The following is a 72,089-nucleotide window of genomic DNA, read 5'->3' as shown; positions in this document are numbered from 1 at the left end:
CTTAAATCAGTGAGGCGTCACTGACGGTGGGACAAAGTAAAGGGATGGTAGACGGCAAACACCTGGAGTTAGGACTGGACATATAGTACTGAATATATACTTGTGTGAATGCTGAAAAGCGTATTTTGTAGATTCCTTGCAGCATCTGATGTTACCACCTCTACTTGGTTCATATTAGTGAACTCACAGCCTTGACGAAGATAGAGTCTGATGTGTTGTATCTTCCCTGGAACTGAAGTGTTCAGACTCACTGCCCAGATGGGATTTGTCTCTGTCTCTGTATGAGTACAGGTTGATGGTGTGGCAAACGTTGTGGCGGTGCCATCTACACCCCGGTCTGCACCAAATCCAACAGCATTAAGTGTAGTGCTCTGGATACAAGGTCTCCTTAAAGCAATGTTTTCTGAAAATGTTAACCAAAAAAGAAACAGATTAATAGATGAAGTAAACAAACGTTTGTGGTTTGCTTCGGTTGCTGTTTAAAATTAAATATAGTTTTCATGAAATACAAAAACTTGTCTTCACCCGTGTTAGAATTGGTCTTCAGCAATATATGTCACATGTCATCGTAATCCAAACAGCGAATCCAATCTAAACTGTGAGGCAAAGATGTTTACTGAATACAACAGAACATTTTTGTGCTTCAAGTATTAGGTGTGATCACTTATACATAAGATATGAGAAGAAAACAAGGAAGATAGATGTTTTGTTGTCTAAAGCCGCACTCAACAATATTCCAGCTATACGGTAGCGGTCTATGAATAGTCGAGTCTGTACCCGATAATCCAGTGATCAACATCATGCGCATCGATCTGCTGAACTGGGATACGATGGCATATTTCAACCAAATCAGCGAGTCAGACCAACCGATCCCGGTTATCCTCTTACGACAATCACGGGTTGCTGAAGATAATTTCTAATCCGGGTGTTAACGGGTGCGACTATTTGAGACATGTGCTCATGATATTCGGCACCTCACACTCACGTTTCTGACAGTAGGAGCCGAACCATCCCGCCTGACATCTGTCTGGATCACCGACATGGCTGCAGGGAGTAGAGGGGAACACGGCACAGGCAGTCTGACTGGCACAGTGACATTCTGCATCTGTTTAAACAATGACTCCATTCGAGTTATACAACTGATCGCTACGCCTTTATTCTTGAATAGATAATCAATTATAAATTACTAGTAATTATATATTATAGGAATAATAGGTTTCCATTAAACCATTAAGCAGGGGGCACGTATTTGGAAAAGGAATAAAGTTCTTACCAGTGCGGATCACAATGACACAGAACAATAGCAGTCCCATCCAAGACCGTCCCATGTTGGGCTCCTGATTTAAAAGACCAATTACAAGATAACATATAGGGTTCACAATCCTGAATACTCGTGAACAGGTAATGGTTGTCACTTGAGATTCCTTTAAGAATTTATCACCTAGAAATGATTAAAGTGTGAAAACAATTCAGTTAGTTTTGAGTATGATTACAAAGGATACACAAACACAAACACACAGACACGTGTTTGTTTGTGTGTGTGTGTGTGTGTGTGTGTGTGTGTGTGTGTGTGTGTGTGTTTGTGTATGTGTGTTTGTGTATGTGTATGTGAAATGCTTCTGACAGATCGATCCACAGAATACAAGATATCACTTGTACTTTTTTTCTTTTTCTTTATTTTTATTTTTTTGGGGGGAGGGGTGGTGATGGTTGTTTTTGGGGGTGTTTTTAGCTTTTGTGTTTTGTTTTGTTCTTTTTTTTTTTGGAGGGGGGGGGGAGGTGTTTTGCTTTTTGGTATGTTTCAGGTTTTTGGTTCCTATTTTTGTAATTGTAAGTTTAGTTTGTTCCATACACGCAAGAAATACAGAGACCCGCCTTTGTGAGGGTTAGAATTGGTCTTCAGCAACATATATTTGGTTGTCGTAAACCAACTGCGTAGAACGATGCTCATATTCTTCACTGGACTGCATGGTCCAAACTTGAATATGTACAGACTGCCACCGTAAATTTGGATTATTGGTGACTGCGTGTGGCGTTAAACATACAATATAGGCGCATTCTCAAAGGAATGCATATGAGAGGTCATTGTGCCAGTGTATTGTAATATTCACCTGATTAACATTTTGTAGAGTTCAGGACACAGGTGACGACATGTGACCATCATTAGGTAATATCTGATTAATTGGATGATAACTGGATATCATCAGACAGAGGATCTAAGACCAACACACGTGTGTTAATCAGTTCAATCTCATAGACATAACTGATCAGAGCAAAATGGTCAAAACTTTGTGTCAACTCACCTCGCATATCAACAGCTCACAGTTGCCTGTCTGTACAGCAAAACATGTCCTCACGAACAGGATGTGAATTAAATGAAACGCACAAGAGAAACATGATGGGGCTCTGAACGCTCTGTGTATTTGAGGTGTTTGTAAAATTCAGTTTATCAACTGTCGTATGCCTGTGTGACTGGGTACACGTGCCTGTACAGATTAATGTACGATCCTGCACTGCTGTGTGCAGATGTAATGCTCTGCTTCTCTGTAGTCTGTGGTAGACTGTCTGGAGAATTTAAGCAAGCAACACGCAGGCCATAACACACCACTCTCCAGATCATACCACACCACATACCACACATCACCACATACCAGGCATCACCACTGAAAACCAGGCACCATACATTACACATCAAATCACTCACCATACCGACCCACACCACAGATCAACGAAAGCAGAAAGCATGTCGAGTCCATGACACATCTCTGTATTATGTGTCATTTTGTTAAATAATAATGTTATGAGTATGCTCTGCAGACACAGTTTGAAAACAAATATAAAACTGCTGTGATTAACTAAAGTATGTGAATATTTCGTGCCAGACTTAATCTGGTATCGATGGTGGACAGACTGGGATTAACTGAAATATGTAACGATTTCATGCAGGCTTAATCCAGTATCGATAGGGGATGCACGTAGATTGACTAACGCATGTAACTGTTACATGCAGGCTTGCTCCAGTATCGACAGAGGATACACTTAGATTGACTAACGTATGTAACGATTACATGCAGGCTTGCTCCAGTATCGATAGTGGATACACATAGATTGACTAACGTATGTAACGATTACATGCAGGCTTGCTCCAGTATCGATAGTGGATACACATAGATTGACTAACGCATGTAACTGTTACATGCAGGCTTGCTCCAGTATCGACAGAGGATACACTTAGATTGACTAACGTATGTAACTATTACATGCAGGCTTGCTCCAGTATCGATAGTGGATACACATAGATTGACTAACGTATGTAACGATTACATGCAGGCTTGCTCCAGTATCGATAGTGGATACACTTAGATTGACTACAGTATGTAAGTTTTGCCATTTGACTTAAAAGCTCTAAGGGGCAATTCTGAACAATACAAGTCAAACCAAGTGATATGTACTAAAACGTCAATTTGAAGACCTACATAAATACCTCGAGTTATCTGAGAGTCCACACAACCGCAACAACATGAACACATAAGAAAATAATCCGCAGGGATCACGTCTTAACACTAATAACACCACATTTGACACAACCGTGTTCTGCGATGTAGTTGTCTATGATCGCAACTACATTTCACTGTAGATCTAAATATATTTTGCGACCATGTAATTAAACATCACGAACTGGCGTGGATAGCGTATACTCATTTGCGGGAAAAGTCAAGAAAACTGTACCCTTAAAAATGTAGGGGATATTTGATTCACAAGCTTCATAAAATGCAAATGATGAACCCAAGGAGGAAACAGATGATGAAGAGAAATTGGGGGAAAATGTGACAATTTATGCCATTCTTCTGTATGGAGGAGCAAATGGAGATCTTTATCGGTCACATAATGCTATCTACCCTTGTTAATGGACATGCTATGAACGAGCATGTCTTCTTTCAAGAAAAGAGTAACAATGATATGAGCCCAAGTCAATAAATATAAATATATTTATAACACTAAATGCACAATTATTTGTCTCGATGTCAGTTGATAAGAAATAAATAATCCAACATGATTATGACGCTTTAGTAGACAGCATAAACCTTTCAGTGCTGATGGATACTTTTTCGGAGATTGTTTTGTCTGCAAGATATCTTAAAGGATGGCAATTAAACAGTGTTTTAATGAGTTTCATAACCCATATCCGGGAAAGTTAAATTTCACCAGAACCCGACCAAAACTTTATGGAACTGACTATATATACCGAAAAACATATTTCCATGATCCTAAGGAAACGGACGTACAATGCCTCTTGCAAGGGCACATCAACCTGAGAACGAGATTCTTACAGATATTGTAGTATACCAGTGATACTGTTGCTTCTAACTCACTTACTGGTCTGAGGATGGAAAGGCTGCTAGTTCGCCACTATGGAACATGACAAATCCGCGTTTAAGTTCATCAAATAATTGTCGAAGCAGTATTTGGGGCTCTGGTCTGTCTCATAGTCCCTCGGCTATACTGTGTTTACTACTGCCAGTCCTGTCTGCATCTTCTGAATATCCCAACTTACCGGGGCATCTTTTCAATTTAAATGGGCGTGTTTGTTGCTGTCAACATTATGCATTTAGGGACTAAGTGTTTGTGTAGTTGTGCTCGGACATAATCTACATGTACGTCTCTAAATAGAAACATTTGTGTGGTCAGTTATTGTGGGAATATGGTTTAGATTGGTTCAGAATGGTTTAAGCGTTATTCTCCGAAACGAAACATGACAGGCAACCTTTCAATACCCTTGCAAAACCTGGCTTAACGACAACAAACTACTAAGGGTAATTGCGTTGGATTTTTTGCCCTCGATTACATCTTGTCAGTCTCAACGGGGTGGACTGGAACACATTGTCACAATTATTTGTCTAAGTTTACTGCACCCGCAGCTAGATGTTCGCGTGTATTCACATGACCACAATCTCGTCATAAACCAACAGATTCGTTGGTTCTTTAACTGCACGCCATTGTGTACTGTACACTAGGGGTTGTGATAACACTACACATTGTGCTGTTACATTATCCCGACATTGAAATCCAGTTCAAATGCTTGAACGCTAACATCCTAAGCATGTTCTCCAGGCAAACCGTGTAAGATATATATGACGACAGTGACAAAGAACTCGCAGAAACACTTTCTGTTGGGTGTAGAAGGGAAATCAGCTATGGGAATTATACGGATAGATCACTGAAAATCAGTGATGACACGAACATCAACAAAACGACAATTACAACTACATTCTTGACATCCATGTATTATGGTATAAGCCTACACCTGTGACGGTAATAGCGCTTGAGTTATGACAGCATTAGATATAGGCACTCAGATCTCGCGACAAAGATTTACATCAGATTTTAACACACACTAGGATGTGATAAGGATGTGATATGACAATGGGTGGTTCGCACTTTTTTCATGTCTTGGCGGTAATTATGCAATCTAATGATACACTTAGATTGACCAACGTATCTAACGATTACCTGCAGACTTACTCCAGTACGGTTGGTTTGTAAATCCGGGGATGGTGACGTGAATGAATTACATGATATGCACTTGGAAAGAGGAATGTTATTTTTTAGTTGAAAGGGTGAGTGAGTGAGTTTTGTTTTACGAAGCACTCAGCAATATTCCAGCTGTGTGGCGGCGGTCTGTAAATAATCGAGGCTGGACCAGACAATCCAATGATCAACAGCATGGCCATCGATCTGCGCAACTGGAAACCGATGACATGTGTCAACCAAGTCAGCGAGTCTGACCACCCAATCCCATTAGTCGCCTCTTACGAGAATCAGAGTCGCCTTTTATGACAAGCATGGGTTGCTGAAAGCCTATTCTACCCCGTGACCTTCAGGGGTCATTTGAAAGAAAATCCCTACTAGAATCAACAGATGAAACAACATCATCCACCAAGAACAATCAGATATAGCAAACTGCTGCGTTTCTGGTTCTTACTAATAACAACACTTGTCACAAAAGCATTAACTAAAATAAGGAAAGGTATCTGATAATTGCACTTAAATGTCAGTTTGATATTTTTAAACCGAATCACCGGTAAATGTATAAGAATATACACCTGGTAATTGTTTTTGCATTGAAACAAAGCTTACCTTTACATAATATACGACCGACCTGTTTAGTCAAAATGTCTAGTGATAATATATCTCAGCGTTACGTTATATTCTCCATATGGATATGACCCGTTTCTTTCTTCACCGTTGTCGTCACTCTTTTAAGTGAGTGAGTTTAGTTTTAAGCCGCACTCATCAATATTCCAGCTATATGACGGCGGTCTGTAAATAATCGAGTCTGGACCAGACGATCCAGGATGAACGCCATGCGCTCCTCAGTTGATTTCTTATCAGCCACGATTGTTCAACGTATTACTTGCCTTTGAACTACGAGAGCCACAAGAGACTGGGTAACTTCGAACACGAAACATGCCACGAAACGTGTCAGATATTCTTGAAATATGTTAAAATGTGTGTAAGTTCTGTGCTGATGTCTAAAGCATGCAGGAAGCAGAGATACCGTAAGTCCCAATGATGTCTAATGAGGCGGCCAAGCATTGGTTGTTAGTTGTCTACTGCCTCGTTTCAATTTATCGTAATCGTTTGTGTTTAATACTGACGTGGCTTGTTTGAACCATGAACTGTGATATCTGTCTAGCTGTGGTTTTCTTCCTTTGTCGACAAGCATTAAATAAAAAAATGTTTCATCGCTATATAGCTGCAATATTGCCGATATAATGGAAACGTTTGACTCACTCACTGTTCAAACCGGCGTAAACCCACTCAGTGAGGCTCCAATCTTTCAACCTGTCGCCCACCAGAGTTGAGTTTTGCTGGCATGTCGCTAAACAGTACCCAGACAAGTATCTATGAACACTGATTGGTGTCATCCGATTAGACTGAGATGGTAACTCTGACACAAATACAGTCAAGAAAACCGATGCAAGTCAGTGATATATGACCAATCTTTATAGCTCCGGTTTCAGGAGAATGAAAAAACTCCCTTGGCTTTTGCTCCTTTTTATCGTATTTTATGTTTTTCTAGTGGGTTGGTTGGTTGTTTTGAGTGCTGATGTGTGATAAGTACTAGAAAGTGCAATTCTAAATCTAACGTGGCATGTTTTATTAAGTCCATTTATAAGAATTGTTTCTCTGTAATATAGCTAGGTTCAGATCAAAGAACCTTGAAGATCCGGAGTAGAATTGATCTGCTGTAACCCATGCTAGTCTTAAGAGGCGACTAAACGGGTCGAGTGGTGAAGTTTGCTGACTTGGTTGACGCATGTCATCGGTTGCCACTTGCGTCCCAAGGTCCCTAGTATGGTGATCTACATTCAGTTGTCGGCGAGCTACAACCCGTGTTTCATGTCGTGTAGTCTTCTGTTATGAAAATGTTTTAGTTTTGCATTCATACATGTGATAATCTAGTAAATGTTTTTGTCCATCGTCGACAGGTTTTAATCTTCAAAATGTTTTAATCTATTATGGTATAAATTGATTTCGTCACTATGTGTCTGAGATATTGCCGATGTGACGTTAAACATTTATTCAGTCACTAGTTCCTAATTCACTAGATCGATGCTCATGCTGTTGATAACCGTTTTGACTGGTCCAGACCCAATTATTTACAAACAGTCTACGTAAAGCTGGAATCTTGTCCAGTGCGGCGTAAAACTAAACTCACTTACTACTCGCTCAGTTCAGTGCCTGGATCTTAGTCCAGCATTAATTGTTGTTGGGTCTTACAGTATATTCTTGTCATTTTTTATCTTACAGCCATCACATCTTATTGGAACTACATCAAAGCTGACAGGGAATAGAAAACACCTGTATACAGCATACGTATGTTCTAATCAACATCAGTTTCATACCCACCGAAAAACCATCCCATCAGTTCTAACAGCCACCCTGCACCGAAGCGGAACGTTGCTGTTACCAGGAATGTTATAACGGTACATACTCGCGGGCGCATCTGTTCTTCACAGTGCCATGAAGGTCAAAGGTGATCAAGGGTATACGCAAAGTAAGTCATGACACATTACATATGACACCACAGAAATAGCTATCATCGCTCGGCTCTATTTTAAGCGGTTGTCATGGGGGCTAATTAGATTATCTCCCTTTGCACAATGGCGACCAATTTGTATCAGTTTGTGCGGTGCATGATGTGATACTCTTACAGACCTCATAGGAATTGTTAAGCTATTATTAGATATATTAACAGTCGTTCTTCGCATTCTTCGACAGTCATAAGAGTTTGATTAATTACACCGTGTTGGTTAAGAGAAAACAGAAACAGACGAACTCTGCGGGGTGTTTTAGAGGACATACGAAACTAATGAAGAGATAATTAAGAACATTCTTGCATGTGGCAAATCGAATGTTGAACTTAAGTACATGATGACTTGTTATTTCAGTAGCATAAATAATGCTGGGCTGTTGTGTATTCTGTGCCAATGATAACATACGTAATTTCCATGCGTAAGTCCAAATGCCAATGATTCATCACAAACATAAACACGATAAACATTATCTTCTTCTCTCCTTGAATTGTCTCATTGGAAGTCATTTCCCAGGTGTATATATAGTTTATATGAAATAAAAACACGTTGAAGTAGTTTAAGTCTATTTAATAACTGACAAGAAACTTGAAAAACAGATCACGTAAACAGATAAAACACAAACTCAGCGAAGTCTCAACTCAACGAAGTCTGCACCCAAACAATACAAAACTACAACCCAATACTGTCAAATACCTAACTACATATAATCGCAAATCGATAGTTTTTCGTTTCTTCAATCGATCGATTGCTATCGAAGACTCAGCAAAATCGCAGTCCATCGATAGTTCGATATATCGTTACAGCCCTGATAAACATACATTGGCACTGACATTGACATCCTAAGTCTTTTTTCACGTATTCCTAAAATGATATAATCTTAATACGTATTATAAATACTTTTGACGAAATAAAAGTATTCGAAATTAAAACGTACCCGTTATCATAGTGGACTTTTCTTTCTCTTTTATGTGAGGAAATAAGTTCAAATTAACGTCAGATGGGCAATATTTTCAGCCATATAGTAACGAAAAAAGTTATGTGAAATTATCAATTTGAAATATCATCAACAAAGGCCAAAGTATTAGCAAGATGTCACAACTTATGTCGGAAAACTAACTTTTTTAGAATATCCATTTGAACTCAAAGATTCCACGTTTCGTTTTAATACTTAAAATGGTTATGTGTGCACAAAATATTCCTTGCATTGCTTTAAGCTCACAAAAGAAACAAATAATTAGTTATTTGAATGTTTTCATTCAGGTTTGAGATCATCGTGTCTTTAAACCATATCATGTGGTTTGTGCTAACACTTCACGGTCATAACTCTGGTGTAAGGTGTATCGAGTAATTACCAAGCAAGAGTTTAGATGGTGCCGAGGAGTCCTGATTTCTGGAAAGTTTTTTTTGTATCGGGGTGTAGTTGGCACCTGGAGAGTTTATATGGCGTTGAGGTGGCCTGATATCTGGGTAGTTTGAGTGTTTTCGATGTGTCCTAGAGTGTGATAGTTCCGATAGTGTATATGCGTCGTGAGAGATGGATAATTAAAATGGCGTCTGCGTGTCCTGACAACTGAAAAGTTTTGTATGTCACACGCACACACACGCCAACAAACAAACAAACACGCAGGCGCGTTTATGTCACAATAACCCCGGAATAATCTTAAACCGTATTCTCGTTACTACCTCTGAGGGCACCTGTCAATGGTGACAGTGCCACTCCATAGGTATTGTGACACACTCCGTGAGAGCACGCCATTCAATTGCATACAGTCACAATGTGTCCCGAGTAGACAATTCATGCGTGATTTATCTTTTCTGACATGCGGGCACCATATGTTCTTCAGTAGTAATTATCTTAAGTCGACAAGATCGCAAAAACGGACTGTACACTATCTTACAGTGTGCGACCACTTTCAGGCTCATCTGAATTGTATACGAGACTGAAACGGCTCCCCAGTTTATATACCTGCATCGTATCGTCTACATGTGGCTTGATGTCTAACCGAAGCCTATCACCTATCTACATGTGATGTAACGTGTGGTTGTAGCTTGACGTTTATATAAAGCTCAGCGTCTGTACGGAGCTTGACGTTTATATGAAGCTCAGCGTCTGTACGTAGCTTAACGTTTCTATGAAACTCAGCGTCTGTACGTAGCTTGCCGTTGGTATGAAGCTTGATGTCTGTATGTAGCTTAACGTCTGTATATAGCTTGTCGTCTATAGATAGCTCTACATTTGTATGAAACTTGACGTCTGTACATGTACGTATCTTGACGTTTGTACAAAGCTTGAAGTTTGTATTTATCTTGACGTTTGTAGGTAGCTTAAAGCCTAGCTTGTACGTGGCTTGATGTATATTTGAAGCTTGATCTCTACATGAAGCTAGATGTCTTTTGGTGGCTGTACCTACCTTGACGTTTGTATGAAGCTTGACGTCTGTATGTAGCTTGACGTCTATATGTAGCTTGACATATACATGTAGCTAGGTGTATATTCGGACCTTGATGTCTACATGAAGCTAGACGTCTTTTGGTGGCTGTACGTACCTAAACGTTTGTATGAAGCTTGACGTCTGTATGTAGCTTGACGTCTATGTGTAGCTTGACATATATATGTAGCTTGATGTATATTCGAACCTTGATGTCTACATGAAGCTAGACGTCTATTGCTAGCTGGACGCGTACGTCTTTATGTCGCTAGACATTTATTTGAAACTTGAAGTAAAACTATGAGTATGTTTACGTCAGTCTGAAGCTTGACGTTTACATTTCGTTTGACGTCTACAATATACATGTAATTATGTGAAGCTTGACGTCTGAATTTAGCTTTCAACTACAATATAGAGCACCGTATCTAGTTAGAGTCTAGTAGAAGGTCGAGGTGAATATTGGCGTCGGGGTAGCCTTCTGGATAAAGCGATTCCTCACATGGGTACAACTTGACCAAGTCCATTTATTTTGTTCCTCGCCGTGATGTTGGTGGAATATTGCTTAAGCTGCGCAACACCCATACTCACTCACTTGAGTGAGTGAGTGAGTTTAGTTTTACGAAGCACTCAGCAATATTCCAGCTATATGGCGGTGGTCTGTAAATATATCGAGTCACGACCAGACAATCCAGTGATCAACAGCATGAGCATCGATGTGAGCAATTGATAACCGATGATATGTGTCAACCAAGTCAGCGAGCCTGACCACCCGATCCCGTTAATTCGCTCTTGCGACAAAACATAGTCGCCTTTTATGGCAAGCATGGGTTGCTGAAGACCTATTTTAACCCGGACCTTCACGGGTCTCACTCACTCGAAGTGAACGAAATGTTCTTGTGGATGCTATGAGAACCGTAATATTTAATCGTCCAACAGAGAAAATACGGTATTTGTGGTGTCATGCTTTCTTCTGGGTTCATTGAACACATATAGTTACGTTAAACAGCCGTACATAATCACTGGGAATATTCAACACAAGACCTTGCACCTGACAAAATATGTACGTAAGCCAAACACACATTTCTCCTACTCATATCGCCTCATACAGGGCTTAGTGTGCCTAACACACATACACAATGGAACTATGGGAATTAGCGTCTGATCCCTGGTCGAATAGCAAGGTGACGTAAGTGAAATCAATAGGCTCAATTCTGATTGACAGGTTTGTCATGTGATTCGTGAACGGTTGGTATTACCCGTCTGACCTACTGAGCAGATCTGTTGTTAAGCCGCAAGCTGGAACGAGGATATGTGTTAATTCCACATGGTCTATACGCAGTGCACCCGTACGAATAGACACGTACAATGGAACATGCTGGATTATGTTAACAACCTAAGATCGCAAATTCTGTGTATTAAGCGATAAGTGTTGAGGTCATGTTGGGGTTAAATACATTCTGATTATTGTTAAAACCTTGTGGGTTTTTCAACTTCAGTGTATGTATGTATGTATGTATGTATGTGTGTATATGTGAGTGAGTGAGTTCTGCTTTACGCCGCCCTCAGCAATATTCCAGCTATATGGCAGCAGTCTGTAAACAATCGAGTCTGGACCAGACAATCCAGTGATCAACAGCATGAGCATTGATCTGTGCAATTGGAAATCGATGACATGCGTCAACTTAGTCAGCGAGCCTGACCACCCGATCCCGTTAATCGTCTCTTACGACAATCAGAGTCGCCTTTGATGGCAAGCATGGGTTGCTGAAGGCCTATCCCATCCCGGGACCTTCACGGCTACGTATGTATGTATGTATGTGTGTGTGTGTGTGTGTGTGTTCCCCGCCGTGATATTGCTGGAATACTGTCAAAAGCGGCGTAAAAGGGTATTCCCTCAGGTCTCTCTACATTCAAACCTGTCAAGGGGTAAACAAATCTATATAAATTCATATTTGTAGTTGTATTTTGGTCCTATGAACGTATCACATGTGTACTGTTATTAAGATCCTGCTGCTTGAAGAAATTGCAGTGTTTATGCTTTGCAACGGACAAATAATCTGTTTGTGTCATAATCTCATAAAAAATTAATTAACACGTTATTTGCAATCCACTTATGCTTCGACTGGACTTTGTTTAAAATATGGATGCTTCTTCGGCTACTGTCTGAGAACACGCGGTTCTGTTTCACGTTATGAAGATAAGTCAGAAACAATTTCATTTTATTTCCCTTCTATAGTTTTCACTTTTCTCCGAAAATCGCATGTATCTTTGGGTGTAAAAAGTGACTAGAATAAATATTTCATGCATAAATTCGATAAGCTGGTCGACATTTTAACTGCAAATATTTCTAGACTTCTAATTTTCATAAATCAGTACATAATAACGCATTGTAATTAACGTTACATGAACAGGCCACAATTCATTTGCATTGACAGTTCTTACGTCTTATTGGCGCATGTAACTGGGATTTCTGTTTAAACTTTATTAGTGGTTGCAAAGCTTTGCATATTAACGGGGCAATATATTTTCAAAGTTCGAGAATTGAGCTCTATAGCAGGGGAAAGGGGTTAAACTTTACAATTTTCTTTAATTCAAAACAGCAGATTCTTTTAACGCTTTGGAATCACTTGAAGCATGTATGATATAGGCACAATTCTTAAAAGTATTCATTCAAGTACTGTGGGCTTTCCTAAGATAGCTGACTCGCCCTTGATATATGTAGTCAGATCGGCGACGTCTATGACTCTTGTTGTGACGTCTTGTGTACACATCTCTGTAATGTATATCAAGCTTCAAATAAGACATGCCGTTGTGAAAGAAATCCTCCATGGAAGCAGCGACAATTTTCTTTACCGCATTGTCGCTACACACTTGAGTAACGCTACCGATTGTTAATTCTCCCATTTTACACGAGGCAATAAGTGCCAAACATTCTATGTCTATTTCTACAGCGTTTTGTCCCATATGGATATGTGCCAGAAGGATTGAATGAATCCTACCCCATATTGTTACCAGCGCGCTAGGGCGGACAGTCTCGGGATTCGGGCTCGTGAGGGTCTCTGCGTTCGCCACACAAGTTGTGGTAATAAAGGAGGCAGAAATAAGTCTCCTTGGCGCATGGTGACTCGGTGCGGGATTATTCGACGAAAAACTCTGGTCTATCAGTGTAAAAAGTCATTTCTGTGTATGAAGAGATACAAACATGAGTCTTCGTCGCTAGTATTTGGAGCCTGTACAAGCTGGAAAAGCACTGTGGTCTGTTGGAACAACATAGCATACCCGACCACAGCGTGACGGTCGGTCAACTTGGATTGCCTGGAACACTCGAATAGCAATGACTGATTGAATTGTCCTCATGCCATGCATTTCGTCACGGTTTGCTCTCATTGCACCACTGCTCGACGTTAGGAAGATCAGATTCTGCTCTCGTCTGTTGTGGTATATGATACGTGTTGCATTCGGGGCCAGTGGACCAGCTAATGCAGAGTGACATTTGAACACTTGAGATAATTTGCAGCCGGGAAATGAATCTCCTGCTGTGTTAATGGAGGTCTCGTTTGCGACGTGACATTGTAATTAAAGCGTCTTACGTTAATTCCTCTTCTGTACTAATAGATATGAATGCGTAATGTTAATCAGCGACCTACTGATGATCTGCAACACACGTTGGATACATTGCGAAAGGAAAATTATCGGAGGAAAGGTCAAGGTTTGGGTTTTCCAGATTGTGACATAGGTATTGATATAATTGTTATCATATTTATGATATGATATTTATTTTGGATTCGGTGAGCGTGGGGGTTGTGATTCAGAAGCTGTGATATTCAAATATGCATTTTGTACCCCACACTGCTCCGGATAGGAACTATCCTCACAATCAGAACTATCATCTGAAGCCTGGGGACGGGTACCTGGAGTCGCTGTCCCTTCCAAGTCGTCATGGCTCAATTTGCAGCAACATCTTCCAGGCCGTCAACCACGACGACATCGACATGGATGAATTTGGTTCATCCAATGATGCCTTCAGTCGATTGCTTACCCATGGTGCTCAAAGTCGCGCTGACAGTTATTGTTTCGCCCACAATGAGGATCTACCGGAGGACCACGACTGCAGGAGAGAATTGTGTACCAGGGTCACTATTAATGTTAGCGGGATGAAATTTGAAACACAACTCAGGACTTTAAACCGTCTTCCTCACACCCTTTTGGGTGATCCGGAGAAAAGAGCCAAATATTGGGATAAGAAACGCCAGGAATATTTTTTCGACCGACATAGGCTGTCGTTTCCTGCCATTTTGTATTACTACCAGAGCGGTGGGCGGTTAAAACGACCCCTGGACGTACCTTGGGATATATTTCGCAATGAGCTATATTTCTACGAGCTTGGTAACACGACAATTGCCAACTTTGAACGAACGGAGGGCGTGAAACAAAAAGAAGAGATGATCATGAAACCTTCAAATAAGATTCAGCTATGGATTTGGGAAGTAATGGAAGTGCCCCAAAGTTCCTATTTCGCTAAGATTGTTGCTGTTTTGTCGGTGGTATTTATTCTAGTATCCGTTGTGACCTTCTGCATAGAAACACTGCCGCAGTTTAAAGGAAGAGATTGTGTCAACCAGACCATTGACATTGGAAATAATAAGACGGAAATCAGGAAGGTTCCAAACTACTGGGAACCCTTGTTTCTTACTGAGAGCTGCTGTATAGCTTGGTTTGTGACGGAGACTATAGTGCGATTCTGTGTGAGTTACTCCAAAACTGCCTTCCTTAAAAGTTTAAGTAACTGGATTGACATCATAGCAATTTGTCCGTACTTTGTGTTTCTTTTCATCACCTTGGCAACAAACGCTTGTATCCAAGGTGATCAGGCAAGCGGATTGTCAGTTCTTCGTGTGCTGAGAGTGGTTCGAATCCTCAAACTCAGCAAACATTCTCAAGGTTTGCAAATCCTTGGAATGACCCTGAAATGTAGCATGAAGGAATTAAGTATGTTCCTGTTGTTCTTAGGAATTGCAACGGTGATATTCGCGGGAGCGGTATACTATGCCGAAATGGCAGAAGAAAATGGTCAATTCACAAGTATTCCAGATGCGTTTTGGTGGGCAATCGTTTCCATGACTACAGTTGGATATGGCGACTACGTACCGCAAGGTGTTGTCGGCAAATGTCTAGGAGTGGTGTGCTTAGTTTCAGGTGTTCTAGCCATCGCTCTCCCCGTCCCTGTGATTGTTGCCAACTTCAATCATTTCTACACTCAATACACAGGCCGAGGCTATGGATCTCTCTAAGACTTCCTTATAAAGTAAGAGCAACCATGTTGGTTTTATTTAAAATAGAAATGGCACATAGAAAACAAACGAAATAACGTGTTTTACCTTATGTTTGATAATATTTTTTAAAAATTTAATTATAAGCAATGAATACTGGTATGTAATGAAATAGATCCCTTTTATTCCAGTTGAACCTATGATCAAGAAGAATGTTTATCAGGCGCTGAATTGCTAACCTCAGTGACTTCATGTCAGTTAAGCCATCTTCCGCGCGTGTATTGCAATTGTTTTAGGATCTTGTATCGGTGATCTTTTAACGCCCTTTGCTGACTGTGTCAGAACAATATATATGTCAACCTCTTTCAGGCAGTATCTGTTCGTATTATCTGCTTCGATTTGGGTCAGTGGTCAGACACGGCAACCCTAATGTCAAAGCTATCTTTTACATGTCTATCTCATCTATATTCATTATTCTAAACACCAGGACCCAGCTAGGGGTGGTATCGTCTTTAAAACGATAGCCTCTGAAACATACATCTGATCAATCAGAGCGAATCGTAAATGGTTATATAACCTGGTCTAGTTTGTTGAAATAGCCGAATAGTTACAATTAACGGATGAAGATATGGTATAGAATAAGACATCTGCAACCAGTGGATGTCTGAAGGGGCAACTGGCTTGGTGGACAGTCTCGGTGGCATGGTTAATGAATGCCATGGTATACCAGTTGGTTACATCGATGTTCAAGATGTCGATCACTGGTTTGTCTTCTCCAAACTCGATTAATTCCAGGCCTGAGTTATTGTTGTGTGGGGCTTTAAACAACAAACAAACAAACTTACAATTTTATTGCAAATGTGGTCACTGTTTTTATTAAGAGATATTTAGTTTAACTCGTCAACTATACTTCTTTATTAAATATTGATCTTTGTGCCCTGTAATAAGTACGAAATAAGAGTTATTAGAAAGTTTTCGTTTTTAATAAGTGGTTTTACAATTAAGTGAGTGAGTGAGTAAATTTAGTTTTACGCCGCACTCAGCTATATGGCAGCGGTCTGTAAATAATCGAGTCTGGACTAGACGATCCAGTGATCAATAACATGAGCATCGATCTGCGCAACTGGAAACCTATGACATGTGTCAACCAAGTCAGCGAACCTGACCACCCGATCCCGTTAGTCGCCTCTTACGACAAGCATAATCGCCTTTGATGGTAAGCATGAGTTGCTGAAGGCCTATTCTACCCCGGGACCTTCACGGGTTTTACAATTAAGACACTGAAGAATGAGAACATCTTTTATTGATATACAACTTCTTTATTCTGTATAGGCGACGTTTCGACATATATTCTAATGTCGTTGTCACGTAGTTGTCAACGGCATTGGAATTCATGTCGAGACTTCGTCTGTACAGAGTAATTAAGTTGTATATCCATAGAAAACTGTCTTCGTTCTTAATCTCCTTAACTAAAATGCCAATCAAAAAGCCATATTAAGACTCAGGCCCTGAAAGTGTCACCAAATCTAACCCCTGTCTATTAAACCTATTAAATTTCTGCGTAAGACTGTTTTGTATTTTTAAGCAAGACGATGCATAGTGTTTATGAATCTAGGAACATGCAACTTCTCATCTTAACAGTACTTGTGTTGTACTAGGATTACACATCAGAGAAAGGAAGATACATTGAACGTCCGTAGACAATACTTCTCTCCTCTCAGCAATGTCTGTGTACTTCCAAATAGCAGATTGCAGTCGGAGCAAGAAATGTTCATTGGGTGATCACCAACAACACTTCTCTCAACAATATTTGTGTACTTCCAGCCTCAGATTGCATCTCAGAGAAACAAATGTGTATTGGATAACCAGAGACTACACAACTCCTCTGATGGCACAAGTATGAACTCGATGACCGCTGGTCAGATTGAACCTCTGAATATTAAATATATATTGTCTCATTTCTCAGGGAAACCCACCAATGACACCATAATAACTGTGATATGTGATATGTTTTCATTATCAACGATGAACAATTGTGTAGCTGTGACGTCATAAATGGACGATGATGCATCTAACGGGTAAAGTATGACTGAGTAATGACGTCATCTCCTTCCATGTCCATTTATGGTGAATATTTATATAGTACTATCATGTATGTGTAAGAGCGGAATATACTTCCTTATTTAACACAACGATGCATTTTTGCCCAATATTAGCACTCAAATATGTACAACAGACATTGGTAACAAAGTAATGAATGGCAGTGGAACGGGTCAATTTTTGATGAATTGTGCAAGGTAATTTTTTGGGATGATTTGTACGCAATGATACATTTTACGTACACTTTAGAGACTAGTATTATGCAACAAAGTGTTTACTGAAAATATATGCTCGAATGGAATGAATAAATGCAACTTATTTTTAAATGCATGAATAGACGGTTTCAACTCATTTAAGGTAGACATGTCGTTTTCATTATAAGCGTGTTCAAACTTTCTGACTTCTATCCATAAATACAAATATTTTAGCAAAATAGAACTTAGTGAAATTTGATTCCAATAGGTATTTTGTCACATTATTAGAATGAACTGTAGCTGCAGCCGCTTTTGATATGATCAGAAACGATGAAGTAATTTTGTTGGGTTTTTTGTTTGTGAAACATTGATTAAAAGTTTTATGCAGTATGTGTTTTTTTTCTCAAATGAACATGCAAATGATTCATATCAAATTACTTTCGTCTTGTTAGAAAGGGTTGCCATTTTATGTAATGAATTCATCAAGTTGAATTGTATTAACCAAACTATGAATGTACTTTTCTCTCGCAGCCAACCGGTCGTTCTGTGATAAAACTGCATTAAATCTGATATAGACGTAACTTTGACCTGTTCTACTACTACTGTCTAAACACTTCTTCTACTTGTTCGGAAATCAAACACATATGGTGTGTTTGCCGAGAGTGAGATGCTGCGCTAACTTTATCTCTGTGTCCAATCTTCACAATGTTGATTCCATATCGTTTTCCAGTCACCTCAAGGAAGCCATTCCATTGATAAAATGTACGAATGTAATCTGATCTCTGTGTTCTTTGTTGTCATATGCTGTCATACACGGCCATACGTACACAAGGGCGGTGGGCTTGAACAGTGGTTAAAGCGTTCGCTCTTCAAGCCGAAGACTCGGGTTCGATTCCCCACATGGGTACAATGTGTGAAGTCGATTTCTGGTGTCCATCGCCTTGATATTGCTGGAATGTGGTTCAACGTCGAGTATATATTCACTCTTAAATGAGGTATGTACGTGACTAGCCTATGCCCTCTTTTAAAATAAGATTTCATCACTATTACAGGCACATTTCATCACTATCACAGGCAGTGTGCGAAACAGTTTACAAATTTTGATAGCCAGTCGGGCAGCTATAACTGAAAGCTACTAGCTCACAAAATAATTCATTAGCCTAAAATTTGAATGTAGACACTGGTTCCATCATGTAGTTGCTGATTAGATTGAGATATTTCACGGGCCAGTCGGGCTGGTTACTGGAGATATACTGGCCTGACTGGATGTTTTCTAGCCGTTGGCTAGGGGACCAGTGGCTATTTCACACACTGATTCCAGGCTGGATGTGACCTTTGTACTTGACCAGTGTTGTTAGAAACAATAAATTTTGATGAACATAATGTTCAGATATCCTATACACACTACAGGCAATACAGTCCATGCAATACACGAACACTTATACAGTCATGGCTTTTGTTATTTCAGATGTAATGACCTTTGACGTCTATGTGCGTCACTACAGTATATTATATGACATGTGTGAGAGCAATTAGGAATAAGCAGTTTATTCCATGGAATAAATTACCAACAGCGTGCTTTAGTAATGAATGTCCCCATTATTTCTTTAATGTGGCATGCCAGTTTTGCAATCAGTATTGTGTAATTCAGTACGCGTTGTTTGTTTGTTATGCTTTTTCAGCGTAAACTTCACCCGTCAGGGGCGATGATTGGTGTGCGTAATTATGTACGAATGGCGGTCGTGTTCATTCAGATGTCAGGTCATTACATACATTAATCACTGATCACTATGAATAATTCATGTTTTACCATCATTGCGTCAGCAGTATATGATCACAGTGTCTTTAACATTCACTTAGCGTATGATTTTAGTTTATTATTTTATTTTCAGGAACACTCTTCTGATAGGTTAGAGATCGGGATTATGTTGGATTAAGTTTCTAAATCTTTATTATGTTTACCGGTTGAAAAAGGTGATGATTAATGATTGACGAAATTGTTGGTTGTCTTGGTGTCGGGAGCGTGTTTGGTTCGGGAGTACCGAGCGTGTGTGGAAGAGGAGTGAATACAGGTGAAGGAACTCAGTTTTGTGTCTCTCTGCCTGTTATAGGCGGGGTGGGGGTGGGATTGTTTATCATTTATGATTTGGAATTTCGTGGTCATTGTGTCCGTGTGTATCATGTCCATAGCAAATATACTATTACATTTCTATTTTCATTTATTGCGCAGTTTTCTTGAATAATAAACCTGAAACACAAAAATGAAACAATTTTTATTAATACTTTTTCATTTTAAGATCCAATATCTGTCAGAAGAACTCGTTTGAAACAATTCAAACACTACCCCATCTAAACTAATGAAAATAGTATAGTTTACCAACTGTTATACAACCAATACCAATTCTGACTGAGTGATTATGACGAACTGGCAATACGACGCACGCACCACCAGTGAGCCTGATCTCTGTCCACGAGCCTATCCCACTATTCCTCGATCCATGTGGGTCGGATTCCTCTCAATGGACATTTGATCTCTGTAAACATACTGCTACTTACACAATCATTACATTACACACGCCAGTTACACATAAACGCTTTAGTCCCGTGCCGTCCATCCGTAGCTAGGTCAGATTACATATATCTTGGATCTGCGAGGCGTGGTATCTGCGTGAATGGTTGGTAACATGGCTTGAAACCTGTTACTTAAGATGAATGGTTATTTTATGAAAGATACACCCGAATATCAGATAACACTTGCTGTCAATTTGCACATTTGTGTAATCTCTGAGATTATGCAGGCATTGGTTATTGTAAAGCTGGCATTAGACAAGGTTGCACTTTGGCATTCATACCAGTGCACGTGTCAATCCACATCGTGTAAGACTCCATGTCATGTCGTTCATGCGTTGGTACTTCCTGACTCAAGAGTATATACATACATCTGTGTGTAAATGTGTTTCCTATTGGAATAGATGTCAGTGATGTGAATACATGGGTCAATCCTTATTTCGTGTAAGAAACCACATTTGTTGTTCATGCGCTTGGTGCTTATGCCTCAAGATCATTTGCTTAAATCTGTGGGTTGACCGTCGTTGGTGAGATGACTATTTCCTCTTGTCGATAATCTCAAACCAATACAATTTGAATTAAAACATTTCCCTACATCCTAAACTCCCTACTAAATTTCAGTTGTTGGTCTATGTACGGGTCCCTGTGGTTCTAACATTTTATTATAATATATAATTACACCAACGACCGAAATTCCTCGTTCAGGTACAAAATTCACATGAAATCAAATTTCAGGTTGTAATTTGTACAAATATTAAGCCGAGATCTTAGGTTTTAAATCACCACAGAGTGGAAATTATCCCAAAGAATCTATATGCGTCCGTTTAAAGAAAACCGGAGTATCTTCAGCAACTCATGCTTATTGTCAGATCAGGATCACGCTGTCAGGCTTGCTGACTTGGTTGACACATATCCTTGTATCCCAGCTGCGTAGATCGATGCTCGTGCTGTTAGTCACTGGATTATCTCGTCCAGACTCGATTATTTACAGAACGACACACCACATGTCTACACTGCAATTCAGTGAACATCACATTCTTGTAAATGACAATGTTACTCGATAATGTTGTGTGGTCTACCTCCTGTTGTTGGCGATCTGTGGTCCCTTTTTATATTGTCCAAATCGTGATATTAGTGTTATCTTTCTACACTACTTTCAATTCAAGTTGTGATATTCTAGTTGTTTTACTGTCCTTGGTCGTTAAATTTTATAATATACATTCAGACATTGTTAACTGTTCTCGTCACGACATGGCTGCAATTAGGTCGAGATGACGTTAAATATGAACTCACTCAATCGATAATGTTGTAAATTGGAACGTCATGACACGTTATGATAACCTGTTTTCCGATAATCGATACATCTTTAGTGCTACTGATATGCAGGAAAGCTTACAGCACAGTCAACTTGTGCATCTTGATTCAGGTGTATATCATATCTATATATAGATCCCTTGAAGAAGGTCAAAAACTATGCTTGTCGTACGATGCGACGAATGGGACAGTGTAGCCAGACCCGCCTTCTTGGTTGATACATGTTATTGTTTCCCAATTGTTTACATCAGCAAACAAAATATTTTAAAAAATCATATTTCGTGGTAATGTTGTACACCGTTACTTGGTGTGCTCCTCACTTACTGAAACTGTTGTACACCGTAATTCCGTGATATCATGGTGAGTGAGTGAGTAAGTTTAGTTTTACGTCACACTCAGCAATATTCCAGCTATATGGCGACGGTCTGTAAATAATCGAGTCTGGACCAGACAATCCAGTGGTCAACAACATGAGCATCGATCTGCGCGATGGGGAACCGATGACATGTGTCAACCAAGTCAGCGAACCTGACCACCCGATCCCGTTAGTCGCCTCTTACGACAAGCATAGTCACCTTTTATGGCAAGCATGGGTTGCTGAAGGCCTATTCTACACCGGGTCCTTCACGGGTCTGATATCATGGCACATAACACCATAACTTTGTGATATGGTTGTACACCATGACTTCGTGATATTGTTGTGCACAGAAATTTCGTGACTTTGTGATACTGTTGTACATCGTAGCTTCGTGATTACTGTTGTACGCAACACCATAACCTCGTGATGTTGTTACGTACAGTAACTTCATCACCTGATGAAGGAGAAAGCATACGCTCCGACAAGTCGTGTTATCCAGAATAAAGAAGTTGAAATCTGACTTTTCAAGACTTACTGTGATTTGCCTTTATACACTACTACATAGGAAAATTCAGTTCACTATCACTTGCATATTATGATTTCAAACTTCTGTTACTGTGACATGCTCAGTGCTTGTGACATGTTCAGTGCTTGTGACATGTTCAGTACATGTGACATGTTCAGTATTCATGTCTCAGTGGTTACAATTACGTTATTGTGTCAGCGAATACGTACACGACGCCATCAACTACAACACAATGTGACTGCAGTATGCTTGCAGCGTGTCTGCAATAAGTACACTGGACGGACGCGTCCAAACCTCTCTACATTTTGCGATAAATGAGTACATCGTATTGCCCGAGCCCTCGCGCGAAACGATGGCACATATAACGGACGTCAAACACATACCTGTGATGCATATTTCCGTCGGCTTGTTATCATTGGAGAGGATGTGAACAGCTCATCTTTTCGCGGGCGAAAGAATACATGCAGTAAGTTATCGCTAATCCAGGAGAACTATATCAGGTTGCATTTATGTATAGAGATGTGAAGATGTGCTTTAGATCATACTTATGATGCTACAGATAAACGTCAGTACACTGGATATCACAGGATGCTTCTCGTGCGGTGCGGTTAATGTTTATAATCAATGCAGCATTTCGGATCTGTAGTCTTGAATGTACCTATACATTGGTGGTTTGCAAAGGTGTTTGCTCGATATGAGCAATATTTCTCTAGAAAAGAGGCCACATGTTTCACAGCAGGTACTGTACGTAGGAATGCTTAAGCCTGTTGTATCAGTAGACATAGCATTATATTTGTAACATATAAAAGTCAAATATTTAAAATTAATGTTTATAACAAAGGAAATACTGTTTAGATGATTCAGAAATAATTCAGCAAAGTGGCCAAATGGTTTTATAAATGAGATTACCTTATTCAGTTATGACAGCATTTAATTGATTTCAAAATAGCTATGAACAGAAACCAAAGAACATTTGTAGTTAACAAGGAAGGTGTTTACGGGGGGTGGGGTTTTGGAGTGCTTTGCACACCATACAACACACTCATTGACTCACTCACTCTTTCAGATGTATATTATTGATTATTTCAAAATGACGTCTTAGCATGATTGAAAAAAGGTTCTTTCCTATAAATATTACCGATTAACATTCAGAATCATTCGAGTGGCCATTCAAAATTGGTCATTTCCCACACACCTGCAAGACAAGATAGGAAGGGCCATTTCTTCACGCATGCAACAATGAAATCAAGAATCAATTTCAGCCAAAATAGTTTGATAAAAACAGTTTAGTAATACAACGACAAGAAAAGAAGCGCAACTCTGTTTTTGTAAGCTTATTAAGTAGAACACATAAATGTGAACGCTTACTTTTAGGAGATTTCATTTTTTCTAATCTTGCGTTTCCTAAATGCCCAGTATATGTAATAAAAAGGAAATATGCGTTTAATGTCCCTTACAGTTGTTCTTTCATTAGTAATGGGAACATAAGTCATCATTTTGTTTAGTACCTTTGTCTCTGCTTGGCATGACGAAATGTGTTCTGAATTCCTGATGGCGAACACAGGGGGAAAATGTGTTGTCTTCATACCTCATAGCCTTGACCCAAAGGTCAAAATAATGACGTCATATGTAACCCAATTTTTTGAAAACGTATTCACGTTCAGAGCACGTGTTTTATCCAATATAATATAACCGAAAATATAGTTCTCTGGCAGATCTGAGTATCATGGCATGTTTCCCTCCGAGGAAGTAATCAGGCCACGAGTAGGAATTCACAGACTTAGCACCACTTGTCTATTTCTGAACAGACAGCTTTATGTACAGTTGTGTACGTCGTTGCTAAGGGGGAATGTAAACATGTCTCTCGTTTATAGTTTTAACGTTTTTCTCCACTAAATATCAAGTTTGTTGATATTAAAGGTGTTTTAAGAGCAGAGACAGAAGTGTCCAAATGTAGTGAAACCCCCAGGAAACGCATTTCCTTGATGCCGATGTATTTATTGAATAATACCGTGCACATGTTATGATCCGTGGCCCACAAACATGTGTGATATTTATAAGAAGGAGCAATCAGAGAACGGCAATGCTGTACAGAAAGAAATGAGTTTATAGCTAGTCATTCGTTGGTAACTATAATTGTGCGTGAATCTATGCATTGTATTTTTATAGCCATGACTATTTTTCACATAATGTGTGGACTGACTGACTGACTGACTGACAGAGAGTGACTTTACAGACATACATAGTTTGTATGACTGTTATTTTACGCCGCACCCAGCAGTCTTCCATCTATATGAGAGTGGTATGTAGATACTGGACTGTGAACCACACAATGCAGTGATCACCATGAGCATCATTAATTCTTACGCTATTGGGACACAATGTCGTGTCAACCAAGTCATCGAGTGTGAACACCCAGTTGCGTAAGTCGCATCATCCGACAAGGGCGGGTTAATGGAGACCTTTCTAATCCGGATCTTTATGTGTCAGTTATTTATCGAAGGAGGCAGTCTTTCAATATATGTTTTCACGAAAATATATGGAAACATTGCTGGGGATGGGTGGTGGTGTGTTCTGGCAGCGAAACTCGACAGGAATATGTTACATTTTTTTAAAGACAATTGTAAGGAAATTACACAATTTACAACACCATTTTACTCAGAAATGTATTGGAATAGTATAATGTTCTATACATTTGTACACCAGCTTCATGCATATTACCAACTGTATTATAAAATCAAGGACGACAAAGACGACGATGGTGATGATGATGAGGAGGAGGAGGAGGAGGAGGAGGGGGAGGATTAAAACTTTCGAGAAACATTCAAAGTGGAATAATATATCAGGTTGCATTTATGTATAGAGATGTGAAGATGTGCTTTAGATCATACTTATGATGCTACAGATAAACGTCAGTACACTGGATATCACAGGATGCTTCTCGTGCGGTGCGGTTAATGTTTATAATCAATGCAGCATTTCGGATCTGTAGTCTTGAATGTACCTATACATTGGTGGTTTGCAAAGGTGTTTGCTCGATATGAGCAATATTTCTCTAGAAAAGAGGCCACATGTTTCACAGCAGGTACTGTACGTAGGAATGCTTAAGCCTGTTGTATCAGTAGACATAGCATTATATTTGTAACATATAAAAGTCAAATATTTAAAATTAATGTTTATAACAAAGGAAATACTGTTTAGATGATTCAGAAATATTTCAGCAAAGTGGCCAAATGGTTTTATAAATGAGATTACCTTATTCAGTTATGACAGCATTTAATTGATTTCAAAATAGCTATGAACAGAAACCAAAGAACATTTGTAGTTAACAAGGAAGGTGTTTACGGGGGGTGGGGTTTTGGAGTGCTTTGCACACCATACAACACACTCATTGACTCACTCACTCTTTCAGATGTATATTATTGATTATTTCAAAATGACGTCTTAGCATGATTGAAAAAAGGTTCTTTCCTATAAATATTACCGATTAACATTCAGAATCATTCGAGTGGCCATTCAAAATTGGTCATTTCCCACACACCTGCAAGACAAGATAGGAAGGGCCATTTCTTCACGCATGCAACAATGAAATCAAGAATCAATTTCAGCCAAAATAGTTTGATAAAAACAGTTTAGTAATACAACGACAAGAAAAGAAGCGCAACTCTGTTTTTGTAAGCTTATTAAGTAGAACACATAAATGTGAACGCTTACTTTTAGGAGATTTCATTTTTTCTAATCTTGCGTTTCCTAAATGCCCAGTATATGTAATAAAAAGGAAATATGCGTTTAATGTCCCTTACAGTTGTTCTTTCATTAGTAATGGGAACATAAGTCATCATTTTGTTTAGTACCTTTGTCTCTGCTTGGCATGACGAAATGTGTTCTGAATTCCTGATGGCGAACACAGGGGGAAAATGTGTTGTCTTCATACCTCATAGCCTTGACCCAAAGGTCAAAATAATGACGTCATATGTAACCCAATTTTTTGAAAACGTATTCACGTTCAGAGCACGTGTTTTATCCAATATAATATAACCGAAAATATAGTTCTCTGGCAGATCTGAGTATCATGGCATGTTTCCCTCCGAGGAAGTAATCAGGCCACGAGTAGGAATTCACAGACTTAGCACCACTTGTCTATTTCTGAACAGACAGCTTTATGTACAGTTGTGTACGTCGTTGCTAAGGGGGAATGTAAACATGTCTCTCGTTTATAGTTTTAACGTTTTTCTCCACTAAATATCAAGTTTGTTGATATTAAAGGTGTTTTAAGAGCAGAGACAGAAGTGTCCAAATGTAGTGAAACCCCCAGGAAACGCATTTCCTTGATGCCGATGTATTTATTGAATAATACCGTGCACATGTTATGATCCGTGGCCCACAAACATGTGTGATATTTATAAGAAGGAGCAATCAGAGAACGGCAATGCTGTACAGAAAGAAATGAGTTTATAGCTAGTCATTCGTTGGTAACTATAATTGTGCGTGAATCTATGCATTGTATTTTTATAGCCATGACTATTTTTCACATAATGTGTGGACTGACTGACTGACTGACAGAGAGTGACTTTACAGACATACATAGTTTGTATGACTGTTATTTTACGCCGCACCCAGCAGTCTTCCATCTATATGAGAGTGGTATGTAGATACTGGACTGTGAACCACACAATGCAGTGATCACCATGAGCATCATTAATTCTTACGCTATTGGGACACAATGTCGTGTCAACCAAGTCATCGAGTGTGAACACCCAGTTGCGTAAGTCGCATCATCCGACAAGGGCGGGTTAATGGAGACCTTTCTAATCCGGATCTTTATGTGTCAGTTATTTATCGAAGGAGGCAGTCTTTCAATATATGTTTTCACGAAAATATATGGAAACATTGCTGGGGATGGGTGGTGGTGTGTTCTGGCAGCGAAACTCGACAGGAATATGTTACATTTTTTTAAAGACAATTGTAAGGAAATTACACAATTTACAACACCATTTTACTCAGAAATGTATTGGAATAGTATAATGTTCTATACATTTGTACACCAGCTTCATGCATATTACCAACTGTATTATAAAATCAAGGACGACAAAGACGACGATGGTGATGATGATGATGATGATGAGGAGGAGGAGGAGGGGGAGGATTAAAACTTTCGAGAAACATTCAAAGTGGAATAATATCTAACGGCATTTGATGTTCATTCGAAATGCATCCTAATTATTCATTTTGCATTCTAACGGCAGTCTAAATATTTTTACTGCATTCTAGCTGTATCTTCTTGACTGGGTTCCGTACTATTGTGCAACTTAGTGCAATAACTAGTCGAGAGTATTTAGACTAATTCATTTAACTGGATATATAAATATTAATCAGTATGATTTGATACATTTACGCACATCTATTTTGGAACACTACGCTCCTTCTAATCCACGCAGACACATCGTACAGCGTATTCTGTCGTACAGTGGCCTCTGTAATTCAAAACGAGACTCTGCCTCTAGAAACGTTTGGCGGTCTGGTACGGAACTGATATTATATCAGTCTCATTGTGGGTTTCAGAACTACACTGAATAAGTGCAAAAAATACATAACAGGTGTAACCAGTGAGCCAGGCACATTACGACTCATTTTACGACCCCTTCAAACTGGGAGTCAGTGGCGTGTTAGCTACGGTCATGCTGCCTGCACCCTGCCTTAAAATATAGAAATACGATGTTATTAAAGTTTAAAATTACAATTCATTTGTAAATATCATTTTCTTATGAAATATGAAATTGGAATTCAGCATAAACAGACTTTGTGATGTCTATTTTCGCCTTCACACGAGAAAATTGGGATCAGCTGAAAAGTAGGTCATTGTATGAATAGGTTAATGAGACTCATGCTTTGGTATGGTGGACACCATAAGCTTCACAAATTGTGCCCATATGGGGAAGAAATCATTATAGAATTATTCTCATGCACAGACAAACCGATGGACGTTGCACGTTGCGCCGAAGACCCGGGTTCAATTCCCGCCTGAGGAATAATGAGTGAAGCCAGTTTCTGGTGTCCCCTCTCTCGTGAACTAAATAACGACCGATTCCCGATAAGATAAATAACGGGGAAGTAACCCTAAAAAAAATTTATATTCTCTCTCTTTCTCTCTCTCTTTCTCTCTCTCTCTCTCTCTCTCTCTCTCTCTCACACACACACACACACACACACACACACACACACACACACACACACACGCTCCAGACCATTGGCTTCACATTCAGTCGCTGAAGCGTTCGTAATATATTTTCACCAACGGCGCAGAGGAATTCAGAACTGAAATTTTCTGTGCTTTTCTATCTGCTTGCGGCCACCATTCGATCCCGTTTCAATATGTTTTTGGAAATCACCTTCAGGCCGAATATAGCACAAAGTTATAGACTTAGTTTTCATGTTTTTACATGAACTTAAGAATTCGACCAGAGTGAAAGAAATGGGGAAACATAGACAAGCAGTGCAAGAAGTTTTGGGACATCATTTCCACCTGAAATGTGAAAACCTATGTTTTGATTTGTTGTGTGTGTTTGGTTGGTTGATTGTTGTTTTGGAGAAAGCATCTCTTGTACAATTTTTAATTTTCTTGCACAAAGACATCAAAGAGAGAAGAGTTATCTCCCTTCGTGTATCTGAACATTTTCCGTCCCTGAAGCTATATTGTGCCGGGTAGTTGAATGGAAAATGCCATTACCGTGTGTTTTGTCTTGGTTGTATTCTTGGGGAACATGACACCAATATAGTCCGTGTTAGGGATCCATTACTTATAACGTTAACACCTCTAAATCGCGGACAAATATTTTTGATAACACTACCTAAGACGACAACGGACACCGTGCTTGAAGGCTCATAATAATGTTGCCCTGTTGTTACGGAGGAATATTTGAACACTTGAGCATGCTCGACAATCGTAGTAATTATGTCTCTATTTGGACCGAGAGTCAGGGTCTCCTGATGCATTATTCCTGTTGTACAACAAAGATTATATTTAGTTTTGGTTTACGCCGCTGTTAGCAATATTCCAACACATTCGCAGTGGGGGAACCAGAAATGGACTTTAAACTCACTCACCCTTACACAGACTTGATCTCAGTTAGAATTTATCTTCAGCAAACCCATGTCTGTCGTAAGAGTTCAATAACTGGATCGGGTGGTCAGGATCGCTGCTGTGGGTGACCCATGTCATCGTATCAAAATTGTGCAGATCGATGCTCATTCTGTTGATCACTGGATTGTTTGGTGAAGACTGTATCATATACAGTACTCCTCCATAAAGCTGAAATGTTGCAGCGTGTGGCGTCAAACAACAAACAACCCAAAAATAGCAATCCACACTGGCTAGTATAAAAGATAACTCATTTATTTCAATAAAATAGTATAAAACTCCTTCTATTTACAAACAAAGAAACTTTTCATAGAAAATAAAACAGGGTGTATATCAATAAATAATGAAGGACTACACTCTTCACACATAGTGCAGCAGAAGTCCTAACTATCTGGGATACGGAATATCTTCAGTTAACAACTGGCAATTAACACCGAATACTGACTTCAATGGTTCAATCCTGGCGCCATGGCAACCAAAAATGTCAACGTGAATCACAAACCGGGCAATAGTATTATAGTATAGTTTTTTCGCTTCAAATAAGCTTATAAACATTCTAAGTCAGCTTTGTAGAGCTGGAAAAGTGATCGATAATTGGAAAGATCGTCGATAGGATATATATATGTATCGAGAGAGAGAGGAGAGAGAGAGAGAGAGAACACTAACTTTCGTGATAGAAGAAAAGTTGTTTTAGAGTCACTTCTCCGATATTTATCGGCGATCAATCGATATTTAGTTCCCGATTATCGATCTCTACTATATTTATCGTTAGGCAGCCCTAAAGTTTTTAAAGACTAATGTCAAATAATCTCTGGCTACAGATAATTAGAGTTGTTACATATGCATTTACGTGTACGACAAAAATGTAAAGATTGTTTTCAACAAGAATCGTTAATGATTTTCGATTTCTATTGACTTGTGACGTCACCTAATCCGTCCCTGGCAACCTCTAATATTTGTCTAGTTATGTTTAATTACCAAAATATCTATGTGCAATATATGTCACATATATATATGTTTTATGAATACTGATGCTATATGAAATCTACGAGGCAGGATGTGTACTTTTATGCGGAAATGTTTTCACAACAACTTATCACAAGAAATTCAGATTAATTATGAGTGTAATTACCCGTATGTTACATGACGTCTTCATCCGTTATAAAGACACTGAAAACATTGCATACTTCATCAAGAGAAAGCCAATCTGTAGAAAGGTACAAAACTTTCGTGTTTAACATCGACGAGATGTTATTTGAAACAGCCGTAGATTTTGCCTGAACATCTATTTTTGACACATGCTATCACATTTTCGCTGGACATTTAGCACGTTATGAATGATTTGTTCATTGACAAATGTCAAGGTACACCGCTATACATATGAATATACTATATGTAAAAGGGAGGGTGTCAATATTGATGCATACTGATACCCCAAGAACATCAGACACGAATCCCAAAGTCTATGGTATACGATGATGACATTTTTCTATGTTTTTACCTCAACTATGCGGTTTAGTCACAACGAAAACAGTAATAATTAACGAGAAAACAGATGGTGAAAAATGATGATGACATAGGTTTCGTTATTTCAACGTGTGAATTTTAAAAGTGCATGGGTAGTAGGGTTATACAAAGGTTTATACAAATGAATTAACAGCCTTTTCTGTCATTAACTGGAATACTTCATAACGTTTTCGCATTTGTTAAACCTGCATCGGTACCTTCAGATATGTAAGGCTTGAAGCAACGGTTTCATCCATCACATACAATCTATACGGTTCACATTCAAATGGCATATTTCGAGGAATACAATGCATAGCTCTAACTGAAAAAATCAACGTGACGCATAATCTACACACAATACGTGAGATCAGGTATGTCAGTTCGTTTCAAGGCACAAAAAGTACATGGACTTTGCACACTATCAAAATAGATGAATATAGTCAACACTAGTTTTCACAACAACAAAACAAATATATATAAATCTATGCCACTTTCACTCAAAATTCAACACGCGCTCTACAAAACATGTGGATTCTTGATGCGAATTAATTTGAGAAACTATCACATTTTCTCTTTTTGATAATTTGCTACACTGATAAATCATTCGCTTTTCACGTGTCCATTCACTTCTTCCTTTTCCTCTTCCATCGTAATTTCCTTTCCATCTTTTCGCGACACCCGGATGTATTTTGGCACATAGTTACCAAACCAGTGGCAGTAGAGGGCCCCACCTACTAACACCACCATGGCGATTGAACACAAGATGCCAGCCAAGATAAAGGCGCCTTTCTCCGTGTGCAGGATCGAATGTTCAATACCTGAAAACATACAAAGGGATTGATTGTTTGATGCAAAGAATATTCAGAAAAATTCTAAAAACTAAGTTGTTCCAACGCCACCCAACCATTCGTCCGTTTCCGTAACCTTCAAGAACATATTCGACTTCTCCCGGAATAACATCAGTTGGTCACAAATGCACTCCTACAACACCAGAAGCGTTACCAAGTATAAATGTAAATTCAGCGTTCAGATGAGTTAATGTAAAAAATGGGCTTTACACCGACTTTATCTGTATTCAAGCAGTCACGGCGGGGGTCATCCGAAATGGGTACTTTTAACCCATACCACTAAGTTTAACCCATACCACTAAGTACTTATGCGCAATGCCACTGATTTCATGTCAGTGGATATGTTCAGTTCACCAAAAGGAAATTACTCTATTAATTATGAGCAGCCTTTTCCAGCTCCAAATCCAAGTAGGAGCCATTTTACCATGGGATATGTTTCATCCACTGATTGTTGTTTAACGCCGCACTCGGCAATACTCCAGCTAATTTCGTCTTACAGATAAACGGCTTTTTAGATGTGCGCCGGAAAGGAGCAGTACCCTCATTTTAGATTACTACCGACTCTCGTTATTTAGCTAGAAACTTGCGTATCGCGTTACATACGCGCACGCACGCACGCACGCACACACGCACGCACATAAAAGATATATCCGGTTTCCAAATATATAACTTCACCATCGATCAAACCGTGTGACAAGTTTCAGAAAGAAACAGTCAGGGATCCGTAACAGAGACCTGACTGCTATGTACATCATGACGCATTTCCGGGAATTGATACATTGCAAACGATAAATAGAGTTATATCTCCCTTAGAGATTGTTACGGTTTAAAAAGGCAGCTCAGCTTGACAATTCACCATCACTGATACATTCAACAAATGTATGAACAAATAAATAACTGGAAGCAATTTCTAATATTCAACAAAAGTGAATGTTGTGATAACATCAGTAAAATCAGTATTTTTTTTTCTTCAGAAAAAGAAATTACATCGTCTTGCCAGAATCTGTTCAGAATACATAAACTGCTATCGGTTGTTGTTTTCTGTTTGTTTATTTTGTTCGGAGTTTGTTTTCCTTTTCCTTCCATCTGTATGGCTGCACTGTACGTATAATCGAGTCTGGTCCAGATAATCCGGTGATCAACGTGAGCACGAGCATCGATCTTCGCATTTGGTAATCGATGACATTTGCCAACCATGCCAACGAGCCCGTTACCGTCAGTCGCCTGTTACCACAAGCATAGGTTGCTGAATACCAGTTGTACCTCAGGCCTTCATGGGTTATAGCGGATATGGAACAACATGTTACTCAAAAATTTGAAGTGGAACGTGATTAATTTCAATACAGCTTCTAATGTTCTCGTTAGTGGTTACAGACAGTGTGCAAAATAGTTTCCAAATTTTGCAAGCCAGTGGAACTAGCCATCGTAAAATTTTCTAGCTCACAACATATTTCACTAGTCTGTCATTTGAATGTAGACACAGGTTTCATCTTTGAGCTGCTAATATCATGAACACGTTCACCAAACCACAATCTTTCATGATATAAAAGTGTATTATAACTTAACAGTCAATATATCTCCAAAATGACCCGGGCCAGTGTCTGGGGAGATTTACTGGCCCGACTGGAATTTCGATAGCCATAGGCTATCGGGCCAGAGGCTATTTCGCACGCTGGTGTTCCTGCCCCTGAATTGTACTTACACGTACGGAATGTCTGCGAGCACGGTGGTGTGGACCAACTAAGAAACACATGCCACATGTCGGTACCGGAGATTCTTCGTGCAATGTCTTCGTTCCACAGTGACAACAATACCATGACGTCACAGAAGACGAAATCACGCATACATGTGACGTCAGGCATGACCTCTTGCCTGTGACGTTATGATGCGAGAGTCGCAATCTTGACAGTAGCGGTCGATATGGCCCCGAGTGGAGAGGCTGAGAGCTGTTAGTAAATCGCACAATTTCTTGCATAAAACTGAGGTACGTCCTAACGGTCGTTGGCTGGTGAAGTGATATCCCGGAATATCAATATCACAAAAACACCAAAAGGTCACAACCGAACGTCATTTTCAGGAATTCATTATATTTACTTATTTTTATATATTTTTTGTGTGTTTTTTAATTAATTTATTTTTTATTTATTTATTTTCGCTATTTCCGTTAAGTTTGGATTTATTTTCGCTATTTTCGTTACTAAACCACTGGCAGAAATAGCCTAGCTTTATCTCTATGACCTACAGACAATCATGTCTATAGTCATTTCCTTCTTTCATATATAATTTTTATAACGTGTATATTGTCGGGCTTTCCTTATACAACGGAAATCCTGTTCCAGCTCACACGTTTCCGTCCGGCTTAACATACGAACACAGATGTCACAGTCCGTCTCTCAGACGACAGAAAATATTACGAAATTGGGAATGTCTAATTTGCCTTAATTTTCTGGGTTCCTTTTGAATTCTACTTGAGCCTGCACATGCGTAGATAGAATTATACCAAAATGGCGGCATGGTAACCATGTAGAGAAAGCGTTCACTCGTCACGACAAAGTCCGGGTTCGATTCCCATGTAAGCTCATTTAGCTGGAACACTGATAAACGCGGCATACAACCACTCAACCACTCACTTAAACCAGATAAACTGAACAGCAGAACAAACGCAAATTTCGAAAAAATGAAATCTCATAAAAGTAATTGTTCATGTATGTCTTCTTTTCAAAAACTTGACACAAAAGCAGAGATGCTTTTCTTTTGCTGTTCAGTATTGATATATTTTCTTATAAACCCTCAGTCTAATGAATACTACAATACAGAATGTTATGTACATACGTTTCTGAAAGGCTTTCAGCTCATCCAGAACGTGCGAGAGGCCGACTTGGGCGTCCTGGACATAGCTGTGTTCAGCCTCTCCCTCTGTCACCACTCGGCCGTAGGTGTCAAAGTCTTCCGCCGAGCCCTGAAACCACACACAACACAGGTGAAATTAAACATTGCTTGATATGTCCCCAAGTCACCGTGGGGCAGAGATGTAGCCAAGTGGTTAAAGCGTTCGCGTTAAAATCCGGCCTCGATTCCCCACATGGGTGGAACGTGTGAAGACCATTTCCTGTGACCACAGCCGTGGTATGGCTGGAATATTGTTCAAAACGGCGTAAAACCAATCTCACTCACCAACCCTTGCTGTAACGCCTAACTCCGAATTGAAGCAACTGTATATTTTCAACATTTTCTGAATCTCCAATCTTACTTGGGTACATCTTCAGCTTAAGCGTAGTTGCATATTTCCATCAAAAGTGATTGAGTGAGTGAGTATTGTTTTATGCCGCTTCTAGCAATATTCCAGCAATATCGCAGCAGGGAACACCATAAATGGGCTTCATATAATGTACCCATGTGGAAATAGAACCCGGGCCTATGACGAGCCAATGCTTTAATCACTAGGCTACCCGACCGCCTCCAAAATCAACATAGCATCATGGCCACCTGTTGCAGGACACTCACAATATTGGATCCAGGGGTGAAATTATCTATGCAGTTTAAAGCAATCGAATGGTTTCCTGATCTATAATCATTCTATTGGAAACTTCATTATGAAGACCTTCAACATTCATCTGACTTTATTTTAAAGCTGTAAAACATCACACAACTTCGTTGCACAATGTATCGAGTGATACTCGCGCAATTTACATATGTACAGTGCATGGTTTCCTGATACTGTCAAGCCAGTATGTCGGCTGCCTATAAATAAGCGAGAAAGGACCAGGCAATTCAGTGATGACTCTCGATCTACGTAATTGGGATACGATGAAATGTGTCAACCAAGTCAGAAAGACTGACAATGGTATGTAACAAACAAAAAAAACTACCATGCCGGCCGCCGTAAGACTGATACACAATTCACGCGAACGACACCGCCCGACGAGATATATTTGTAAATACATTCAAGAATCAGCAAAATACTTGCAAGCACTCAACATACGGTTCTGAAATCGATGTTGCTCTCAGTAATCGTTTCACAGATGTTGATCTCCAAACAAAGAACGACAGGACTACCAAGTTTCTATCACAAACTCTTCAGATTTCATTCACTAATGATTTCAGATTTCTTTTTATCAAAACGGTACTGCGTCAAAAAGATTAGTTACCTGACTTACATATATTGAACCTTAAACAGTATATTTCCAAATATATGTATAGGCGTAGCTTGTATAACCGAGTCAACTAAAATTAAGAGACTAAAACGCAATTTTCTGTTGAGTTTTGCTATTTGCGTTCCAGTATTTACACAGGGTTTTTGCGACCTAACTGAAATAATATACTGTATGATGATTTCAGATCGTGTATTCATGTCAGTCCAACATGTTACATTCTCCGTTATTTTATGAGTATCTGAATTACTCACCTTTTCGCTGGTGACATATGATCAATTATATATAGTGATAGGATTCCCTCGGCAATTACCTATTCATGAACTCTGTACAGTTAAGTGGTCACCATGTACTTCAACGTTAGACACCATTTGAAAAATGAGGACGCGTGGCTCAAAAGAAACATGCTTTATATATATCACCATGTACTTCAACGTTAGACACCATTTGAAAATTGTGGACGCGTGGATATATATATATATATATACTACAAATTAGGACTACGTTTTTCCCCATCCCGAATATATGAAACTGTAATATATATATAGTGGACGCGTGGTGTTATATATATATATATATATATATATACTACAAATTAGGACTACGTTTTTCCCCATCCCGAAGATATGAAACTGTAATGTAGCCTCGCCAATATTAGACTTTACGTTGCTATACTGAAGGTCATTGTTTCAGATTGTTTTCTTGAAAATGTAAGATTGACTAGAGAAAAGTGTACTGTATACATATTCAGCCGCCGACTAACACAAAAGGACATTCAAAGAAACCATCAGTATTGTGGACGAAATGGTGTTGTGCGGAGCCTCTAGTGCCAGGATCCGATGACCGAAGGATTGGAATTTGCACCAGTTTGTGGATTTCATCAAAGGTGCTAATCTTGTCTGGGATCCATGTCAGTTCAGGCATTATTCTCACACGATGCTGACACGGCGCAGTGATCATTCTCGTTCACTGACTGACTGACTCACTCACTCACTCACTGACTGAATCACTCACTGACTAACTCACTCACTCACTCACTCAGCTCACTCGTCCAGGCACTCACTCTGAGTTGTGCTGCCTGAAGGGTAACACCAACAAACAACAGCGATAACGTTTGAAAAACTGTAGCGAGGTAGTGGAACATGGTGTGAGCCGTTTCACAAACTAAGAAGGCTAGTATCACATCATACCATATCACATCACACCACACCATATCGCAGCACACCACATCACATCACACCATATCACACCATATGGCACCACATCATATCGCAGCACACCACATCACACCACACCATATATCACACCCCACCATATCTCATCACACCACATCACATCTCACCAGATCACATCACACCATGTCACAGTACACCATATCACATTACACCACATCACATCTCATCATATCACAGCACACCACATCACAGCACATTATATCACATTACACCACATCACATCTCACCATATCACAGCACACCATATCACATCTCACCATACCACAGCACAGCACACCACATCACATTACACCACGCCACATCTCACCATATGACAGCACACCATATCACATCACACCACATCACAGCACACCATACCACAGCACACCATACCACATCACGCAATGCTACGCCACGCCACAAACTGCATGTTCCTGATTAAAATATCACAAGCCGTAGGATGCAGAGACCGGGCATATTATTTGAACATGCAATATAGTCCCTCCTTCCTAATGAGACATAATTATCAGTACTCGACAATGCAATATCTGATTTGTTTTTAAACAAATGAGAAACGTGCTACTTATACTGTATATCATCTAAACATTTTTCTTCTGTTTTCACAAAAAAAATGAGAAATATATTACAAGACACGATTATTCGGTTGTTGTTTTATTTACAAATGAGAAATTCATCGGAAATATTGTATATTGCATTGTATGGCGAAACAGTGTACAGTGCATTTTAATCGCATACAGCGTCATACAGTGACCCAGATAACAAAACACAATACTTATCTACCTATGAAAGAAAATAATCAAAACAGTATGTCGCGCGCTGAAGCAGTCACGTACATGCATAAACTCACGTAAGATATCACACTACCACTATATGCATAATGCAGATTTACGATTCACTGATCTAATCAAGATTTGCACAAGTTGCAATCAATATTTCCCCATCGCCCACAAGTATCAGGCTCGAAAGAAAAATTGACTCACAGAAAACATCCTTTTTGCAGTGCAGCTTCCGTGATCACACACCGAACAGCCCAGTTGCACCTACCATCGTGGTACCAGGCTTAGAGGATGAGACTACGCACTGGGTGATAAAACTGTATGGACGGTCCCGGTTCAATAGGATGTACAAACAGGCTGTTACTCTTATCCGGCGTAAACTCAATACGTCACAGCTGCACGTATTGTATAGTGTAGAACATACATTAAATCATATTACTATATCCAATTGCAACTGTATTTTCATCAGTATGTGCCCGACGTTCATTTTATGGCTGGATTTTTTATATTTCGATCAAATGCAGAAATTAGTAAATAAATATGTGTGTGAGGAAATTAAATTAGCGCACCTGTCGATACGTCAATATGAATTTTGTTTCACTGAGGTTTAAATAATCGTAAGTTAAAATGTAAACCATTCAGGTTTGTGGTGTTGTTTGTTTTTATGCCGCACTCAACAACATTCTACCGGTAGCTGTTTGTCGGCGATATATAAATAATGGGGTCTGTCGAGCCTGACCTCCCGATCCTGTTTGTTGCCTCTTTCAACAAGTATGTGTTGCTCAAATCAACCCTACAAGAATCTAGACAGGTTACGATTAAAGCATAAAATGAAAATGTCGGTGAATGCTATTGCAATTGACGTTTAAACATAGTGTCAAGGAAACCATTTTCAAAGTACCGGCTATTATTTCACAAACTGTCGATATGCTAACGTTTACAATACAATGTACCTCAGCGTCTGTTTGTTATTGAATCTTAGAAAAACATTCCACCTTGGTTTCCGTTGAAACTGTGAAAAGCCCACTTCCATTTCGATGTTTCACATTTTCGGTTGTGATCGAGTCGCAACTGATAGAAGAAGCTAAAATCGAATATACGGATGCCTTATAATGAAACAGTGTCGCGGTATAAAGAAACGAGCTTGCCTCGTGCGAGAGGACTGCGTGCAGCATTCAGCAATATTTCAGCTATATGGCGGAGGTCTGTGAATACTCGTGTTTAGACCAGTCAATCCACTCATCAACAGCACGAGCATCGATAAGACGGGATACGACGACAGCAACCACGACAGCGAGTCTGGCATGTCCAGTCGAGTTCGTTGACATGTGTCATCGTACCCAATTACGTAAACCGATGCTCATGTTGCTGATCACTGGATTGTCTGGTCCAGACACGATTATTTACAGACCTCCGCCATATAACCAGAATATTGCTGAGTGTGTAAATAGCCCAGACACTCCAGTAATCAACAGTATGAGCATCGATCTTCGCAACTGGGAACCGATGACATGTGTCAAACAGCCTACCCCGTTAGTCGTCTCTCACGACAAGCATAGTCGCCTTTATGGCAAGTAAGGGTTGCTGGAGACCTGTTCTCAGATTTTGGCAGGCACCTTGAGAAGGGCGAGCTGCCACGAGAGATCCTGGCTACTGGACTATTCAAACTCCCCACCCTACTAGCGATTTCAAGGGCGAGTGAGTTTAGTTTTACACCGCACTCATCAATACCCAAGCTGTCTGTCTGTCTGTCGGTGGTCTGTACATAATCAAATCTGGACCAGTCAGTCAAGAGATCAACATCATGAGCATCGTTATAAGCAGTTGGCATACGGTGTCAACCAAGTCAACGACTCTCACCTCCAGATCCCGATAGTCACCTCTTACGACAAGGATGGGTTACTAAAGATCAACTCTAACCGGTATCTTTACAGGTCTTCACATGCAGGAAACGAACAATGATATACCGCACGTACCACTCCATTAACAAATATCACCCGACACTACACTAAATGAGCTTAACAGACAGGTGTGGAGCATGAATGCTGATTATTCAGCGTTTCTAATTTTCCTGACTAAACAGCAAATTTGTTTCTTCCGAGATGAATTTTAAAAAGGTTCCAACATATTTGTTTTACAGCACAAAGTGTTATCATTGCTCGTAATTTAAACACCAGATCCGGCTTCGTCTCGTTAGTGTCTAATGCCTTATAATATCTTCCGGACTAGGTCCCAATCAGGCTGTCTGTGCTATTAGAAATCACCGTTCCTAAAGCCCCTGGACCTTCATCAATACATCAAAGACAAACAGAGATTTGCAATCCCAACTCCGATGCCTGGGTGCCGAGTCATGTCTCAGGGTCGGAACATTTCACTACGTATTGAGCTATTGATGCATCCCCCTCCAAAGTGGTAAGTCGTGTGAAGTTGAGACACGCACAAAGGCTGAAATCGATTTCATTGTTTTGAAGACTGTGGACAGGGTTGCGTTGTGCGTAGCGCAGTCACTGCAGTTTCGCATGAATTGTCCAAGTTTTTCTTACCGATGATATATCGTAATCATTAGTCGTGAGTAATGTTTTGCGCAACATTTGGCAATATCGTAAACAGAAATGGGTTTCACATACTGTACCGATGTAGGGTTTGTTATTTATCATCCCAAACTCGGTTCTACAGGAGATATCATACAATCGATGACTTCTAGTGAGGTTGATCCAATGATTTATCGACCTTACGACCTTAACCCTACGACCATCTTAAGGATATATTAGAGTGAAGGAGTTAGGGAAGCCTTGCATGGATGCTTAGTCATTCTATCCTTTAAAGAGACAAATCTAGATAAGCTGACAGAACGCAAGTCTGTTGTTTAGAATGATTTAGAAGTTATCCATTAAACTATTAGTCATTACCTTCAAGACTTGTGCAAGTCTAGAGTTAGCGCTAAGATCGCTTAGGGCAAGTGGTCCCAGTACGTTAAATCCCTTACATCCAGCGACTGACGCATATAACTAATACAGCGTGGCTATGATATCATCGTCACTACAATGGAAATCACAAGTCAAGTACGTGCAGTCTTCAAACATAGACTACCGCACCCAAACACCCAGCACGGTGTCCACAATACACAATCCCCTGCAGTTAACATGGCGTAGTCCCATCTCATAGTCTAAACCATCATATTTTCACCACAACATCGCCCTCCCTGCAATACTAAAACCCTAAATGAAGCTAGATTCTATAACGTGGGTGTTACAAACAGATTGTGCTTGTGGTGCAATATTGTATTTATGCCAGCTGTTCAACAAGCCGCACCTTAAAAACAAGTATTTTGGGCAACCGGTATGAATGAAAACTGGTTCGACCCATTATGACGCTGGACTAAATATTTACGTTGGCGGGACAACAGTAACGTGATTTTATTACTGTTTATTGTAAATGGGTTAAGCCTTCTCGCGTTTAAGTGGACCACTTATCACAACGACACAATGTGTCTTGGCAGGTGTGTAGAAGCATGTAGTGACACAATATTACATAATCATGGACACACCGACTAAGAACTTTTGAATAGTACTGGACAAAACATATTGCAGTATTTCAAATATGTACCAGCTGCGTTCGTTAACATCATAGTGAGTTAGTAAGTTTAGGTTTGACCACTTTTAGCGACATTCCAGCAATATCACGGAGGGGGACACCAGAAAAGAGCTTCACATATCGCATCCAAGCATGTGGGGAATCGAACCCGTTCAGCGTGAAGAGAGCATAATTTAACCACTAGGCTACCACACTGCCAAGGGCCTAGACAAAGCTCTCTTTAGTCTAAGATAGTCGTATGTGTTATACCTTACGACTGTCTTAGGGCTAAGAGAGCATCGAAAATATAGGATCAGGTTAAAAACATTTAGCGACGATGTCTAAAATTCATTATAATAGCCTATAAATAAAATGTGTACATCAATGTACCTCTTCAGTCGACGAGTATGCGGGGCGTGATGACGTTCAAATCAGACGACCAAAGCGTAGAACTAGTCACAAGTATATCCATATCCTAAGCAAACACTCTGTGACTAATTCGCCCTTTGTGTAAGCCATGCTGTTCGTCTCATTGTACTGATTATAGCCTATCAGAACTGCGCTCTAGTTAGTAAACAGACAGTAAAATGCCATATAGCCCATGTAGGATCATGAGGATCAAGTGACAAGGTTAGGGGACTTAAACCTACAGCGAGTGAGTGAGTGAGTGAGTAGGTATGGTTTTAGCAGCTATTAGCAACATTCCAGCAATATCACGGGAGGGGGCACCTGAAACGGACTCACAATTTGTACCCTTGTGGGTAATCGAACCCGCGAACGCCTTAAACCTACTAGACTACCCTACCACCAACTTTAATTGACAGAATGCGTATCATCGTAACACAATCGTCGCTCATGAGTTCAGCGCTTTGTCTGGTCCAAACTCGATAATCTAAATCCCAGTGACATTACTGAGTTAGCCGTATCAAAATTAAACCAACACTTGCTGACTCCACTGTGAGCTGTTATTTAGACAGATTGTATGCAGTAGATAGAACTTGTTATAGTTGGCTGTAGCTCCGTCAGGTCAAACCTTCAAACATACGGAAGCAGCTCGATGTTGCTTGAGTGTAGGCGTTTGGTCTGTAATGCACCGGCGCGAACCAAACTGAACTTAAGAATCTCAAGCGTATCCTATAGTAAGCTGATGTGATGTTCATCTGATCCCCAGCTGAGAGTCATTCTACATACGCAACACAAAACAGTACCAATCTCAGTATTTTTGTACATCCCTTCAAGCACTAGCTCAGTATGTAGATGCAGTTAGTGCAGATAAAAACTGCGTTGAATTCCTCAGTCAGGCATTGACACAGAGTGGGTCCAGAGGCAAACGGATGAGGATTAAGATACCAACGATGTGATGTGTACACGTGCGTGTGTCTGCAGCAACATAAACATCCCCTTGTTTCGCAACATCTACAAATAACATGCACCTGCAGAGCGTAATGCTCTGGTGGTACTGATTCGATTCAGGCAACGTAAGTTCTACAGATTTCCTGATTAATGTTATTTATTAACTCGAACGATTCGACGGGATGCAGAAATTGGTCGCGTGTCGTGTTGGCTATTTCCACCTCATATAAAATTAATCTTACCGCGCTGAATCATGTCTGGGCTAATATTTGGCTAGACGTGTTCTTCACACTACTCTTGGTCGTTCTGCAGCCAGGAAACAAGTTCAGAAAATACCAAGGTGAGCTCAAGTTCATGCCAGGTAATTAAACCTCCCGAGAACTCAACATCTCAATTCTGAATAAGAGTGTCTGAGACTTTCTGACGTTGGACAGACGTTGGAGGGACGTTGATGTTGATGACGATAACTGGTTAAAGCATTCACGAGTTCGATTCTCCTCACAATGAGTGAAGCCATGTCAAACCCGATGGGGTGTATTATCGACGATTTGTACCATTTGGGTGAAACCCACGATCAAGTGAGCGAGTTTAGTTCTACACCGCTTTCAGCAACATTCCTGTAACACCACAGCACTGGACACCAGTAACCCATGTGGAAACTAGAACCCGGGTCTTCGGACTAACAAGCGAATCCTTTAACCACTAGGCTATCCCGGTCACCTCAAGGAGCAAGACTATGGTGCTTGCAAATTTAGAAATGTAAACGGAACGAACAGAGATTCGAACAAAGAAATAGAGTACCCGAAACGAACGAGTCTACAGTGCCAGCAATGTAAAAATATAAAAGAAACACTTCTTAAATCTAGCTTTTTCAAATCAGAAGGTCTCGCAGATCGTTTTCATCTAGACCAGTCCTCAGGCAGGAAAATGAATTGAATTTTACTTCCGCCTGAAGCCTACGAACGTCTGGAATGTCAAAACGATTATGTATATCATTGTGTGTGTATCATTCTCTTGCCCCAGATGTAGCTACAATTACATACTCCTCAATATTCCCCTCGTTATGTGCAAAAACAATACCATTGCATTTTTAACCATGATAGGCTATCAATATTGTCCACACAATCAAGTCACAGATTTTCACTGTTGACGTCCCACCCGTGGTCGTCAAGTGACAGGTACGCGCGATAAATGCGTAATGTATCTCTCTCGGGAGTATTCAATTTTATGCATGTGATCGCTCAAGCTTGTCACGTTGGCGATTTGGTTTCACGGGTACAATGTGTAAGCCCTCACTGGGATGAACAGTAATTTTGAACACAGGATATATTACTACGTAGCTGTTACACGACCTGTTTATCGCGTGACTCGACAAGACAACCCTGAGCGTCACTTAAACTCTGTCATGTCACGAAATACTATAACATGTTATTTAACAAAAAGACTGTCAATTATGATCTTACTCAGTCTGTAGACCCCTGATGCAGGGTGCGGTGAGAGCAGCCTAATGGTTAAAGCGTTCGCTCGTCACACCGAAGACCAGGGTCCGATTGCCTACATGGGTGCAATGTGTGAAGACTACTTCTGGTGTTGCCCGTCGTGGTATTCTTGGAATATTGGCGGAGAACTTTGTATATTACTCACATTTAGTGACTAGAAATGATAGACCAAAACGGTGCTCATACCTTTCAGTATTTAAAGTATTATTAGTATATAAATTGTTCATAATACACCTGCTGATACTAAGGGTGAGTCCTTCTATGTGTGTCGGTGTGTGCACGTATGTGCATGCGTGTGTGGGGACAGTAGCCCGTTTGGGTAATGGCGTGTGGAAATGCCAGTCTGGATCATACAATCTAATGCGTAATACGAGCCGTGAGGGTAGCACGACACGCTGTCGACCAAGCCACCGATCCTAACCACCAGATTCATTCAGTCGCCCCACACGAGCGGACCAACGGTACAAAACGCGCCACAAAACAAACCAGTTGGTTACAATTGGTCTTCGGCAGCCGGTACTTGTCGTAAGAGGCGACTAAAGTTATCTGGTGGTTAGGCTCACTGACTTGGTTTACAGTCAAAGTGTCGTTATTCGTGGCCACAGATCCGAATACTTACGATTTCTTTCAGGAAGTGTGTTTTATTTGAACCCTTGTGTCGTTTTCCAAAGTGAGATACGCAAGAATGGCCTTGCAGTTACGCAAGTCATGTGAGTTTGCCAAGGCCACATGGTACTGTCGACTATAACTATTACATAGTTACAAATGTGGGTGGCAAGACATAAAGGCTTATTGTTGGGTCAACTTAACACTGTTGACATGGACGTTCCACATTGTGCTATAATATTGCACACGTGAATAACTTTTTGTATTCAGTACCCATATCAGGTATTCGTGGTACGTATCATATTCACCACGGTGTATTCGTTGCAGCCCTAGTTGACACATGTCAACGTTTCCAAGTTGCGAAGATCGATGCTCATGGTGTTGATTGCCTGGATCAATACTCGACTATTTACCATATTTACCACATAGCTAGAAAAACACTACGACCGGTGTTAAAAAACAAACATATAAACCACAGTCTATCCGACCACTTTGCAAACGAGAAGGACTGCCGACATACAATTCGTGGTAACTGATTAATCATTCCAGTCATTTTGTGCGAATACCAGCGTCGGTAGAGGAACACACATATATGCAACTGCATCCAGATTTCCACCAGAACGACCTCATCCCCTAGTAATCCTTACCAGCTGACTAGGTCATATTGGTATATTTATAACACATCCACGTCGCTTTCATCACGACATCCACATTTACTTGTCGCAAGCATTGTTCGCAAGTATTCGAGCTGTACTGGAATATAGATGGCGCGTCGGATCTTTGTTTGCCATGTTTTGCCATAACTTCCAGTCGCGGCGCAGGTGCGACATTCATACCATTGCGACAATTAACGCAGCAACGACTGCTTTGCGACGGCTGTGAGAATTTACAGAGAAAGTAAATATTTGCAACGAAAAGTATCGATGTACAAATGGCGCTATTTTCTATGCTGTGTTCGGTAATACCATGGCTAAAGTTTTAGCTAAGGAAATAAAAAAGACCCGTCTAAAACACAGAAAATTCATTTCACAACAGTAATCGATGCAACATCGACTGTGGCAATACCAACGTCGATGACAACAGAGACGTTGAACACTGTTGCCGTCAGAATATGCAATGCGCTATGCAAATATAAGATGACCATTTACCCTGCTTGTAATGAAGGCAAGTGCTTGGGTCTCTTTGGTCAATATTAGGGGCATGGGCATAACAACTACGCGAGTGAGTGAGAGAATATGGTTTAAGCAATATCACGGCAAGGGGCACCAGGAATGGACTTGCTACATGGTACAAATGTGGGGAATCGAACCCAAGTCTTCGGCGTGACGAGCAGCCGCTTTAACCATTATGCTAACCCACCTCCCCAATCACTGAACGAACAAATGGCCATTTCATGAGTTGTATTTGTCTCAGAACGGTTCTTGGCTTGACTGCAAACTAAATTACTCAATGAAGACTTTCAATGATCTAAATAACCCTCGCCTTGAAAAATTCAGTTGTTAATGTTTTATGTTTTGAAATCCCAAGTTGAATTTGACTCTTGTCCGTGCACTATTACAGTTCTGATTAGTTTCGTCAATTTTCATCATTTCTATTTGCTTTGCGCTTGGTGAAGCATAAAGGCAATGTTAGTTAGGTTAAGTGATTAAATTAACGTAGCATTACGAGTGTGGGGGGAGCAAAATACTGCGTCGTGTTAACATACAAATTAAGCATGGACGCAAATAACAATTATAAATATTGGACACAAGAGAACGTGGGTGTTTGAATTACTGAAAGCAATTTAACCAAAGCTGTTGCCTAACATACTTGTCAAAATTCTTCCTTCATGCGAAATATAACTCCATACCGCATGTAACGGACGATCGTGACCGCGGTGGAGTAGCCTAGTGGTTAAAGCGTTCGCCCGAAGACGCGGGTTCGAATCCCCACATGGTTACAAATTGTGAAGCCCATTTCTTATGTCTGCCCTAACATTGCTGGATTGTTGATAAATGCGGTGTCAGTAAACTCATTCACTCACTCATAACTCTCGTGGGTTTAGCAAAATGGTACACGTTTCGCTACTTCGGGTTCCCCTCCCAAATTAAACTGACAACCGGAATGCTGTTCCAATCGGCGTAGAACCCAACAGAACAACACCCGACTAAATCGGGCAGTTTTGAAGTTTCGGAGCACTTTCAATGTTCAGGTCGTGAGTAAAATACAGACAACCTGTTCTCCATATATGACCAGCCCTAAGTGACATTGGTTACTTACCTACTGATAGCAGTATGTGCACTATTCATCAATCACTCAACGAGAGCTATGGTGTCAATCTCGACCTGTGGTTTAGTGTTTACATACCTAGGACACAGTGACCGCGACCACGATAAACATCATTGAAGTATTTCCACGCAGGTTGTGGACCAAGCCCATCCCACCGAACCAGTGATCATATCATTAATTATAAATATAAACATTCGGCCTTGTTCTTTTCTGTAATTTGCCGAAGGCTTGTCCTTGAAGTACCTTATATGGTATTATGTAGGCTACGCACTTAGCAACGTAACTGATGAAAATGTAACATATAATACTAAAATGTCACTCCTGAAAAAGTCGTGTTTTAAATAAATTCATTTTAAAATATAAAAATACATGATAGATATACTCGCACGAAGTAGTTTTGCATTTTACATAAGAGATATCATTCGTGAAATATGACTGTGGGAAGGTCTAAAGAAGAAGCAAATTCTGTAACATTATTGTGTGTTTAGATTTCCCACCCTTTCTTCCCAGTTGATAACTGTTACAATTCTCCCGGCACCGATTCAGACTTTTTTACCACACCCGATAAGTTTGAAGTGTACGGTCCCCAAAAGAACGATCTGCACACAATCACCGGGTATTGTTAATACGGGTTGTATACATTCTTCCCTGTTTATTCATGAGTGATCTGAACGGAAATCAATATTGTCAAGAGTCACACACAAACTCGGTTGGTAGATACTGGAAGAGCCAGGTTGTAGTAAGGGGACGCAACTCCATGTTAGTCACCTCAACTTCGGTACAAACTGGGAGTGTATGGTTTTGCGCCATTTTTGGTAAACAACCGAAGAACCATGTTGCAATCGTCGGTTGGTTGTTTAACGCCACAATCAAGCACTATTCCAGCAATATGAATGAGGTATGTAAATAAAAGAGCCTGGACCAGACAATCCAGTGATTAGCATCATGAGAATCGATCTACACCAGGTTGTACTAAGTGGAAACAACTCTAAGTCACCTAAACATCATCGGTACCAAACGGGTAAGATTTTTATGCCGGTTTTGGTAAAGAAATGGAGAATCATGCAGTGCCAAGGGGGCTGTATAGCGAAGTCACTTCATCATCCGTACAAAATGAGCGAGTATGCTTTGTTCTACTCAAATACCAACAATATCACCGCGTGCAAACCATCACTACCATGTGCTTGACACGCTGTACCTAACCATGTTAAAAACACGGGGTTTGCCATTCACGAAAGAAAACTCTAATAACTAGGCTATCGCCACTATACCTGCAAAAATGCAATAAATTCTATTTGCCCTTTAAGTTTCTGCAATTCCTACTACTTCACAAGCGACACGACCGTTCCCCGTCGAATACAACGAAAGCACCACATACAATGATTATTGATTCAGCGCTTACACCATACAACGGTTTGAGGAAAATGTGAAATCTTCAACATACTGCTATGGTTTTAGAGGTAAATTCAGGATCGATGCACAAAGCTCACAAACTACAAGGCAGTTGTTGTTTCACATATGCCGCACTGCCAAACGAGCTGGAACTGTCTCGCACAAGGTGAGGCTGACACTAGACTGACTTCATCAGAGACCATAGAAGGGTCACATGAATAATTGAACAGAAGGGTCACATGAATAATAGAGTGAGATTCGTGTCGCGTCTAATGAGCGAGATGCGGTTTGTGTAATATTTATACGATCTGGCCGCTGCGTCGCAACACGACCAAACTTGAAAATGCTCGAGGATTCTTTGCTACCCGTCTTTACTGTAATTTGTTTTCTAATCAGCATAATTCATTAATCCTGTGATTAAGGCGAGGTCCATCACTCAGTAAACCTGTTATAAATATTTCTCAGTTAACGCATTCACTCGGTATCTGACATGACCCCCTTAAGTCATTAACCCTCAAAGTGGCTTCATTAACATTACCTTGTAACCAACACGACTCCCTTAACGCATTAACCTCATAGATCAATGCGTCTAAATTACCTCTTTAAGCACATGGATCACTGCGACCCTATTAACTTATTAAACCTTTTGGTCGATAAGAATAAATAAACTCATTAAATCCGTGGATCAGTACTAATCAATTAACTCATTAAACCCGTGGATCGATACGAATCAATTAACTAATTAAATCCGTGAATCAATCCGAATCAGTCAACTCATTAAACCCGTGGTTCAATACGAAACAATTAACTCGTACCCGTGGATCCTACCAGCGTAATAAACTCATGAAACCCTTGGATCCATGCAACGTAATGATCTCATTAAATCCCTGGATCCTTGCCACGGTAGCAACTCTTTGAAATCAGTGGATCAATAAGACTAAATTAAAGCATTGGAACCTTTATTGACAAGATTCCCTTCCGTCATTAACCCTGTTATACACTCAATTACAGCTTAAACTATGTTCACATTTTCACTTATCACCAAAAATTTCAAGTTTGCAGCCAATTCCAAGTTTGTTTTTTTTCTGTTTGTTTTGTTTTATGTTTGGGGTTTTTGTTTGTTCGTTTGTTTTTAACGCCGTATTCAGCAATATTTAAGCTGTGACTGCGGTCTGTAAGTAATCACAGTCTGGACCAGACAATCCAGTAATCAACATTACATGTATCGATGACTTGAATCAACCGTGTCAGCGACCTAGGACCAGCGGCTTGGGCTGCTGAAGACAAATTCGCACCGTGATCTTCAGTTTCAAGAATCGGTTCTGCTAGGGACAAGGTTCTGGTACCAATAAAACTGGTATCAGGCATTGCCTCTATAGGAGTTTTACTTCTCCTATGCTGCATTTCGCAGTCTCGGTCCAGAGGGCCAGAGAGCAATTCGAAGGTTGCAATAAGGACAAAATCACAATTCAAATCCAGTTTCTGTAAATATTCAAAAGAATGTCCTACTCCAAACAACCATACGAATCAGCTTCAGCATGGTAAATCTTTAAATAGATAAATAACAGCAATGATTTAGTTAATTTTCCATGAATTTACCATCAGTGGGGAGTGACGTTCGTCCGATAAGATACTTCCTACACAACGGTATTACGCAATGATCACGTGTTCATTTCATTGTTCTTTTAGTGGAACCAGTCCATCCGCGACTTCCGTCTGCTGTCACAAGACAACCTGAAACTAACTGCAAGTGGTCATAGCATATTAATGTCGACTGAAAAAATCAAAAACGCATCATCATTAATTAAATCTCCATCCCAGTACACAGAAAAGGGAATGATTAATTAGGTTGTAATTCACATGACTCAGGACACCGCCGCATTCATCAAAGTAAATCCGGCAAGGATGGTTGGATGTGTGGTGTATTTCATAACGCGTTACGTATTACCGACTAGGTCGAGGCGCCGTAAGTCGTTCCTAATTAGGTCGTCACGTGGCTAATTAGGTCATGATTACTTCCTCTACTTTAATGGTGGCATTATGATTAATTGACCTACATATTTATATGTCATCGTCCTGATCGACAGTCGCTCAACATAGCGGTGTGTGTTCAGAATCTAATCATATTTTCTTCCGTCGACGCCACCACTTATTCTTCACATGAATAATTATTTTTTTAGTGGTAATATTAGCACTGTCTTATTCGTTTGATATCATTGGATTTGCGGTTCCTTCATCAGTTGGGGCTGTGGGGTGGCCTTGAGGTTAACGTGTTCGTCGTCACGCTGAAGAGACGGGTTTGATTTTTCACATGGGTACAATATGTGAAGCCCATTTCTGGCGTCACCCGCCGTGATATTGCTGGAATATTGCAAAAGGCGGCGTTAATCCATAACTACTCACTCCATCAACATATATGTTCAGGAGTCACAAACAAAAACACGTGTACGGTTCTCACAAAACTAGAATAAACCAAAGGCGAAATGGGATTCGAACGCAGTCTAGCTTTCCACTGTGCCCAAGGGAGGCAACCCAGACCTACGGTTTCAACTGTGCGGCATTATATGTCATTAACTGTACAATGTTAACTGTAATCAATCATTTACACGTGATGGAAATACACTACCATGTGATCTTAGTCCGAATCAATGTTCTTATGATTATATCTTAATAACTGAAAAACAGAAAAAACATAGCTTACAGCACTATATCGACCAGGGTATGTTTCACATGTTGTTTGCTATAAAGAATGGAAATAAAAAAATCAAGGTTTATTCGATATTTTTTTCAACGGACTGACAAGACAACATGAAGAATCTTCAGCCGCGAATTGATAAATTGTTAACACAACACTGGATGTCGTTCGTTGTCGATGAACGTCGTGACGTATTTGATTTCCTATTACCGGAGGTAACGATACCAATTCCATTACATAAGCGTTTTGAGTTCTTTCTGGGAAAAGAATCAATTCCACACCGCGAGCAAAGTAAATATTGCGACATTCCAAAATATTCAAGTACAACGCCATACTGGAACTCTCATCTGGCCATAAACAATGTCGTTCAACAGAAAGAGTCTGCAAGTAAGGAATATACTGAATTTGAAACCTTGCAGAGACACACACGACCTTGACAACCAAGAAGATGAAGCGTCTCACAAACGAAAACTCAATTATCGACTGTCATCGCAATACACAGTATACGACTTAGTATGCATTGGGCTCAACGCAGGCTACAGATCAACCTGGTAGGGTTGCGTCTTAACGTAGATCTTATAAACTCATGCTTTTGTTCCCTATTGGTGGCGTGTCATGCACCATCAATATTTAAATACACCTGTAGCGGACGTGGAAATAAGATGAAGAAATAAATGATGACGGAGCAAGCATCTCACAATAAAGAAGCTGACTTCCATAAATGTTTTCTTATGCATTCCACATTCAAACATTTGAAGGAAAAAATGTAAAGAACGAACAGTTAAAATATGTTGCATATTGTCTTAGTTCTTAACTTTTAAGAAGGGAACGAAACCATCCCTGCCCACCAATACTTTTTTCGTCCTTTTAAATTACACGTTATGTATTTTGTGTTTAATTTAATCTGCAAATATCTAACATCTAAATATCTAAATATCTTCTAAAACCCATCTTAGTTCTTACGGTGCTTGTATATTCAAGTAAGAAATACTGCTTTGCTTAAATATCAGCATCGAAATTCATAAATTCTCATTCATGAAAGAAAAACGACCTTCCGCTATGTGCAGTAGATATAGACGTCGATCTACCTGCCTGGAAAACGGTTTAGAACCATCCATCCTTACCATCACGAAACTCACCTGTATTGTTTTGAAATATGCACACATGGCTGAAGCCTGCACATAATTGGCACTCAAATGTCAGTGGATATATTTCATGAGATGCTTGAAGCAGTTTTTGTGAAATGCCGCAGTCCAGTGATCAACAGCATGATCATCAATATCTGCAGCTGGGATACCATGACGTGTAGACCAAGTGACTAAGCCTGACAACTGGTTACGGTTCGTCGCCTCTTAATACAAGCGTGGGTTGATGAAGACAGTTTAGAATTCTAATCTTCATGCTTGATACTGCATACCATTTAAACATGACGAGTCCATATGGATACATAAATATACTTGACAAAATAAGTTAGGGATATTGGTATTTTTATGACTGACATCTTATCCTTATCAGTATGTCAATGAATTAATATACATCATTATTCATAATTTCAAAATTTACAAATATCCCTAACTATTTTTGTCCAGTATATCAGCATGTATATTAGCATGCGCTCAATTTCAACATGTTTTCATGATTTCCACAGCTATTTGTCCTCAAAACACGTAATGGAATCTATTTCTGAGTACTGTCCAAACTCGGTGCTACGACATTCGCAAACCCATGATAAACAATAGCTACGACAGGTCGCAACGTTACGAACGCTTTGTGGGTGGAGGCCAAGGTGATAAGACGCACAAACTATGTATAGGCGTGCACTACAACCTGAAACTCGATAATAACACGTGTGTCACCCGTGATAACTACATTATGATCGTCAGATCATGCATACCTGAGAGATCCGGTAATGTCCTACTTAAACCATGACATACCTTCATACCGATACCGTTATATAACTGCCAGCGACTATTTGATAACTGGTTTCAGTTCTGTCCTTGAGTACCTACGCATTGGAATTCCGGAATGAGAATGTAACCGAGTTGTACTTTGCACCTCATGCTTTTCGTTAGACACCAGTGAAGGCACACTGATGTTCATGATGTCAGTCACTGAAATGCTTGGTCAAATTAGTTCTTGTCGATCAATTACAGATCGCTATCACATAGCTGAAACACTGATGATGTCCCTAGAACAAACAAAAAGCTGTTCATGCTGTTGATCACTGGAGAATCTTGTCCAGAATCGATTATTAAAAAATCACCGCCATATAGCGGGAATACTGCTGTGGCATTAAACAACACACACAATCCCACGTAATTCCGCACTACTGAGAAAGTACATAGGAATGAGACGGACGCGATTCAAGGGTACTGACATAACACAAATTCTCGTACTATCCTGATTGTACAGTGGTTTTATTTATCGTGTACTACTTGTCTATACCCTGTTGGGTGAGTAAGTGAGTATTGTTTTAACCCGTTTTAGTACTATTCAAGCGGTATCGAGACGGAGCACACTAGAAATGGACTTCACACATTACACCCATGTGTGGAATCAAACCCGGATCCTCGACGTGACGTCCGAGCACTACAACCACTTGGCTACCCCGCCGAACAATATAATTGGGGGTGTTTTGGGCGCCATGTCTAACAAATTAGAGAATAAAGAAAAACGTGTAACGACGCCCTTGGGTTGACGACACATCGCTGAACGGTCCTTGGTTAAGTTGAGTACACAACGTTCAGACTGAGCACATATAAACTACACAGTCATCAACCAGTTCCCATCCTCAACCCATTCCCTTTTCAGTTCTAGTGGTTTAGTAAATACTCATTGGTTTACGATCTTTAATATAATTAATTTGACTGATAACAACCTTGTACGCAGCTCTATTTTGGGGGGAAAATCATAAAAACGATTAGTTTTCTTTCAGGAGCAAGATAATTCAGTAAATTACATCAAAACATATCTGTGTAATGTAGCGTAGCAATATATTAGATAATACATTGGTCGGTAGTGGAAGATTTCTACAGGGACCATGTGGTTCATCGGAGGGTATCGGAAACAAACTCGCGACTGTGCTGCTACGACCTGCGTTCAGGATCATTTTCTACATGTTTAAATCGCGGAAACAAATTTGACGTAATACTCATCCCAAGCACACATGCACACATACAACGTGTCCATTACCATTTCGTAAGCTCATAGGAGGAGCCTCGTTGTTCCGTCGTAAGGAGGACGATTTCCGCGTTCACGCAGGTGAAAGAAGGTTTGTCCTTTGTCCTGGCTCTTACGAAGTAGAGGATAGACTGAACGTTTGTGTGTCTATTTCAAATTTCGATTTCTATCACACATTTTGTTGGCATGACAATGGCACACGTGACTTGCATTTCATCGCGTACTGACGCATGACCTGAATTAGTTTCATTTAAAATTGCTATTAATACAACGTGTTTCTCATCTTTCTCGTTATGAACACGTGTGTGTTTAATAAATGATATCCCTGCATCATATCACTGCACATATTTCCATTTAATGGCAGGTCATTTCTGAGCGTCACTGATGTGGACAAGGGTCCGTAAATACCAGCAGTCAAATTACATGAGGTATGAATAGTCAGTTTCTACCCAATATGGACATAATATACAGGTATCTCACACTGTATGTTGCATTCCGAGGAAATGCCAACAATACCCATAGCATGTCGCGAAATGTTATAAACAAGGAAACAAGGGGTTAATATCATGAACAAATGCTCTACGCCTTGTGTCACTGGAGAGCGTCAGTGTATTAAAACTATGATTTGAGACTGGTCTACGAGTGTCCACTTGTGGAGTGGTTCTTTAAGAGCGGTAATGAGGTATGGGTGTGTGTAGCTCTGTGTGTGAGAATCAGGCAAAGAGGGACAATGCATATACTGAGGACGCCTTGTTACCTACTTTCAGTCGTTAAATAGGTCACGAAAATCTAGAGACCTATTTCACAGTAGTCATTTGCTTGACTGCATCGTCGTATACCCGCCATACGCCCACACATAAAAACCTACCCCAAAAGCAAACACCCTCACAGAACGGAGTAACACTAAATCAAATTAACTAAATATCCATCCATCCTTTCAAGTGACATTTGTTACGCATTGTACTGTATTGGTCAGTTATAAATTAGTTTTTAGGAGACGATTTGCAACACACTTCACGTGACTTGGTGAGACACATCTGTTAAGACCCTTGAAGGTCCCGGGGTAGAATAGGCCTTCAGCAACCCATGCTTGCCATAAAAGGCGACTCAGCTTGTCGTAAGAGGCGACTAACGGGATCGGGTGGTCAGACTCGCTGACTTGGTTGACACATGTCATCGGTTCCCAATTGCGCAGATCGATGCTCATGTTGTTGATCACTGGATTGTCTGGTCCAGACTCGATTATCTACAGACCGCCGCCATATAGCTGTAATATTGCTGAGTGCGGCGTAAAACTAAACTCACTCACTCACTCACTCACTCACTCACACATCTGTTAACAACCTGTTGTTATCAAAGTATTTTATCACATGTAATACACGGAACCTTACAATTTATTGCTGACCACTGTAAACATTTGATAACATTCAAATCGGCAGATACAAAGTAAGAACGCATGTCACGTGATGGCTTGTCCTGTTTGAATTAAACACTTGACCGTTTTACATTCAAGATCCTGGCAACCCCGGCTTTTCAACTGTCGTGCTTGCGGTGTAAGCCTTAACATTCCAGGATGGGATTACTTAACGTCAGCTAGTATTGTAAATTGTATTTTCGTTACTTATGTGTATATGGTGAGAGGCACGAATATTCAAGTCCCAATCAATGTGTTCACCAGTTTTGGTACATATTATAAGAGCTGGATTTGATGCAAGATCTGTTTGTTGGTTTGTTGTTTAACGCCGCACTAAGCGGCATTGCAGCTATATATGACGCAGGTCTGTACATAATCGAGTCTGGACCATACAATCCAGTGATTGGAACAATGAGCAAGGGTTTCGGGTTACAACAACAATTAGTGAAACTAGTTCAGGGCCCCTAGAGCTACGACTGATGTATTCCAGTCCCTCCTGGATTCCGCGGCAATTGTTTAAGAATTCCGCGGCAAATTTAAGCAAATACTGCACCCCACTTTTCAATATTCTGCAAAATATTCTGCGACTAAAACAGTTAGAAAAAACAACAAAAACATTATACAGACCTTCATAGTCTAATTCTCAAACACAGATATAAAGTTATGTCGACAGTACACATCACACCTTGAGTGACAAAGCACCCGCACCTTTTTCTGTGTTTGAGAATTAAACACTCGTTGAAAGTTATTTCTCTCCTCTCAAATGTAACCTTGAATTGTAACACCTTCCGGTTTCATGCAGACAATATTATACTTAAAAGAAATCTGAAATATTTTCAATTTTCAAAATGATCGATTTTGAGAATGTAATTGCAGTGTCAAATTCATCTAATATTATTTGAAAAAATGCCTAAAACTTGCTTTATTAATAAAGTATCTTTAATCATGATTATTTTGAAAATGCTGTCACAATAAATATGTCAGTCCTTTTTATGTGCAACCAACCCTACTTTTGACATTAGCTCTACTTTTCGTTTAGGCTGACAGTCAGTTTTCACTCACTTGCTAAAATGAGCAAATTCCGCGGCAGAAAAGTGGCAAATTCTGCACGGATTCTGCACGCAAAAGCGTTTTCCGCGGACCAGACGTTTTTCTGCAAGGCAGTTGCAAGGTAAATTCCGCGATTTTTTCTGCAACCGCGGCATCGCGGAATCCAGGAGGGACTGGTCTTTTATGTTAAAGCATTGTTACTCTCAACTTGTTAAAAGTGGTCCTCTCCTCACTTCTCTCTCCCTCTCTCTGTCTCTCTCTCTCTCACACACAGTCTCTCTTGCTATCTCCCTCCCTCTCTCTCTCCCTCTCTCACACACATGCACACAGTCTCTCTTGACATCTCTCTCCCCCACACTCTACCTCTCTCACACACATGCACAAAGTCTCTCTCTTGCTATCTCTCTTCCGCACACACTTACTCACTCCCTCTCTCTTTCACACTCTCACACACGCATACGCAGTCTCTCTTGCTATCTCCCTCCCGCACACTCTTCCTCCCTTCCTCTTACTCTCTCACGCAGTCTCGCTCTTGCTATCTCTCTCCCGACCACACTACCTCTCACTCTCTCTCTCTCTCTCTCACACACACACACACATGTACATAATTACGTAATTACAATCATCATTAATATCAGATTCTTGATAACATATTTTTTAGATTTCACGTTTTGGAACATGACGTTGATTCTTTTAGATAATACACTGTTAACAGTTACTCTGTGTCGTTGCATCCCATTATTATCAAAATTTATGTGGGCATGATGGCGATGTTAAATTTGATGATGACATGGTGACATGTATCAGGTGGTATCATCATGATGATGATCATTGGGTACCAGTATGACATACAAAGATCCTCATATATATATGTCGCTGAGACAATGTTACTGTGATTATTTCAAATCCTTACATTTTCGCTTACTACGATGTTACGGAGACATAGGAGATAAGGCATGACTGTGATTTTGTCAACGCTTTCAATGAGGTATGGGCTTTGTCTGTACCATTAGCCAGTTTTTAAACTGTATCGTCATCATATTGGATGATAACCACATAAAGTGCTAGATCCAGAATCGTTTGGGTTTAGATTATGCTCTTACACCCTCTCCCCCTACCCCCCCTTCTCTCTCTCCCCTGCGCTTTGAGCATTCCATATGTGACTAACTCCCCCATCCCCTTGCACTTTCAGCACACTGTATGTGACTGACACTTTCTATCTCTTCCCCCTGCGCTTTGAGCATTACTCCCTCTACGTGCGTGCGTGCGTACGTGCGTGCGTGCGTGATGTCCCACACAGTATTCCAAAGGACGTAGATTATCCTGCCGTTAACCTGCCCGGCGCTCGGCGTTCAGGTCATAAATCAACACTTTAGGTAAGAGTCATTACACCGTTTCTAATTGGAGAGTCCATGTTAAACTATGTCATGGTATCTTAGTGGGTTACAAAACAGGCTCAGTGTCTAGCCCGGTACACCCAACACAAACACGAGCATGCATAGAGCCTGTCTCATACAGTACGTCCCGAACCGCCTTGCCTAGCCTGTCTCATACAGTACGTCCCGAACCGCCTTGCCATTTCTTCACTGTTAAAGTCCAAAATCACGCCAGTATAGATTTCCGCAGGTTTTGACCATGAAACTCCCTTCTCGTTGGGGCTCCGTTTCAATTTCAATGAAATTATTTCTTGCTATCAATATTATATATGTACTCAGAGTCAAAGTCTTAGTCTATCATCAGTACTGCTACGCGTGCACTATTTCTGAAAAAGACACTCAAACCCATGTCACCTCATCCGTATACCAACCACGTACGGGACAAAACTGTCAGGTATGTCTCGTTATGCACTACTTACTCGGTCAACATATTAATGTATCACACAGCATTGTTAAAGAATAAGGAGAAATACTTAACAATGGTGTCAATTAGGGCTCGACAATACTGATTACTGTGAACATTCACTGACAGCATGAGTGTTCAATTACTTCGTCGTAACAGCTCTTCTAAAGAAGGCAACAAAATAACTAACTCTATTGATCGGCCATTGATTCCAAGCTTACGTTAAAAGGATTAATAAAAACACTGCTCACTCACCGTGACCGTCTCCAGAAGGAATGTAAACAGAATCGCAGCTGGAAGCATGAGAGTAGGTCAAAATGGCAAAAGTTCGAGAACCTGGATCCAAAACGCGTGACGAGACCTCAACTGGGAATCTATCCTGAAAGTCCAGTGATAATGTTTCAAGGATGACAATGCATTAATAAAAATTAACCATCTAGACTCGCTCGATCCGTTTACTTAAATCCCACACTGCTTGTCGTCTGCTCGATAGGATGACACTGAAGTGTCGTCTGCTTTTCAGTGACACTTGCCTCTCCGACTGCCTGTACTGACAATGAGAAGACAAACGTGTTGCATACAGAAACAGTTGACAGTCGTGTTTACACCATTGTCGTCTGCTGGTGACGTTTTCACTGTTCGCATGCTAATTTAGGAGGGCTGCATCACGGCACCATTTCTGTCGGAATTCAGGTCAGGATCTGGAGTGTAAGAGCATTCGTAGTCAGCTGTAACGCACATGAACAGTTAGTGTGGCACGGCCTCGCAGTATTCGGGTTCACAGGTACACACGGCAACAACACTGTCCGAAACTTATAAACGGTAACTCCCTCGTTATACGGCGCACTTCGGACACACGCCCAGCTTTGAGAGCAGCGGGACTTCTTGACTATAAACTCGTAGATCACGTGATTATTTAACAGTCAAAACACTGGTCGTTTCCCTTCCTTTTGATAGCTGTCTTGATAGCCACGGTTCAAAGGTTGATCAACGCGTGTGTGTTGTTGGCTGACGAGAGGTATATTAATTTCAAGTCTACAGCGAAACGCGGAGAGCTTCTCGGTCAACCTCGGAACGCCGTCAAATGAACGTTAAATGAGCCGTTTTCAAACTGGGAATTGAATGTAATTACCAGAGGCATTCATACAAGGATTATGCGTAAATAATGGTCTTTGTATGAAACCTGTATAGAGATGTAACCACGAATTTCGTCCTGTAGAAGAATTCAATGTGCAATTATCAACAGACTTTAAAATCAATAGTGTTCACAAAGCTTTGTTTATTTTCCAGCAATGAATGTCAGAAGCACCCCCGATCCTCCCTACACCCCAGCACCCATTCTCTCAGTAACAGGAGAAAAAATACGAATCGACATAAGTGCACATGGGGTCGGTCTCATTTTCTAATCTTAGTCACGAAATTGTGCATGTTTGTGTCGATGTCATGATTTTTATAGTCATTTAATAATTACGGTTCTGCACAAGAGTTTAATTGCATTCACGCTGTGAGACGGGACGATTTGGTTTTGTTTGTGTTGAACAACGTTTATATCTCAGTACGAATTTCAAACGATACGTATTGGAAGATATTTTTTTAGAATCGATATATTTGGTAAAGAACATATGTGAAGCTTTTACGATTATCTTTAGGATTGAAATTAAAATCTACACAGACTTTCATACACAACAAATGTTTTCTTCTTTATCCACTAACAAAATGGCATACTGTAACAAGAAAATTTGTAAAAAAAATGTTAATACAATCCCTACCTACTGAACCTAATTTTGAGATTGCTGTTATCAGAACCATAACATATAAGTCTAGGGACTTAAAGTGCACAAACTAGGAGTAACATGTACAGTTCCTGTCACTCACGGTCAAACACGGTGACTTAAGTTAGGGAGACTATATATACATTATCCGTGATAGATCGCACTACCGTACTGGTACCTCAATCACAATATATTGCAATACAATTTATTTGCCACTTATTGATACGCAGCTCTGTTGTTTTATTTATAACTGTTATTGACTGCTGTCTCTATGGTGATGTTTGACCTTAGTCACTGTGTGTCCCGAGCCATCAAATATATAAAGGACCATTAAGGCACCTGTTGTACGGACAATAAAAATATATAATTCCCTTATTAAAGCGTCTGTATGGGGGAGGGTCGATGTCGGGATGTGTGATTGCTTGAGTGATTGAATGGGTGGGTGATTGCTTGAGTGATTGAATGTGTGGGTTGGTGCTTCAGTGTTGTGTGAATGTGTGTGTGTGCGTGAGACAGAGAGGGGGGGGGGGGGGGGGGGGAGAAAGACTATGCGTGTACGTGAGTGAGTGAATGGGTGGGTGAAAGTGGGTACGTGCTTGAAAGAGTGAATGTGTACGTTTGGATTGGTGCTTGGATGTGTAGGTGCTTGAGTTAGTGGATGGATGTGTGAATGGGTGCTTCTGTGTTTTTGCATTTGTGTTGTCTAACGTCGGACTAAACAATATAGCAGCTTCATGACATCTGTAAATAACGTAGTCTCTATACATAGGGAGATCTATCGGAACGTATACCCTGGGGATTATCGAGTATGTCATAACTGATAACCATGTGATTGACATCATGACCACCGATCTACGGGATACGACGATCTGTATCAGCGAAGTACGCAAGTCTGACCACTCGATCCAGTTCGTTGCTCCGTACGACATGTAAGTGTTGCTGAATTCTCACCTGGATCTCCACGGTTATGTCCACCGTTATGTTCACGACTTCACGGTGGTCTAAGCCTCTTGGGTAAACCAGTCAAGGTTTTCACACACTGTAACCATTACAGGATCTCAGTTGGTGATGCCAATGAACTTCACACATTGCTACCATGTGGCATATTCGCCATCACGTACAAACCTGCCATTCATCAGGTTCCCCGCTCAGCTATCCAACACAACCGACAACGACGCTTACTGACACCCTACACACACCATTCACATTAGTGAGTGAATAAGTTGGATCTGAGAAATTAGATCAGTAATTACCAATGCCGAAGATGCATAATCGGTTTGTAAAAGTGTTTGTTAAGCCACTATGTCGGCATTGTCTGCCATTAAGTACACTGTGTAAGGCAAATGAATGAGAGAGGTTTGCTGTGGTTTTTAGCAATATTTCAGCAACATCACGGGGGGTAGACACTAGAAATGGGCTTCATACATTGTGCCAATGAGGTCAATCGAACATGGTCCTTAGGCGTGACGAGCGAACGTTTTAGCCTTTCGGCCACACCATTTCAAATTAGTGACCGAACGTATTGAAGCGGGTTGTCTTGATGTGATAAATAAACCAAGGCGACTCATGTGGACCTTTAATCTCTTAGAGAAATCCACAAGCACGAGCACTGTGTTAATGAATCTGGCGCGTCCTAAGACACAAAGACTCTAACAAATAGTTTGTTTGTTTGTCACAATATCCCGTCAGTTTGAAGCCCACGTGTAGTGGCCCTCGCTTTAATAATATTTAGCACTAACTGCGGCATAAAAACAAATTCACTCAAGTTGTTTCACAAAAGAGCAGAGTAGTAGTCTGACACACAGACCCTGAAACAAATATATTCAAGAAACATCATGTGTGTCTAAAATATATGTGGGAAGTCTTATTTTTCCGATATATTTCATTATTTTGATATGTTTATTTTCACTTTTATTCCTTTAAATATGTTCATTCAGAGATCGGATCCTAGCCACATCCACCCTCCCAGTCATGAAATCAGGTTCACACGTTATCGTGTCCCAGTTGCGTTGATCGATGCTCATCCTGTTGATCACCGGATTGCCTGGACCAGACTCGATAATTTACATACCGTCGCCACATATCCGGAGCGTTAAGCAACAACAAAAGTAAACAAGCAAACAAACATAAACATCAGACACGTGGGTAAATTCAGGTTGTCAAACTATAGGCCCTTCATGAGTGTCATAAAATCCGTCATTTTGTATGTGATCCACAACTAATATGTCAATCAATACATCTACAAACGTCTATGGCAACATATATCTGTTCAAGAATAAAGCATCCATGAAGATCCGATTTGGAATTGATCTTCAGTAACCCATGCTTGTCGTAAGAGGTGACTAACGGGATTGGATGGACACGCTCGCTAATTTGGTTGCAACGTCATCTTATCCGATTTGTGTGGGTAGATGCACATGATGTTGATCACTGGATTGTCTGGTCCAGGCTCGATTATTTCCAGACCCCCGCCATATGCTGACTGTGGAGTAACACTAAACTCACTCACACAGGAGTAAGGTTCATCCCGCAAATCAGCTGGACCTGCGAAGGAAGGGAATAACTCCGAATGTGAGCCCCGCAGCCGAATCGAAACTGCCCCAAACCACCATCACGAGGATATGAATAGCTTGTCTTATGTAATACGGCGGGTTTCCCAACAATGCCAAATGAACACATGGACCCGAACACGCCATGTTTCCAACGGCGTCGTTCTGGGAAATACCAGAAGACAAGCTGATTCTCATGCTACAATTTAACCTCTGTACTTTATCCATCAAGTAAGCTCACTATTCGTACATCTCACGCTCGACGTCACGTACGCAGCTCCAGGTTCGAAGTACACAGCCGGAGAGACAGGTGTCATGTTTTATTGTCATCATTGTCGGAATTTACGCTTCACATTTTTCTGAATATCGCTTACAAGAAGTATTCATGTGCAGACACATATTTAATTGTTACATGGTATTCTGTGAATATGTATATATGATCTATCTGTCTGTGGTAGGGGAGCAATATAACACGCGCGGAATGGACATCTGTCACGGGGAGTCACTTGTTGCAACTTGACGAATTGGCTGCTCGTAACATGAGCTTGTAACAGTTGTGAATTCAAAGGTGTAGATATTCTGTAAATGATTTTTCATCCTGGTAGTTGTTCTAAAGTTTATCAATAGTGTATATCGATCCTTGTTTTACTGTCCATTGACACGTTTTGTAATTTGTTTGTGTATTGTTATCAATGTAAAATGGGTACTCGTCACGCTATGACTGACACATTGCCGATGTGACTTTAAGTATTAACTCACTCACTCACTTACCCACATGCTCACTTGATCACTCGTCGTGATATAGCTGGAATATGTCTACAAGCGCCGCGTAAAACTATATTCGCTCACACTCCATCCTTATATTCTCCATTCATTCATTCATTCATTCATTCATTCATTCAATTTTGGTTGGTTTATTTTTCGCGTCACACTCAGCATTAATGTCAGCAATACGATGGCGGTCTGTAAATTTCGAGTATGGACCAGACAATCCAGTGATCCAGTGATCAAATCTGATCAACAGCATGAATATCAATCAGCCATCGATGAGTGTCACCATATCCTGACCACCCAATCCCGTTAGTCGCTTCTACCTACAAGCGCGGGCTGGTGAAGACCAATTCTAACCCGGATCTTCACGGGGACCTTGTATAATGGCGAACTAGTGAGTGTGTGAGTGAAGATTGCTTTACGTCCCTTTATACATGTATATTAGAGAAATGACATTAGCCACACATGTATGGGGACGGTAAGGGAAGAAGATGAAACGTATTTATTTATGTATCGCAAGTTATATAAATAAACGTGTAGACACTTTGAAACACACAATAAATTATGCATGATCCGACTATATCGCCAACGAGAGACATTTGAAAGCACTACATTATACTTGAAACAGACAGTGAACAAAGTCCCACTGCCTTTTAGGCAACATTGAAATGTTGTAATTACATGCATGCACGTGACTTACAGGTACGTGTAGGTCTATTAAACATTTTAGTACCCAATGCAGCTAAGGTTTTATTGATTTATCATCCCCCAGCGTAAATACCAACTGGATAGTAGGCGACCGGAGAGAGAGAACAGTTTGCATTTGTAAATTGTAATAAATTATGTGTAATTATTGTAACAAAAATGTGTATATTTAATAAATACATTTTCCCACACGTCATGTCGTTATACGTTAATTCGAATGTTATGGACAGCTGAGCAAAAAGTGAACTTCGTCCGCAATGGTATTGCGACCACAACATTTACAAATTCTATCATCTGTAGGCGTTGCAGGGTGCGTACATCTACCGACCTCTATTTCCAAAGGTAAGATGAGGTGGCCGAGTGGTTAAAGTGTTCGCACATCACGCCGAAGGCCCGAATTCGATCTCCACATGAATACAATGAGTGAGACCTATTTCTGTTGTCCCATATTGCTGGAATATTGTTAACGTGGCGTACAAACCAACTCACTCACTCATTCACTCACTCACTCATATGTGTAGGTATAATTAACGCCTATGGCTGTAATCTCGTAATAACATCCAAAATCGTCTCACAGGACAGCGATATGACAGTAGCGATGAAAATATTCATACTTCCTGAAAAACAAATCTGTGAGGAAGCAAAATCGACATACGATCAAGATTAGATCCCAAATGAGGATATGCCTGTGTGTGAACATGCCACTTGTCACGTCTATCATCGTACTGTATGAAAACAGTGACGTGTTTTATTGATTCCGAGGGAATATTACCTTCAGAGATCTGTTTGTGACTTCTTGGACATATCCGTGAAGTAATCAACGGGCCTGTGTGCGCCGTGTGTTTATGAGTTTAAAGCGATAATACCATCAAAACGTTAATTTACATAGGTCACACAACTTTTTGCTTTGTTTTGTTGTTAAGTTTTGTTTGTTTCCTATTGAATCGAGCAACATAAAATATTAAAATGACATATGTGTCGATATTGGCTTGAGTATAAAAGGGTCAAAAGGGTCGTGTAAATGGGGATTGGGCAGCGAGATGAGTTTAATTGTGTGTCAAAGTGACCCGTTGGAATGGATGTTTGCGTTTGCTTTCAATCACTGGACCATAAGGACTTCAGCCATGTCGATCCAGAATTCAAATCAGTTTTCTAAATAAATATGACCTCGACCCTGTCACCATGTCGATCGACACAAGCATCTGAACATGACCACTGCCCTGGTGCGCATCTCTGACGATTGTTCGTTTTCATGTTTAACCTTTATTAACGTCACAGTTGATCAGTTAATTGATCTGTTAAAGGACTGTAAGCAACGTTGACTCATACCCACACCGGAATTTCCGTCAATGACAAGTCACAAGTCACTGTCACTATTTATTAAAAATAAGTTATTTTTAAAAAATTGGAAGTGTCTGAAAAGCGAAAGAAGATTATTGGCGAAGTGCATTTGAAGCCACCTTATTACGTTAGTGAGTGACCCAAGGCATTGGACACTCCAGCAATACCGACATTAAGCGTAGACTGTGAAGATCCAGAGCCTAGATTTCCGAAGCTCTCTTAGCGCTAAGAATGATGTAAACTAATGTTAATGAATGACACGTGCGACTGTCTGGGTGCAAATTAAGAGAACTTCGAAAATCATGGTCCAGGGTCTAGATTTTCGAAAATCTCTTAGCGCTAAGACAGTCATAAGATAATGTTAATGCATGGCACTTCGTACGACTATCTTAGCGCTAAGAGAGCTTCGAAAATCTGGGGCCTGGTTAGAATTAGTCTTCAACAATTCAGTGTTTGTCGTAAGATATTTGCTCATGCTGTTGATCACTGTATTGTCTGGTCCAGACTCGATTACATTAAATTAAATCAATAAAGTCAGTCTCGCGCCCTCTATAGGCCGAACATTGTTCCATGCGAACCCATCTGAATTATTTCTCTTGAAGCCGGCTCTTTACGAACATCCAACGCATGACTTGTGATTGCAACCAGTTCGGCAAAAACCGACAACACTGCGTGCAACTGTACGGAAAAATTGTTTACAGACCATATAGGACATATATAGACCATATAAGTGTGCTTGGTTTGGAAGCTGTTCGCCCCGAAGTTTCAATTATCGATTTCGTAAGGGATAATAAGTCTTTTACTGCACCAATAGGAAGCTAACGTGAGTGCATAGGTCCCAATATAGAGGTCAAAATATTGTCGAAAATGTGTGACATTGTGCTTTAAGTCGGTGTTCTGCAAGTGAGCAGGATGTTTTCACCGTATTCAAAGACGTGCTCTGTGCTAATGTCAAAATGTTCACAGGTCTCATGTGCATCATTTTTCATCCTCCCATAAGCCTCCGAATTTACACTGTAAGCCCAGTTTTGTCATAACGATTGACAACTATTTTGAAAAAAAAAACTGAATCGGGAGAAGTAGTCAAAATTATAAAGTCGTTCTAAATTTGATTGTATTTTAAATATTTTAACAGTATTTTGATGATTCAGTGATATAGGAGTGACCAAAATCTAGACACCGTGACAAAAATCGTTTGCTTATCAGTATTATATATTCACATTAAATGGGGATTTTGGAACAGTGTGACTCCAAAATCAAATGCTGTCTCCATATGAAACGGTTGTTTCTGTATTTAGAATACACAGAAATCAAACTTTACTTGGGGTTTTCTCACAATTTTGTTTTGGACAAACATGGGGTACCGTACAAACACGGGGCGTGGACAGTCTTAATGTGGAGGACAATCATGGACGGCTCGACAAAAACATTTGAGTGCCCGACAATCGTACAGGGCCCTGGACAAACTTGGTGTGCTCCCCACACATGGGGCGTAGACAATCATGGGGTAGAGGACAATCATGAATTGCTCGACAAAAAGAATGGTTCTTGACAATTATAGGGCTTTAGACAAACATGGGGCGTAGATAGCCATAGGGTGCTGGACAATGACAGAGTTCCGTACAAGCATTGGGTACTCATCAACCATGGGCTACACGTTCTCTATACAAAGGTGGCAGGAACGATGACAGGTCCCAGCACTGAGGGGTCTCTAAAGGGTATCGGGTGGTCATGTTTCAGAGCTGGGTCAAATGGCTGTTTTCTTCTCATCAAACCCCGAGGCTGCGGAACGTGGAATCTGGCACAGGATTGTCTGGTCCACACGTGAGCGTTCATAGATTATCGTGATATGTCGTGGAGTTAGTGAGTTCAAATTCAACATCACATCGACAACATTTTAGAACTGTCGAGCCATGAGACAATACTCATATTTTCAAATTTCTAATTATATCTTGGTATATACTGGTACAAAACTCTACACTGATTAGGTTTTGACCGTGTGCGATTATCAAGCAGACAGAAACGCCACACAGATACAACCTGACAAAAACTCGATGCCAGACTCGCCGTTTGAATATTATGATTGAGCTTGACTAAACGCAATAATCACTATTTAATCACATGTTTTGAGTCAGCTGTAGACTGTCTAACACCGATGGATTTGACCGTTAGACCGCTTCGTGATTTGACGGAATTGAACACTCAACAATGTCTGTACGTCTGCGTTGTTTTAACAAGTTGTCGGCTGGAACAAGTCTGTGGTTATCGGGAGATCGGGCGTTGTTTTAACAACCGACAGAAAAAAATCTCGGCTTCAAGCAAAAGTGGATTAAGCTGGAAGTTCAAATGATCATTCGTGACGGAGAATACCAGGGTTTTTGACTCGGTTCTATTTGTGAAGTTATGTGCTGAAGTCCCCTGTACTCTACTGAACAGCAAAAGGGGGAGTTTTTAAATAGAAGACATGAAATAAACAAGAACGTTTATTTTTATGAAATTTAATTTTTTTCGAAACTTCCATTTCTTTTGCTGTTCTTTATGTTATTGCCTGAATATTTATCCAAGTTAGACTGTAGTGTTAACTCACACGGAAGTTGTTCAACTTAGCGTCGTTGTACATGTCCACGTATTTGCTGAGAGATTATGATGGCTACCCTGTTTTCTGGGCTTGTCAAGAGAGTGACACGAATTTGATTCTGCGTATGGGCTCAAGCTGTGAATCCCATTGTCGATGTCCAGTTCCCTTTTAAGGCACAGATATGCGTTAAGGCCGCGTTAAAACCCACCCACTCACTCACGCAGCTTTCCTTAATCCAACAACACGTAGTGTAACTGCCGTGTTCCAACTCACTCACTCAGCGCACTCACTCTTCCCTCGTGAAACTAAACAATTGTAACTGTCACATAAGAAAATTTCTCACCTACTCACTCACCCACTCAACCACTCAACCACCCACCCTCCTATAATTCACCCCTTTTTCCCATTATAAAGCAAAATAATTCTTTAACTCATTCAGTTGCTTCCCTTAGTCGTACCAGGATCTCCTGTTTATGGGTTAGGTTGTACCTTAACGCGACCTATGTTCTTTGAGTACGTTGCTTGAAATCACTGTTTCGACCAGAAGATAAGTTACAACGTACTGGGCTTAAGTGTGTGTTTTGTTTCCAGTGTCGGCCCCACACTCAAACAGAGTTCAACACAGGATTTAATTCACTTCAAACACTTCCCATGCGCCAAAACCGATATTGCTTCCTTCGGATTTAGTTTGATTTGAATTTACCTAGAATATTATTAGTTGTAACTTTAAACATTGTTAGTCCTTTAATTTAAATGGCGAACCTTTTGTTCGATATAAAAACATAACATACTCCGAGTAAGACCAGCCGTTACGATTTATTAAAACAAATTAAACGGTCGCTGGAGTAGCCTAACAATTAAGGTGTTCGCTCGTCACGCCGAACACTCCCCACTTGTGTCTCATGTATGAAGCTCATTTCTCGTCTCCCCATCCGTGATATCGATAGAATGTTGTTAAAATGCGGCGTAAAACTAAGCTTACTCAAACACGCAGGTAACGTTAACTAGCCTTGCTCCAAAGTCTTTTCTGTGTGGGGACGGTGAAGGTACCGTAGTGGATAAAGCGTTCGCTTGTCACTTCACACCCAGGTTCTATCCCCCACATCACTACAATGTGTGAATCCCTCGCCGTAATATTTCTGAACTATTGCTAAAAGCGGCGTAAAATCATACTCACTCATCACTCACTATATTGAATGAATATTTCATGTACACTGTTTTGTAATGTAGTATGTATTCTTATCTCTATATTAGGCTAGTCCAGATAAGTGGGCAGTACAGGGTGTTTAAGGGACAATTTGTGCATGTTATGTGAACCTTTAGGAAATTTTAATTATGATTTTACCCCAAAAAATCAAAAATGATTACTTAAGGGACTTGTGCAAGTCTAGCGTACTGTGTCCATCATTATTTCCAAACTGGTTCTACGTCAATACGCTAAATGTAACGGGAAAGCGGAAATCGATCACACGTGTTGATATGGACTTCACCAAGCACAAGTTACGTGCACTGCTTAACCTGCCATTGGCAAGCAATCAGAGAAATTAGCCATTCAAACCTACCCTTCATCTGTCATTGACTGCTTCACATTCTTCCACCGGGCACAATGTATCTACATCACGTGAACGGACTCACGGGTTGTGTGACGGTGGAGGGGAGGACGGGGTAGGGTAATATTTTTATATTTGGAGAGAGGCTCGTAACTAGTAAGTCGAGCGGGAGAAGTAAATATTTCTACTTCTTCTTTACGTAATGCGCGTGATGATGAAGATTTTCATATGATGGGGGAGTCGGGTGATGGTTGGAGTGAATAAATGGAGTCGGGATGGGGTGATGCAGTGGGCACATGTGTCTACCCTTATGGAAATAGAAAACCAAACAAAAACCCACCTACACCCCTAATCCCCACCCGTCAAAAACCCAAAACAAGTGATGCCATTTGATCGGAAATGAGTGCGTATGCTCTCTCACTCTCGGTCGTGCGTGCGTCTGTGTGTGTGACTGCATGTGTATGTCTGTGTGTGTGACTGCATGTGTGCGTCTGTGTGTTGTGCGATATGGGGAAATAACGGGATGGCACGGGTAGGGAACGGGCAGAGGAAAGTGGATTAGAAAGAGTGTCATTAACAACTAACTGTATGCAAATACTAGTATCATGATTTAAAGCACACGCACAGTGTGTCCTATCGATCCGACAAACACTATCCCTACCCTTTCATAACCTCACCTCACCCCAGCCCATATACGCCACACCCTAAAGACAAGGAAATCATGCAAGACATGCTTTCGGAGAGTTACAGACATACGTGAATGAAAAACATGATCGAAGTTTCGGGACGACGGGATAGCGCAAACAGTGAGCCGTGCAGTCTGTTGATTCAGTTTTAGAATTGGGCTCGAGTAAACGAACTGTTCGCATGAAAAACTCATACCATGTTCAAAGTCTTGTCAATAAAGTTCGATGAATCAGTTTAATTAAGCAGAAACCAGCTTTACTCTGTCCATTTTCTGCGGCAGTGATCTTTGAAGGTTATGTGTGTTTAACAAGTGCACTCGCACAAAGGATTTCAAAGCGCACACTTTGGATAATTTTCTTGAAAGTACTACAACTACACCGAAGACAGGAATTCAGTATGAACAAATATAATGCTTAGACTAAATATTCAATGGAATTCCAATTAGTTTAGTTCGAGCAGAGTTTAAAAGGTATGAATCGATACTCGAGACATCAGAGGGCTTCAATTGCGCTTCGTTTGTTCACGGTTCGGCATCTAACAGTCCACACAGAGTTACCTCCCCTTCCTTAAGCAGGCCCACACGTATCCGTGATATAATCGCGCGTAACGAAAATCTAAATGCCGGCCAAGCAACAACATTTGACATTGTTCGTACAAGCGAAACACGAATATAATATCCACAGTATTTCGAATTGTTTTCACGTGAATGATGAGTGCCAAGTATATACTGAAGCGTAAAGGAAACTAACCTT

The 72,089-nt window shown here is 40.3% G+C and overlaps 3 protein-coding genes across 5 annotated transcripts in view; 1 reads left to right on the top strand and 2 right to left on the bottom strand.

Annotated features, from left to right (window-relative positions):
* LOC137297287 (platelet endothelial aggregation receptor 1-like) overlaps positions 1–1,331 on the bottom strand; it is a 5,390-nt gene extending 4,059 nt beyond the window's left edge. The window contains exons 1-3 of the mRNA XM_067829300.1: positions 1,274–1,331; positions 986–1,105; positions 188–403 (exon numbers count right to left, since the gene is read on the bottom strand). Of these exons, the coding sequence (XP_067685401.1) occupies positions 188–403; positions 986–1,105; positions 1,274–1,328 (391 nt within the window). The 5' untranslated portion in view covers positions 1,329–1,331. The remainder of the gene's footprint in view (positions 1–187; positions 404–985; positions 1,106–1,273) is intronic.
* A 13,030-nt stretch (positions 1,332–14,361) lies between these two features.
* Positions 14,362–15,822, top strand: LOC137296940 (potassium voltage-gated channel subfamily A member 1-like). The gene has a single exon (XM_067828855.1). The coding sequence runs from the start codon at positions 14,362–14,364 to the stop codon at positions 15,820–15,822; it is 1,461 nt and encodes a 486-aa protein (XP_067684956.1).
* A 14,411-nt stretch (positions 15,823–30,233) lies between these two features.
* On the bottom strand, positions 30,234–60,409 carry LOC137296708 (uncharacterized). 3 transcript variants are annotated; one of them, XM_067828536.1, is made up of 3 exons: positions 59,640–60,409; positions 35,186–35,312; positions 30,234–32,323 (listed from the first exon to the last, which is right to left on the bottom strand). In XM_067828536.1, the coding sequence occupies exons 1-3, from the start codon at positions 59,685–59,687 to the stop codon at positions 32,106–32,108; spliced, it is 393 nt and encodes a 130-aa protein (XP_067684637.1). In that variant the 5' UTR covers positions 59,688–60,409; the 3' UTR covers positions 30,234–32,105. The 3 variants fall into 3 exon arrangements, with proteins under 3 accessions (XP_067684637.1, XP_067684639.1, XP_067684638.1); XM_067828538.1 differs by lacking the exon at positions 59,640–60,409 and adding an exon at positions 55,094–55,232; XM_067828537.1 differs by lacking the exon at positions 59,640–60,409 and adding an exon at positions 38,720–38,871.
* Positions 60,410–72,089: the final 11,680 nt, after the last annotated feature.

Source organism: Haliotis asinina, chromosome 9, assembly GCF_037392515.1.
Source record: "Haliotis asinina isolate JCU_RB_2024 chromosome 9, JCU_Hal_asi_v2, whole genome shotgun sequence".
NCBI classification, from domain to species: domain Eukaryota; kingdom Metazoa; phylum Mollusca; class Gastropoda; order Lepetellida; family Haliotidae; genus Haliotis; species Haliotis asinina.
This window is presented reverse-complemented; position numbering and strand designations above follow the sequence as displayed.

Bases quoted from the DNA above. Each gene is read 5' to 3' on its own strand.
- LOC137296940 (XM_067828855.1), top strand. From the start codon at position 14,362: ATGCATTTTGTACCCCACACTGCTCCGGATAGGAACTATCCTCACAAT.
- LOC137296708 (XM_067828536.1), bottom strand. From the start codon at position 59,687: ATGCTTCCAGCTGCGATTCTGTTTACATTCCTTCTGGAGACGGTCACG. The intron at 35,313-59,639 runs GTGAGTGAGCAG...GTGTGGTTTCAG, and splicing joins TCCTTCTGGAGACGGTCACG to GGCTCGGCGGAAGACTTTGA. The intron at 32,324-35,185 runs GTATGTACATAA...GTATGTTTTCAG, and splicing joins GCTGAAAGCCTTTCAGAAAC to GTATTGAACATTCGATCCTG.